Raw genomic sequence first — 70,935 nt, forward strand, 5'->3', positions numbered from 1 at the left:
TCAATGCTCCACCAAAACTAGTCTAGGGACCTTAGGGGAGCTGCGTGGATGCTTCCAAAACCTTTAAAACTTGGTAACTCAGTCGCGATTGTGTTGACACAAAAACCACCGAGTCAGAGCTTCCGAGTTGCTCCGCGTTGACCACTCAAAACTCAACCAACGCATGATCTGAGGGTATGGTTAAGTTCGTGGTGATGAAAGGAGTCCAAATATGTGGTTTTCAGGTTTGATATGTGAAGAGATGGTGGTGGTCTTCTTTGTTGCCGAGAAAAGCGAGGTACAGGTTTGAGAGAAAGAAGGAGATGAGAGAGAGAATTGATGGTTTCTAATTGGGCAGAGAGAGGGAGAGTCTGATTGGGTGCCAGAAAGAGGGATGAAGACTGATCGGTGAAAAACATAAGGCACGGACCAAATTTTACAGAAGTAAAAGGATAGGCTTTTACAGATTTCCTACAGTAAAAGAAAACCAAAAGATCTATCCGGAATATTGTTTCTAACACTAATAAAATTAACATACACTCGTAACAACGAGTACAAATTAATTACGATAGCGAGAATAAAAAATTTAAGAGCGAATAAATACATCCATGTCACTTGCCAACAAGGGCATAAACAGTAATTTACATATTTAGGGAGAGATTACATAGAAAATTAAGGATGGGTTGTCACATAGGATTCATATAGCCGACCCCACTTAGTGGGAAGAAGCTTTGTTGTTGTTGTTGTTGTATTGTTCTTCACAAAAATTATTGCAAAAAAATAATGTACCCACATAATTATTAACATATTTAAAAAAATAACTGTTGATATATTTTAAAACATAAAATAATACATATAATTAGCATGAGTACATTTAGTAAAATTAAAAATGGGTACAATAAATTAAAAAATATGGGTACAAATACAAATAAAAGTTTAAAAAATATGGGCATAAAAAGAATTAATATATGAGTACAAATTAAAACTGAAAAGAAAATTGGTACAAAATTAAAAAAAGAGGTGCAAATTAAAAATGGGTAAAAACTAAAATAAAAATATATGATAAAAAATTTAGACATAAATATAAATATATCAAATGTAACGTTTCAAATGCTAAATGAATGTATTTAGAAATAAAAATATTTTATTGTTGAAAAAATTAATGATGTTTATTAAAATCTAAGGACCTTGATAAAAAAAAAATTGAAAATGAATAAGGTTTTAATAATAGAGTAGGAAAAATAGAGATAGGAACCTAATTTTTTGTTTTTTTTTTGTTTTTATATTTTAACTCAAAGCCAATGTACATGTGTGTGATTTACTACAATACATACCCTAGTTGTCTCACACATACATATATGTATCTATGTGTATCAATAAAATAAATAAAATCAAAGACTTGATTTAATTTGACATATGTACTGCATGACACACTCGGACCAGAGTCGAGGCATGCTGGCCGTCACCCGAAGGTGATGTAACCAAAAGTGTAAGTGATGTGAGAATGTAAATAATTAAAATCGTAACAAGAACTTAATTTAACTAATAAAGTGAGTGTGCAGTAGTGGGTAGAACCCATAGAATACAAGTATTCAGAGCATAGATATCAACAGTACAGTTGAAACTAAATAAGTGTTTAGCACACAACCGGAAACAATTTCTACTTTTAATTGGAGTATGCCAGAATCCCCAGCTATTCCTCGTACACCACGAAGAAATTCAGCTATTTAGGACCTGGAGGGGCGAAAAACAGAAGGGTGAGAGCAATCCTAGGATAGGTGACCCACTGGGAAGTTCTCATCTGAGTTCCCAAAAGCAAAACCGTGAGGGAATGGTAAGCCCAAAGCGGACAATATCGTGCTACAGCGGAGTCGAGATTGGCATGCATAAAATAATCCAGACTTAATCATGGGTACGTTAAATATTCTTGGTTACTTTGCTAGAATATTGATTGACTAGAGCCGTTCGCTGCGGATATGCTGGCGAGGACGTCGGGTTCCCCTTAAGTGGGGTGGATTGTAAGATCCCACATCGACCAACAGAGAGGGGGTGATGTGCCTTATATGTACATGATCCCCCTCCGTATAGCACGAGACCTTTTGGGAACTCATTGGTTTCGGATTCCATCGGAACTTCGTAGTTAAGCGAGTTCGGGCGAGCAATCCTAAGATGGGTGACCCACTGGGAAGTTCTCGTCTGAGTTCCTAGAAACAAACTGTGATGGAATGGTAAGCCCAAAGCGGACAATATCGTGCTACGGCGGAGTCGAGATTGGGATGTGACATAATGTGACCTGTACAATAGGACTGGCATCTACTTGGATCCAAAGCGAGCATGCAGTGCGGGAGGTGAACATACACGTGAAGAACTGGCCCTAGCCCGAGGTGGGAGCACTAACATTGGGAAGTAGCAATGATGAGCGAACTATATGAATATAAGCATGCCATAATGATTCAATAATCCCAATCAACATAACAAGCTTACCTGAACTTACCTGTGTGTTCGTAAGCAGTACAATATTCATAAGAAAGTAAAAATGCATATGAAATGCCATGACAATATAAAACTCAATCACAACAGTATTTTTAAAATTAAGTAAATCGTGGCATAATATGTATAAACCAATTTAAAAGCATTTGTGGAAACTATACAATGTAGAAGAAGTCTATACCTTTTGTAAGTCCAAAAAGTGGACGGAAGTGGTCTAAAAATGGCTTGAAACGTTCGGCCAAAAACTTGACTCCTAAAAGTCGTACATGCCCGCGTCAACTCCACTCCAAATTTAGTCTAGGGACCTCGGGGAGTCGCCTAGAAGCTTCCATAACCTTCAAAACCTTGTAACTTGGTCGGAATCACGTCAGGACAAACTCGACCAAGTCGGAGCTTCCAAGTTACTCCGAGTTGACCACTCAAAACTCAACTATTCGAGGATCGGTTGGTATGGTTAAGTTCGTGAGTTCATGAGTTCAAGAACAACATGATGATGCAGTTTGTTGGTTTTGTTTGTGAGGTTTGAGGGTCGTTCTTTCCAGTTGCAGAGAAAGGTGAGAGTTCTGATTAGGTGACAGAAAATGGGAGTGGGTTTTTTATTGGTGCAAGGCATAGAGCACAGGTCTAATTTTAAAAAAGGAAAATGATAGGATTTGTACAAACGTAATCAGATGAAATCTATCCAAAATAGTGTTTCCAACACTGTAAAATTAATGCACCCATGAATAAAACTACCCGTTTTTAACGCACTTTAATGTAACACAACTTTTTTGTTACAACTCCGATTCGAGCCTAACTCACGCTCACGCATTCGTAACAATGAGTACTATTTAATTACGATAGCAAGAAAAATAAATTAAGAATGAATAAACACATCCACATCACTTTGCCAACAAGGGCATAAACGTCAATTTACACATTCAGGGAGAAATTACATAGAAAATTAGGGACGGGTCGTCACATTGCGGACTTTTAGTTTCTTTCCCTCCCAATTCACATGAAATGGTGGGGCGCTTCGATGGTGATGGAGAACAGATGGGGCGACGGTGATGATGGGCAGACGGATCGATGGTGACAACGAGCAGATGGAGCGAGATCGACAAAAAGCAGAGTTACGATCTCAAAGAGAAGGGGAGGGGTAGCCTATCGACAATTAATATTAGGGTTCAAGAAAATGCATTTTTTTCTCTTTCTAGTTTATCAAAAAGTTGCAATGACTTTAAAATTGAGGGGGAATTTTAAGAAGATAAAAAAAGAAGCGGCTAAATAAAAAAGAACAAGAAAGACCAAGGTACGAAAATGAATTATTCTGCGCTTATTTTTTACAACAAAACTTGTATGGTTTGCCGACTATCAATTTATTTGTCAGTAAAAATATTTTTTGCCTGCAAATTAATTGTCGACACAAATTTAATGACTATAAGCCAACAAAGCAAAAAATTTATCAGGAGAAAACTTTTTTGCCAACAAAAATCAATTTTGTTGGCTTAAAATTAGTGGAGAGAGATGGATTCTCTAGTAGTGATTGCAATCATTCATTCAAATCTTAATGATGACATGCAAGACTCTCATTACAGTACATCTCAAAAAGGTAATAGGGGTTACATTTAACGGAGTAGAATTCTCTCCCATCTTTTTTCTTTCTCCTTCTATTTGAACGGTCACTGTTAAGCCACGTTAACATCTTATATTAATTTTTTTTTTATAAAAAGAGAATCTTATATTAATTTTTTTTTATAAAAAGAGAATGTGAGATGAGGGAATGAAATGAGATGGAAAAAGAAAGGAAGAGAATCCTAATCTACGTTTTAACACTTCGCCTTTGCTAAAGATTGTACAAATTTATGTCATGGTCACTGACCTAATATCGGCTAACTTCTTTGAGAACCATGAAAACCACATATATTTGTTTTCTATAAAAGACATCACATATTTCATTCAAAGTTAAAAATTGGCTACACGTACGGTACAGAGAAAAAAGTTATTCTTCTCAAGTAGATCACAAATTAGAGTAGGGGGTTCACCTAACCAAGTACAATCACCTCAAGAATGGAGGGCAAAACGAGCAAGCCCATGAGCTACAGAGATTGCTTGGTGGTTTATGTGTGAAGCAGAAGCTTCAGCGACCAGTTGCAACATATACTTAGCATCTTCTATGATAGGTCCTATGTGAGACACCTTCATAGAAAGCTCATTGATACGTACTCAATGATACTTAAAATCTTCAACAAGAAATTCCAAACTATTAAGTGATACGTACTAAGAAAAATTGGTGAAAGTTCGGTATAATTATTAGCTCATTCTGCAACTTGAGTTTTTCTTTAGTACTACGAACTATTGGATACTATACTCTCTCTTTTTCTCAATTAAAATTGTAGGTTAAACATAAATGGTAGAAGATAGCCATTTAAAATGGGTCTCAACACTCTTCATTCTTCTCCATTCCGCAGCCCTACCACTACTCAGTTGAGAATTATTTCAGGAAAATGAGAGTCATTTCGTGTGCTTATAAGTAATTGGACTACCCCTCGTATTGCTAATTAGTTTTATAATAGAACTCAACTTTCTTCATAGCATCAGAGCTTAGTTGTCCTATGTGTAAAGTCTAATGGCAACATGTGCTCCACGTCAACCGATTTGTTTTGTTCACATGTTAGACTTGAAAATTCGTCACATGTGAGAGAACATGTTGAGTATGAATCTCACATCTACATTGTCAATTAATTTTATAATAGAATCTCAACTTTATTCAAGAAGAGAGAAGACAAAGAAGAAGAGGAAAGACCGAAAGAAGAGAGAAAGGAGAGATAAAGAGAAAGTGGCATACACTTATTTTTTTTATTGAACCAAGTGGTCCCATTTTTACTTGCAACTGTAGGTTCCGGTTTCTCCTTTTCCTAACTTTCTAGTTTTTATCAACCGTTCAATTCGGAACGAATCAATATAAAGCCTTTCGATCTACGTAACATTAATATTTTTCGCTCTCCACATATCTCTAATTACATGCCCCTAATATAAGTGGAGGTGTAAATTTGATGTACGTTATTAGCTTATTTATGAACAACTTAGAACTTATCTGAAAGTATTTTTAAAATAATTGAAAGTGTTTTTAGAAAAAATAAGTTTTGGGTTACAAAGAAGCATGGTAAGAAACACCACTTATATATTTTTAGGAAACACTTCAAGTATTTTTTTCAAAATTTACTAATATTTTTGTTGAGAGTTTGTTCAAAAAATATTTCACAAAAATTGTTTTCAATTATTTTAGGAAAGTGTTATTGGAGTATAAAATAAAATTTTTGAAGTGCCAATAATGATTCACTTATTTTAAATACATTTTCAAATACGCCCTTAAACTCTCCAGGATTGTAGTAATCTAACATTAGCAAAACCCGTCGCCATGGAACAAAAAGAGCAATTGACTTCTTCAATCTCAATGAAACAAAAAGTACATCTCCACACGTTCGGACCATTGCAACCTTTTATTATTTGGACATTGCTGGCTGAGAATTTTGCATCGCCTCCAAAATATATTTAAAAAAAAAAAATTCTGTTCAAATTTTCAACGCCTAGTATTAGTTCTGAGCCAAGTATTTGTTTTGTCTTTGGACAAAAATATTTTCAAATTCTCAAAATTATTTTGACTTTGGAGAGGTTTTTCTTATTCATCTCTCCCAGATGTATCAATTCTCATGATTTATATATATATACAGTGTCATTTAATTTCAAACTAAATAGAAACAAAGTTTCTGTATTTGTTTGACTATATGTATATAACTATATATATGTACTGGTGATATGTTCAATAACTTTGCAGAAATGGCAAAGCAAAGCTTTATCTCCCTCGTTTTCTTTCTCCATGCAGCACTACTAATCTCAACTTGTTTTGGAAGCAAATCTTGGCTTTCAAAAAGGCAAGTTGCCTTGTTCATCTTTGGAGACTCTTACTTAGATTCTGGCAACAACAACTACATCAACACTACAACTCTCGACCAAGCAAATTTCTTGCCGTACGGAGAAACCTACTTCAAGTTCCCAACGGGAAGATTCTCCGACGGACGTTTGATGTCAGACTTCATTGGTAAGATTTGCAAATCTTCTATGATGTGGTCCTTGTTTGTACATGTCCACTTTTGTTAACTAGCTAGTTAACCTAACGCAAGATCGTTTTGTCTGCTTATACTTAAGCATGATCTAATCTAATTTTGTATATTATCATATGTACTTTGCAGCTGAGTACGCTCACCTGCCATTTGTTCCACCCTTTCTTCAACCGGGATTTCACCAATATTATGGTGGTGCGAATTTCGCATCCGCCGGAGCTGGTGCTCTTGTTGAGACTTTTCATGGCGAGGTAGGTATTGTTTGCATTTGACAAAGTGATATTATGATATGGCCAGCTATTAGTACAATTTGGTATGGATATTGTTAATGTGCTACTTAAGTAGGGTGAGGAAATGAAACATATGTTTAGCTTCTATTACATTGTTGAAAGTAAGAAAATAGAAAATTTTAGGTGTAATGGTTGTATCGCCTTACAAATAGTGTAAGAAGTCAATTAGTAAAATGACACATAATTATTAATTGTTGGTCGGCTACATGCCCATATCATTTAAGTCTGTGTGGACTTAAATTAAAAATGATGTAGAGTGCTCTAGAAACAACGACTACATATCATTTTATTAATAATTTATGATTTTTTATCTAAAAAGGTCCTTGAAATTTGCATAACTCATTACTTTGGTCATTGAAATTTAAAATCAATAGAAGTGGTCCTTAAATTTGTCTTTCATCAATCATTTTGGTCATTCATTGACAAATTATGTTAAATAAGGACCAAATGACAAAAATACCCTCAATTTAATAAACAATAGACCGAAATAATTTGAAAAAAAAATTGTTTATTAATTTATTTTACAGCACGTATGAGATAACCATTGCATTTAGAATTTTTCTAAATACGGAAAAATTTACACTCACAAAGTGCAGCTAAATGTATAGAAGTGTTATACTCCCTCTTATTTCAGGTCATTGATCTTAAGACACAACTGAAGTACTATAAGAAGGTAGAGACCTGGTTCAGACACAAGTTAGGCAATGTTGAAGCCAAAGTGACACTTTCAAGAGCCGTCTACTTGTTCAGCATTGGAACCAACGATTACATAAGCCCTTTCCTAACCAATTCTCCCATGTTAAAGTCCTACCCTCGCTCACAATACGTCGGAATGGTCATCGGCAACTTGACAAGCGTTATCCAAGTATGCATTAAGCACAATACACATAGTCTGAAATGTTATGTTCTGAAAGGACTTGGATTGTCTGCCCTCCCATTTCGGTGCCCTCCCCGTGCCCTCCTGTTTTGTGTGGTCACGGTTAAGCCACGTCAATATTTTATATTATTTTTTTATAAAAATAATAAAACAAAAAGAAATAGTAATATAAAATGTTGACGTGGCTTAACCATGACCACAAAAACAGGAGGGCACGGGGAGGGCACCAAAATTAGAGGGCAGACAATCCAAGTCCTCTGAAATTGCTAGTCAAAACCACACATTTTAAATTCGACCTGACTCTATAACTAATCAATGTGGTTGACTCGTAATATGACAACATAACATATGTTAGGAGAACGCTTTCCATGTTTTTTATATGGTTTGATTGGGTGTAAATTTGGCAGGAAATTTATGCAGGAGGGGGTAGGAAATTTGGGTTCATCAACTTGCTGGACTCGGGTTGTCTTCCGGGGGTCAGAATAATCAAGCCTGAAAATAATGGTAGCTGCTTAAAAGAGGTTTCATCACTTGCCAAATTACATAACCAAGCACTCTCAAAACTTCTCATTCAACTTGGAAACCAGTTGGAGGGTTTCAAATATTCACTCTACGACTCGAACAGCAATCTTAGACAGAGAATCAGACATCCCTCAAAATATGGTACGTACGTAAATGCACAAAAGCAAATTAGTTGTCTTAATTCAGTTGATCAGGTAAACATTATTGCCGAATCGGACCAATTAATAAGTTCAACACAACACGTTGGAAACTTCTTATATGGGGTTACAAATGCACCCTATAACTTGATGAGTACCATTTTCTATTATGTGCATTTTTTTTTTCCTGTTGCTAAAGAGGGCTGAACCAACAGAAGTCTAGGTCTTATGATCGATCCTACAAATGTCTTTAAACAACATTTTCCCTACACTACTAGAGGCGGAATGAAATAATTATCGCTTTAAGACACTGGGATTCGCCTAGTGACGAGGGTGGGCAGGATGATAGGTAAGAGTAAGTTATGGTAAGGATTTTGTTGATGCACAAAACGGGAGGGGTCTTGGAATAACGTAAATCCGACCGTGAATCTGCAAGAAAGTAAATAACACAAGATGTATCGTGGTTCACCCTAATGTTTGGGCTACGTCCACACTGATATTGTATTTCTCTGTTTATGAGAGGATTGTGAGGGAGAGAGCCTCTAAATATGAGAGTGAGGCTTTGAGAGGGTGAGAGGGCTTCCTCTGATTGTGAGGATGAGCCCTTCTCTATGGCCTAAGAATTGGCCTCCCTTAATGAGGAGAGTGAGGAGTCTTTTTATAGAATAAGGGCTCCTCACTTATTATATATTTGTCCCTTCATTTATTACATAATTACATTTGAGTCATTTGAGTATTTATACGAGGTCTAAATACGGAGGCCCTAAGTATGGTATAAACAGATTTAAAACTGCCAATGTAACTAAAATAAATAAATAGTGACAGCCCAAATCTAGACTTGACCTATAAGCACAAAAACATAATCATACTCGTTATCTTTTAGGCAAATTCATTTGCTTATAGATGTGTAATATATTAGAAGTTACAAGTGGATATTGAATGGTGTAATTGTGTGTGATGAAATTAAGGTTTTAAAGAAGGGAAAACAGCATGCTGCGGGACAGGTGAATTTAGAGGAGTGTTTAGCTGTGGAGGGAAAAGAATAGTGAATGAGTTTGAATTGTGTGAAAATCCAAATGACTATGTGTTTTGGGACTCTTTGCATCTCACTGAAAAGGTCTACAAGCAATTTGCTAATGAAATGTGGGGTGGCCAGCCATGGAACTCCAAGGCCACAAAAGGTCTACACAATCTCAAGAGTCTGTTCCAAGACTTGTAAGTCTTTTGCATCAAATGTAACACGCAGCCCAAATTGGACATTAAATTGATTTAAACATGTGTCTTTGAAACTTTAATATTTTAATTCTTTGGTTACTTTTAAATAAATTAGATTCCTCTATGTCATTGTCAGTAAATCATTTTTACCCTAAGAAGTGTCAGTAATTGATTGGCAAATTTACTTACCGAAAATGATAATGTATTGTATGGGTCTCATTTTCATATGAGTTTTATCACAAATGATTCTTGAAATTGATCAACTCCATCCTAAAAAATATAAAATAGGTAAATGTAATCTTTGAATAAGGGTGCCACAAATCAATGTGGTTAATTAAATTGAACTACCATATTAAAATAAGGTTTTCAGACATATTTTAAGTGCCACTTGCCACAATAAGGAAGAAAGTGTGGTATTCTTGCACCTGCCACAAAGTCATGCTTGACATTCTGATGTTAGAGGGTTGGCTAGCTGGCTGGAGATGGCCAGCCCACTGGCCTAATTTGGGGGTTTTGACCTGACCCTTGGTTAGAGACGGTTTTCGTGTCATTCCAAGCTATTTTTAGCTCTATGGCCCTTTGGCCGGGTCAGTTGGAGACGACATTATGATCCTAGAAATAATAACTACATAAACACCACCATTGAATTTTAGGCCAATTGGTTGCCGTACGGCAAGACCTTCTTCAAATACCTAAATGTATGCTTTGTTGGGCTTTCACATGAACTTAAGGCTTAGGATTCGATTTCTTTCTAATTGGATTGGTTGGTTTGACAGATAAAAGCAGAAGGTAGGCATGTTCTCTCCCAAACTCACCTAAGTAGGCTTCAAAAATTGTGGTGTTGGAACTTTAAGTTCCCAAGCAGCCCAAAGTCTTCTACAATTTTGACTCCACATAGACCCTGATAAACTTTCATAACCATTTAGACCACAATTCACTTGGGAAGCCCCGAGCATGTGACTTGGGCTTATTTGAGCATGAATTATAGTTAGCGTCATCGAGCTTGGCGTGACGTATATGCATGGATTAATTTATACAAACGACCCGTTTATTTATCATAGTGTGGCATAATTGTGAATATTTTTATTTCTCGATTATGCACCTTTGCATGTGATTAGGCTTGACTCGTGTATGACGGTTGGGCCTTGAGACTGGATTGGGCTTGCATGTCACATTTTTGGGCCTTAACAGTGATTGTGGTGGTCTTCGGAACTGGTCATCCAAGAATTGGGTTCCTCATCCCAATCATCAACAAGGTATCCTTGGTACTCCTCTTGTCTTTTGGTATAATTTTTGCAACTCTCCTAAACATCATATCTCTGCTTGTCCTCATCGTCTTCTACTTCCCTTTACAACATATCATGCTTTTTCACCTGGTGCTGCTAACAATCCTACCTGGTACTTTGATACAAGAGCCACTCACCACATGACTAATGATGGGGCTACCCTCCAGGATCCATCTCCCTGTATTGGTAACAATTCTGTTCTCATTGGTACGGGGCTTCTCTTTCTATTATTCACACTAACTCTATTCCTTTTATCTTAAGCTTGTTATTTCAAATTAAACAATGTCTTCCATGTTCCTTTTCTCAAGAAAAAACTTTTCTCTGCTTCTTAGTTTACTCAAGATAATTTCGTGGATGTTACTGTTCATCTGACTGGTCAAGTTATTTATGGCTTTTAGATTGGTTCTCTGTTGTTTCAGGGTTGCTGTGAGGGTCACCTCTATCCTGTGTCATCGTCTCATCCATCTGCCTTCTTTGTTATTGCCTCTTCCTTATGGCACTCCCGTCTTGATCATCTGTCCTCCAAAGTTTTATCTAATTGTCTTTAGGTTTTATTTCTATATTAAATAAGGCGTTTTGTAAGCCTTGCGCACTTTCTAAGTTGCACAAAGTACCTTTTGATTCCAATAAAATTATTGCTTCATTTTCGCATTATTTAATTTATTTGGATCTTTGGATCTCTTCTACTCTTTCTCTCTCTCCAATTTCAGCTATTATGTATTATTATCAGTTGACTATAGCCGTTATTCTTGGATTTTCCCTATGCGTGCCAAATCAGAAGTATTCATGCATTTCGAATCAATTTATAATATGGTGACAAGTATGTTTAACTCCTCCATTAAATTTCTTCAAACCAATGATTGTACAGAATACATAAACCATTCATTTAAGACTTTTTTTTCATAAAACTAAAATTGTTCATCGTGTCTTGTATCACCATACCCCCGAACAAAATGGTCTTGATGAATGCAAATACCGTGATATGTCCATAGTCACCTGTCTCCTTCTAAACATTATCTATTCCCAGTCCTACAGTTGGGTTAAAGTAGCTCTCATAGCCACCTTCATTATTAACCTTCTTTTATGCTCGGTCGTTGGTTCGTCTAGTCTATATTTTCAGTCTTCTTGGTCGTCACCTGATTAATCCTTTCTTCATACGTTTAGTTGTGTGTCACTCACACCTAGGAGTTTATACTACTAATAAATTGGAATCTCGTTCCAAAGAATGTTTGTAGGTTACAACTTGCAATTTAAAGGATATTGATGCCATAATCTGGAGACCTATCAGGTTTTCATTTCTCACCATGTCACTTCGACGAAATGACATTTCCAATTGCTCGCCCTATTACCTCTATAACCCAGACCATTTTCATGCATGTCCTCTTGAAGCTCAACCACGTTCTATCTTATCCACTTATTCAGTTTCTGCCTGTTGAAGCCCAGCCCCTATTGCCCAACCTATCCTCTCTTATGCATAGTGCAGCCTATAACCTAGTTGCTAGCTCGCCTTCATCACCTTCCTTCCTAGGCCTAAACCATGCCCAACTTTAAGTTCAGCCTGTTGTTGCTCATGTGCCTCAACTTAATGCGTGTGCTAGTGGGTCAGCTCTTGTACCTCAGCCCAGTGCGCTTGTCAGTGAGTTCCACTTCTAGTGTCCTAGTTACTCCTCTGCAACAAGCCACTCATAGCCCAACAACACTTTTCCACCCAAGTTGTGCCTCATTGAGGCATCCCATGAAGACCCACTTCTATACAAATCATTTTAAACACAAGCAATTCACCAATGAAACTGTACGTTATCCACTTCCATATGCACTCACTTTTTCTAGCTCTGATCCTGTTAAACCTCATGTTTTATCACGTATCTTGTATGATGTACAACGATAACGAAAGACTTTAATGATATACTTAAAAATGGTATGCGATCTCTTAATTCATCTCATCGCTCTCAAAATTTAGTTAGATGCAAATGGGTTTTTTGGATTAAGCGTAATGCAGATAGTTCTGTTTAGCGCTACAAGGCCTGTTTAGTTGCTAAATGTTTTCATCAACAACATGGGTTCAATTATGATAAACCCTTCAATCTAGTTCTTAATCATGTTATTATTCATCTTGATCTTAGTTTAGCAGTCACTCATGAGAGGTCCATTTGCTAGCTGGACATGAATTGAAAGATATGATTGACCGCATAAGCAATGTGCGGACGAGTTAAATTGAGATAGTGCAGAAAACCTAATAGGTCATGAAATTCTGAAGGATAAAAAAGTGGTGTACCATCTTGATTAGATAACTGAGCATGAAAGGCTATAAGGGTATTGGTGGAACCAAATTCGAGCACTTTACCGAACAGAGGTAGGAACTAGTATCAATTGCCCATGATCTTCGGCGTAGGAAGAATGAGGTTAATTAGGGGGTGTTGTTAAATCCGAATAGGATTGCCTACATATCTTCGAGTAGGAGAACCAAACTATTGTGTAGTTCTAAAAGAGAATGGTGTGATGTGAAATACATATGGATTACGAATAGCCTATGGAGAGATGTTGAAGATATGAGTTCTACATGGACATGTCTACGCATAGATGTCAGCGCACATGCATTTGTTAGACGTAGAGAAAATAAGTGTGTCTTGGAGAAGATGAAGAAAGTAATAATATGTCCTGATAAATACCCAGACTAGAGTATTTTAAGAGTCCTTGTAGGGGAAGTAATCCCCATTAAATCAGGAGACTATCTAGGAGGAAATTTAGAATAAGATACCCAATCTCTTTAGGATAAAGATTATGTTGCCTAACCACCAAGATATCCTAATTTGACTTGAATTAGGGTTTCTTTACTTAAAAGGGCCTAAGCCTAGCCTACAAACAAGGGTCACTGGACTACGCTCCATGGACCATGGGTATTCTAGTCTTTCTTGCCACCCAAAGTGCTACATGTCATGGGCTTAGAAAAACATGGTCCCGTAATTTTGCTCAACTAGGCTTTTAAGAGTGAGCACCGCTTCAAAGATAGATAGTTACCAACAGAGCATGAGTGAATCATCTCAGAATAACTTCTCTGGAATGACCCTTGAAAAAGCTTGCCTGATTCTAAGTTAGCCAAGTTCGGCTAGTCCTACGTGTTTGTCTCTCAAAGATTTTGATCTTTCAAAGTTTTGGACAATATCACAGACCCCTGGTTGGAGTTCAAGATGCATAGCTAAAAGCTGGATGTGAGGCAAAATGAACATATACATTCCTGGACTGACTTAGATGCCTTAGGATGCTAAGTTTTTTTTTTTACTTAAGTCATTAGATCTGTTAGAGTAAAGCACTTAGAACTTTTCATATTTTCCTTCCTAATCACGGAATATAGTTTAATTTGTCAATCTTTCCCACAGATCTAAAAATTCCTACCTAAGCGCTAAGCATGTGGCCACGCCCCGATTAGTCCTTAGGCATTTGAAAATTAAGAAAGTGCTCATAGACCCGCTTAGGCATCCACCTACCCTCCTAGGCGCCCTTCTAGCCCGTCTTGTAAGAATCTTATTTGAACTTAACAAGTTGTGATAAAGGAGAGGTTACATGTTGATAATATGATTCTATAAAGTTTGAATACGTGAAAAAGTTAACATCCTATTTTTGTGGAAGCACATTCAAAATGCTTTGAAATAACTACTTAAGATATTTTACCACTAATCCACTACTCCATATAAACAGGGATTTGGTGCAACAAGACAATAACCATACTTCCACGATAGATGGAAGTTGGCTACCATTGCCACTATAAATGTAGGAATTCCTTGCTCACTAAAGAAATGTTCTAAGAAAATAGTTATATCACCATAAGAACATAAAGGCTTCAAGTGAGTATAAGACTTTTCTTGGACGATTACTTGCAGACTAAGGTTCATCTCGTTCATCTAACTCAATGTCATCTTCAGGTATTCTCAAAAGCTTGACCTAATTGTATAACATTAACCTTGAACATACATACACACACACACACACACATACAATGATGCAATGGTATGTGGTTTACACCACACACACACACACACACATATATATATATTGATCTTGTTCTAAATAGCATGTAATTCTTGTACAAAGCTAACCTTTATTTTTAGTTCTACCACACCTAAACTCACCTAGGCCACGACTCTTACTTAGACAAAGAATTGATAACTTTCATTTTGCATTTTAATTTCAATAAAATGTAAAAGACTTGTTGAATACTTGGATGAACCCTCATTATGTGCTTGTTTCCCATGTTATCAATAGATTCTAATACTTTATAATTTATATGTCATTTTATTTAGAATTTATGTATCGCAATATAATGATGTGTGTTTTTTTAAGTAGAAATAGGTACTTATTTATAATATATAATGAATTTTCTTAAATCTTCCTAATCCGCCTAGACCCTTGCCTAGGCCAAGTAAGCTTGTTGGCCTTTAAAGCAATTTGATGTGAACAATGCTTTCTTGCATGGTATTTACTTGTCTCAGCAGAAATATGTGCTAGACCTTCTATCTGAAACTAGGATGTTGGCATGTAAACTAATAGAAACCCCCATCGTGTTGAATAATCATCTAGCAGTCTACCAAGATCAAATGCCTACTAATAAAGAGAGGTACCAGACATTAATAGGAAGGTTGATTTATTTGTCACTTACACAATTGAATATGGCCTATGTCATTAACATTGTAAGCCATTTTATGCACTCTCCTAGTGAGGATCAAATGGCCGCTATAATGCGAATATTGAGTTATTTGAAAGGTGCATCGGGACAAGGGATGATTTTTAGGAAGCATAGACATATGGAGATAAAGGGATATATTGATGCTGATTAGGCTAGTAATATTACTAGGCCTGGTAAACGGGTCGTGTCAGTCGTGTTCGTGTCGTTTTCATGTAACACCTGTTATCTTAACGGGTCATGTCGTGTCACACCTGTTATCTTAACAGGTCCTTAACAGGTCGGGTCACTTTACCCAACGGGTAAAGTGACCCGACTCGTTATGACCCATTAAGAAAAATATTTTTTTTCCTTAAATTTGCACATACCACACATTGTCACATAAATATTACTTCAAAACATTAAAACACATTTGTCGCTTATGTACTCGAAAATAAGAGCCTCATAAAAAATATATCCATACACTACTAATCTTTTACAAATATTAAATGTGCAAGGATATGCAAAATGAAAGCGTTTTTGTTTTCAAGGTTGTGAAGCATTTCTCAAAAGTTTAAACCTTGCCAATGGAACTCAAAGCTTAATGAAAGTGACCCACTAGTGTGTTTATTCGTACTTTCATTAAGTATAACATAAAATTTTGTGGTATCCACTAGTGTAAATATTTTAAATTGAAGATCGAATTCAATCATTGTATTCATATAGGGTCAAGGAGTGTAGTTGTAAAAAATCATCAAAATCAGAGTTAAAATAACCGTTAAATTGTGATTTTTCGTTTATAACCGTCGAAAAGTTTTGTCCCGTTACTTAATCTTTAAATGTTTGTTTTTTGCAATTTTTGGCGTATGCAATCTCGAAGCATATACAAACAAGTATGATGGTTAGATCGTTGAAACTAGTTTCGTAGAATGCATATCCCATCAAAACAATAGATTCACTAACACTTAAAAGTTTATTCTTACTTTCATTAAGTATAACATAAGATTTTGTGGTATCCACTAGTGTAAATATTTTAAATTGAAGATCGAATTCATTCATTGTATTCATATAGGGTCAAGGAGTGTAGCTGTAAAAAATCATCAAAATCGGAGTTAAAATAACCGTTAAATCATGATTTTTCGTTTATAACCGTCTAAAAGTTTTGTCTCGTTACTTTATCTCTGAATGTTTGTTTTTTGCAATTTTTGGCATATGCAATCTCGAAGTATATACAAACATATATGACGGTTGGATCGTTGAAACTAGTTTCGTAGAATGCGTATTCCATCAAAACAATAGATTCACTAACACTTAAGAGTTTATTCATACTTTCATCATGTATAACATAAGATTTTGTGGTATCCACTAGTGTAAATATTTTAAATTGAAGATCGAATTCATTCATTGTATTTATATAGGGTCAAGGAGTTTAGCTGTAAAAAAATCATCAAAATCGGAGTTAAAATAACCGTTAAATCGTGATTTTTCGTTTATAACCATCGAAAAGTTTTGTCCCGTTACTTGATCTCTGAATGTTTGTTTTTTGTAATTTTTGGCGTATGCGATCTCAAAGCATATACAAACAAGTTTGACGGTTGGATCGTTGAAACTAGTTTCGCAAAATGCGTATCTCATCAAAACAATAGATTCACTAACACTTACGAGTTTATTCATATTTTCATTAAGTATAACATAAGATTTTGTGGTATCCACTAGTGTAAATATTTTAAATTGAAGATCGAATTCATTCATTGTATTCATATAGGGTCAAGGAGTGTAGCTGTAAAAAATTATCAAAATTGGAGTTAAAATAACCGTTAAATTGTGATTTTTCATTTATAACCGTCAAAAAGTTTTGTCTCATTACTTGATCTCTGAATGTTTGTTTTTTGCAATTTTTGGCGTATGTGATCTCGAAGTATATACAAACATGTTTGACGGTTGGATCATTGAAAATAGTTTCGTAGAATGCGTATCCTATCAAAATAATAGATTCACTAACACTTAAAAGTTTATTCATACTTTCATCAAGTATAACATAAGATTTTGTGGTATCCATTAGTGTAAATATTTTAAATTGAAGATCGAATTCATTCATTGTATTCATATATGGTCAAGGAGTGTAGCTGTAAAAAATCATCAAAATCGGAGTTAAAATAACAGTTAAATCGTGATTTTTCGTTTATAACCGTCGGAAAGTTTTGCCTCGTTACTTGATCTGTGAATGTTTTTTTTTTTGTAATTTTTTGCTGATGCGATCTTGAAGCATATACAAACAAGTTTGACGGTTGGATCATTGAAATTAGTTTCGTATAATTCGTATCCCATGAAGTTCAATGGTGTGTGTGTGTATATATATATTTATTTATTTATTAAGTAGATTTAAATCTATTTATTTTGTATGTATAATTATTATAGTTTTTAGGGGTATAAAATTTAATATATATATATATATATACATATATATATATATATATATATATATATATATATATAACTATTATAGTTAATATTTTGGGCATATAATTATTATAGTATATATAATTATTATAATTATTATAGTTTTAGGGGTATAAAATTGTTAAATTAATATATATAATTATTATAGTATTTTTTTTAGGGTTATAAAATTATTAAATTAATATTCTGCTTATCGTGTATCGTGTTACCCACGTGTATACCCAAACCAACCCGTTATCTTAACAGGTGCTTATCGGGTTACCCGATAACGACCCGTTTCGTTATCGTGTCAACCCGAACACCTGTTAATTTCGTGTCGTGTCGTGTCGGATTATCGGATCGTGTCAGAAATTGCCAGGCCTAAATATTACTGACCGATGTTGTACCTTAGGCTACCTTACATTTGTGGCTGAAAATCTCATAACTTGGAGAAACAAGAAACAAAATGTAGTAGCCAAGTCTACAGCCAAGGCGGAATACTGAGGTATGACACATGAGATTTGTGACAGAGATATGATTCTTGTTACAAATATAAGATTTAAGACTAAGGAAGCTATGTTGTTATACTGCAATAAACACATAGCGAGAGAGATAACTAATAATCCAGTTCAGCATAATCGCACAAAGCATGTGGAAGTGGATAGACATTTCATCGAAGAGTTAGACGTCAAATTGGTGGACATTTAATATGTGAGATCTGAAGATCAATTAGCAGATGTATTAACTTATGCAATGTCAGCAAGGGTATTTCAAGACTCACTTGACAAGTTGGGCTTGAGAAATATCTACGACAAACTTGAGAGAGAGTGTTGGAGTGAGTCAACCATATATTTTGGGAATGTAATTGTATAATTAGGATTCCTGTTTCCTAATATAGAAGAACCCTCGTACAACTATATATAGTCCTCCAAGAGAGAAGAATAATTTACAACGATTAAACCCTAAACCTAGACCTTTATCTAATGATGCTGTTTGAAAAAATTCCTAGTCCAAATTTGTTATTTATAATTTTAGTACTGTTTGAAATTCGTTTTCGTATGTGATTAGCTAAGCAACTTTGTATACATTTAAAATTGTGTGATGAGCACCTATATTGGATTAAACAAATTGTAGTCATTTACTTTTTTTTTCCCAAGAAAATCAGACACCTATATATTCATATGAACCAAAGGAGAAGATATAACACATACAAAACCAGAAGAACCCTCGTACAACTATATATATTCCTCCAAGAGAGAAGAATAATTTACAACGATTAAACCCTAAACCTAGAACTTTTTCTAATGATGCTGTTTGAAATTCGTTTACGTATGTGATTAGCCAAGCCACACAAAAAATTCCTAGTCCACATTTGTTATTTATAATTTTAGTACTGTTTGAAATTCGTTTTCGTATGTGATTAGCTAAGCAACTTTGTATACATTTCAAATTGTGTGATGAGCACCTATATTGGACTAAACAAATTGTAGTCATTTACTTTTTTTTCCCAAGAAAATCAGACACCTATATATTGATATGAACCAAAGGAGAAGATATAACACATACAAAACCAGAACAAAAATGGCAACTTTAAGGCTTCAAATATATATTCTGGCATTCTGTGCAAGCCTTCTTATTCCAAGCAGCTACAGCCATGGCGAGGATAAGCATGCTGCCATGTTCATCCTTGGTGATTCAATATTTGATGTCGGAAATAATAACTACATCAATACTTCCAGTTTCTTTCAGGCAAATAATTGGCCATATGGGGAAACCTTCTTCAATTACGCCACCGGTAGAGCTTCTGATGGTCGTCTAATTCCGGATTTCATCGGTAAGATGCTGTAAATAATGAATTGTTATATATGGTCTTCAATACTAGTGAATAATTTACGTACAACTGATTTAAAATTTCTATTAATGATGCAGCCGAGTATGCAAAACTGCCATTTATACCGCCATATTTACAACCCGGGTTCGACAATTATATTTATGGGGTGAACTTTGCATCTAGTGGGGCTGGTGCTCTTGCAGAAACTCATCAAGGTTTGGTATGTGGTCTTGCTTATATATATCGAATATGTTCCACCATTTGTCGAGACTACTCATTTTGCCAATCTATATTACGTCTTCTCTTCATTAGCATGACCTTGTTATTCTTGTATACAGGTGACAGACCTTAAAACTCAACTAAGGTATTTCAAGAAAGTCGAGAAGCAGTTGAGGCACAAACTAGGTGATGCAGAAGCCTACACATTTCTATCAAGAGCTGTTTACTTGATTAGCATTGGAAGCAATGATTACTTTACCCCATTCCATTCAAATTCAAGTTTGTTTGAATCCCACTCACATGAAGAATATGTTGGCATGGTGATTGGAAATCTCACAAATGTGATCGAAGTAAATACATTCTGTTTACTTTCTCAAAAATATGAAATACATAAGATACATTTTGATACTAGTTTTCTTCTTTTGAAACTTCGGATGAGTTACTCTACTTCATATCATTTGTCAGGAAATATACAAGAAAGGAGGAAGGAAATTTGGTTTTGCAACCGGATTTCCTGTCGGTTGTATACCTAGCATGAGAATACTTAAACCAGAAAGCATAGGTGCCTGCTCGGAAGAAGCTACAGCATTAGTGAAACTACACAGTAGAGTACTTGCTAAAGACCTTCTTAAGCTAAACACCAAGCTCCAAGGATTCAAATATTCATATGCAAATTTCTATAATCAAGTAAATGAGATTATTGAAAATCCATTAAAATACGGTAAAATATTAGCCCTGAAGCCTTCTTCGTTTTGATTTAGCTTCTCGTCTTGTTTTTAATATTCCTTTCCTTATTGTTATGCTGTAAAGGTTTCAAGGAAGGAAAGGCGGCGTGCTGTGGTTCTGGTCCGTACAGAGGAATTTCGAGCTGTGGTGGCAGGAATGGTTCCGCAGAGTTTCAATTATGTGAAAATGTAACTGAATATGTTTTCTTTGACTCTGGACACCCAACAGAAAGGGTTTATCAGAAACTGTCCAAGCTATGGTGGCGTGGAACTCCGAATGTGACTGGGACTAGCATTAATCTGAAGGAGCTATTTGGTCTTTAGACCGTGTGGGTCTATAATTTTCATAAGCAATTCTGAATTTTGTTGCAGATACACTTCTGATTCAAAATAAATACATCCCATTGGTATTCAATTATTCAAAATAAAAAATATAAACTACTATTGCACAATCTTGATCAATGTTTAGTTAATAGTATTTGATGGGTTTGTAAAGGTTTCAAAATGAATTGATTTATTTTATTTGAATGGAGATGGTATTTGATGGGTTGTGATCATTCATAAATAGGGAACTGGCTTCTCTGTCCTCCCACTTCTCATACACTCTCATCCTCTCATATTTTGTGCGGTCACGGTTAAGTCACGTTAATATTTTATATTGATTTTTTATAGAAATAATAAGACAAAAAGCAATAGTAATATAAAATGTTAACATGGCTTAACCGTGACTGCACAAATAGAAGGGGATAAAAATGTATGAGAAGTAGGACGGCAGAGAAGCCAGGTCCCATAAATAGGGTAGTGATTGTTTAATTAGGTATTGTTTGGTATGCAGACGAGACGGAAGGGGATGGAACGGGACAGAACAAAGATTTCGTGTTATGTTTGGTACTGGCAAGATGGAACAAAACGGAACGGGATCAAATGATTACCTTACCCTTTTTATTTTACTCTCTCTCTCTCTCTCTCTCGTGTTTCTCTGCTTTATCTTCTTCCATATGTTTCTTGTACTTCGCATGCCTAGATTGATCCCAGTAAAAATCAAACTCAGTAAATGAAACCCATACTTTCTCTTCATTTCATTTTCTTTCTCTTCAATTCAAACCCATATTTTTGTTATTTTAATTTCTTTCTCTTCAAACCAAACATAGAAAAATCCCAAAATGTTTTTTTTTTTTTTTCAATTTACAGAGGCTTCGTCGGAGCGTCGAAGAAGAAGGTGGAGTGCGGAGGTGACAGCGCCGGAGAAGAAGGTGAAGCGCGAAGGGACTGAACCGGTGGTCGTGGTCTCCTCTCTACTATGTGACAGAATCGGGTTTGGGTTAGCCATAGTTGGGTTGCTGGGTTTGTGGTGGAGGAGGAAGCTACAGGAGAGAGAGAGGGTAACGAAGCTTTTGAGGCCAAGGAGCAGAAAAAAACTCTTCTGAAACCTTGCTTGATTTCAGATGGAGTTGTAGTCACACCTTTGAACAATTAGAAAATGGGTTGTTTGAATTTGGCTCCAATGGAGTATTTGGGGACGTTCGAACGGAGAGGTTTGAGGGCTTTGAGGAGAGAGCCGTCATGAGAGCATGTCATCAAGCTGGGTTTGGGTTCGGATGGGTTTGCTGGGATTGAGTTCGAAGAGAATGAGGCTACAGGAGAGAGAGGGAGGGTAAACAGTGGAATAAATGCAAAAGAGGAGGGGTATTGTTGTCCAAAAAATTATAACTTTGTGTCCCATGGGCTGGAACAAGTCGTTACAGGTGGAAAATTTTTAATTGTAACGGGAACACAAATGGTGCACCACGTGTTTTTATACAAGTGGTGGAAAATTTTAATTTTTAAGTTACTAACATTTCAACACACATAACCCACCATTTATATAGGGACACGTGGTGTACCACTTCGTGTGACGGGAACACTGAAAAATCTCTCGTTCCAGGGGTAAGGTGGAACCAAAAAATGATTAAAATTTGTTCCATGGGACGATGCATCCCAGTCAATTTGATGCACCAAACGTGGGACGGAACGCCTTGTTCCACTGCGCTCCGTCCCGTCCTACGTACCAAACTGTGTACCTTAAAGAGAAAGAGAGCAGTCTTTGCCTTTATTTATACAGAAGAGATCCAACTATTGACTCTTAAAGGAAAAACATAACTATTATGAAGAGTCACTTCCACATCTATACAAAGGTTCCATCACAATGAGTCATTAGTCAATTAACTAATTGAAGATGGCTCCACATTCCGATTAACGAAGTAGACATAAGAAAGATGATTGTGTGATAAACGATGGCAAGAAATATAATTACAGAGAGGATACCGTGTACCTTTGGTGGAACTCGGCTGCGAAGTCGATGAAGGGTGTGGTGGCAGTATCACCTGCGAGCAAACATAGTCTTTTAAATATGACGGGTTGTGGTAGCAGGGCATGTGTGTTATTGGAAGGTGTGTGAGGAGGAACAATGGAAGGTGTGTCAAGGACAATAGGCAAGGTAGGAGAGGGAAGGTGGTTAGGAGGTGGTAGGGACATGGTGGGGGCCTGGGGGAAATAAGGATGAACGTCTAGGGAAGAACTAATTGGGAGAGGAGGCTCGGGGGTTTGACCAAGTGAAGAGGCAGCAGGTGGATGAGGAATGGAAGAAAAAGGGAAGGAATTTTCGTGAAAAATGACATTCCGACTAGTGAATGTGCAGTGTGTGTCAAGGTCATAGAGTTTATATGCTTTTTGACCATGAGGGTAACCAATAAAAGTACAACGATGAGCTCTAGGTGAGAACTTAGTGGAGGGAATAACGGAGGTGGCATAAGCTAAACAACCAAAAGCACGGAAGTGATCATAAGATGGTGGTTTATTATGGAGGACCTTAAAGGGGGACTTTTGATGGAGAAGGCGAGATGGAAGTTGATTAATCATATAAGCAGCTGTAAGAATGCATTCACCCCTAAAGTTTAGTGGAAGGTGGGATTGAAACCGAAGGGCTCGTGCAGTTTCAAGAAGGTGTCAATGTTTGCGTTCAATAACGCCATTTTGTTGGGGCGTGTAAACACATGAAGTTTGAAAAAGAACTCCATTGTCAAAGAAAAATTCACAAAGATAATAAAATTCACTCCCATTATCACAACAAATACTTTGGATTTTAGTATGAAACTGGGTATTATCATATGCAAAAAATTGTTTAATAATTGATGGGTGTCAGATTTATGCCGCATTAAGAAAACCCGTGTAAATCGGGAAAAATCATCCCTAATAGTAAAAAAATAATGAGATCCAGTAAGGGAAGATTGTCGATTGGGAACCCAAATATCACAATGAATTAAAGAAAAAGCAAAAGTTGTTGAAATTGAGCTTAAACCAAAAGGTTGGAGGGTTTGTTTCGCCAAAGGACAAATAGCACAAACATGGCTAGAATCGAAAGAAAAATTAAGAAAACTAGAGGCTAAAACTTGCAAATGGGCGGAAGAAGGATGGTTGAGGCGCCTATACCAAAGGGAGGATGGTATGGTGATGATGTTGCATAGAGGTTGAAGGGTGCGGATGGAGGAGGCAAGGGCCACGAGGTGGTAAAAGTCGCCACGTCACTTACCCACACCAATCATCGCCTTCGAAACCAAGTCCTGTAAAACACACCAAGAAGGAAAAAAAGTCACAGAACATGATAATCCCTCTGTAAGCTTACCAATCGATAAAAGGTCTATTTTAAAATTAGGAACACACAAAACATCTTTCAAATCAAGTGAAGAATTCAAACGCAAAAGTCCCAGTTAATGTAATTGGAGCCATGGCTCCGCTAGGCAAGGAGATAGGCGGCAATTGAGGAGCATAATTATCAACCAAACATGATAATGAAGAAGTGGTACGATCTGACAGCTGTCAATGATCTATTGACCACAACAGGAAGCGACATGTAACAAACCTTAGTAAAGTCATCGCTGGAAACAGCATGGGCCTGAGCAGACGAAGAGGATGCAGTGGTGTCATCTAGAACAGCAAGAAGGTGAGAGTATTGGTCAGCGGAAAGGTTCGGCATGGCGACTTAAAGATCCTGGAGGGTGGGAGACCCTTGCACGGTGTGGGCAGAGGGAGAAGAGTGCTACAAAGAGTTGCTGCCAGATGGAGCGCGCTGATTACTGGAGGACAGAGAAGCATCTATACTGCAAGAGGAAGAAGCAGTAGGGTTACTGCGTGTGGAACCAGCGGAGGACGGTGACCAGCGGTTGGGTCTCCACAGCTGACCATGGAGAGGATGGCCAATAGGATAACCATGAAGTTTGTGACAAGTTTCACGCGTGTGGAAGTCGTAGTCGCAATAAGTGCAGTGGACATGAGGACGATCGAAGGAACGTGGTCAACATAGCCTTGTCAGCCATGGCTAATGATTAGCCGACAGAGAAGCTACCAGTGTATGTTTCAGATGACCGGGGGCTCGGCTCTAACTCTCTTTGCTTTCATGGAGGCTGCCAAGTTTGCAAGCCACTGGTTGCCTTTTTGCAGGAAGAACAAGATTGTGGAGTGCGACCCAGAAGCTTATTCGAGTCTTTTTGCCATGAAAACAATTGAAGAATTTGGAAATGGATTAGAACTGTGATCAGTTAGCTGAAGAGCTCACGGTGGGAGGTATGACAAGGGACCCATAATGCTTTTTAACTTTCAAGTCTCTTTTGAAAACAAAACTATTTAATTAGAGATTTTATTTTATTAATGGGTGTAAGGACAACTTTACATTTTGAATTGGATTTAGGAGGGGCAAGTGGCCCGTTATCACAACGCTGAAAAAGAGTTAAGCCATTGTATGATAGTGTAGGTTCGAACCCCGTCAGTAACTAATCTAACATATCATTTAACAAAATCTATCATTTAACAATAAAAAAGAAAATCTAAAAAAACGAAATTTGATGAGAACAATGAAGCATAAATGTAAACAACAATCAATGGTTAAATTTTGATATATGATTTATATGATTATAGTGGCGAATTTCGAAGTTAAGCTCTTCATGAAAGTTATAAAGCTTGTCATTACGAGTGTTTATATATTTTTTTCTATATTTTTTTACACTTCTACATTAATTAAAAAACTATTAAAGACTTTAGGTAAACGAAAATATACTTAAAACAAAATTGCGTTTTTATGTTTTGGATGTGATAATATGGAATGTATATACTTATTTAGTATTATGTTTTTCATTTGATTATTTATTGGTTTAAAATATATTTTCCTTAACGGGTAACGGGTCGGGTCATATTACCTGTTAATATTATCGGGTTGATTTCGGGTCGGGTCATTTTACCCATTTATTTTAACGGGTGTTACACGACACGACCAGTTAAGATATCGGGTATGACACGAAAACGACACGAACACGGAAAACACGACACGAATGCCAAGTCTACCATAAATTAAGAGGCAAGGACATCGCAGATGTCATTGGCCAGCGCCTCCTCAACATTCATACCACCCAAAGCAGTCAAATCAACATCTCCATCTGGTAGATACACTATTTCTGAAATTAAGCCAAAATAACTTAAACTATTTCTAAAAATATGGTGTATGTGAAAGTTTTCCAATTGTCAAATAAGAAATGGTTGCTTGCAACCATGACAGTTTTTGTGTTTGAAATGACCTAGTTGTTGCAAATTGTAGTGAGTACCTGCACTTCATAATTATTTTGCATAAAAATTGTGTTGATGCTATTTAATTTGCTATGTTTTTTGGCTACAGTTGAGTTTGTAAATTGTATTTGGAAGACATCACTGAAACTAGTCATTTGAATACTTTTAAGCTGTTAAGTTTTTACGAATATTTTTTTTTTTTTTTGGGTCAAAGGTGAATAAATATTTGGAACAAACAACATGGCAATTTTTATTTCTAAAGAATGTTAAACACGACCTGTAAATAAAAAAAGTTAATTGCAGATCTATGGCAGTTATGGTCTAGTGAATGGTTATTTTGTTCTAGCTATTCTCGAGTGGCAAACGGGGGTCACCAACTTTGGAACAAATGCTAAAATAAATTATCAAATTGGGAATAAAAATTGTCATGATATGAGTTTTCAATTGGTGGAATGATTGCAACCGTTTCAGGAAAAAAAAAAGTTGAAAATGAATTAGTTTTTGTTTTATTTGACTTTTGGGCTCGATGGCAATTTCATAAATAATATGAAGTTATATTAACAGATTTTGGTTAACATCTATCAGGGGCAAAGCTGGAAGAAAATTTTGATGTCGCATGTTGGGCTTTGCTTCAGCCTGTGGGACTTTTGTTTTTTTTGGCCTATTGTATGTTACTTGTGTCCTTTTCATTAAATGTCAAGCCTTTTTCATTAAATAAAAGTTGTTAATGGTTTTTTATTAAGAAAAAGTTGCCCCAAACCCTTTTCATTAAAGCTCCCAATTTTTTTTATATAAATGAATGCAAAACCTACATGTAACGTGTAAGCAGCCTTTATTCTTTTCCACAATAAACTTGCAAGTAGGACACCTCCTCCATTTATTCTTTCTTAGCAAGCTCCAGCACATGATATCTTCCCTCTTTCTTTCATCCTTATTCAAATTCTGAAACTCCCAGCACTCAATTCCTGCATGCCAAGCAACCTTGCATGGGCACAGAACAATCTCCAGCAATGCCTGCACTCGGAGACAGTCACAACCTCTCCACCATCATCCACCAACATGGCGGAGCGGTCCTTAAACAACAACAACAACAACAAAGCCTTTTCCCACTAAGTGGGGTCGGCTATATGAATTCTAGAACACCATTGCGCTCGGTTTTGTGTCATGTCCTCCGTTAGATCCAAGTACCCTAAGTCTTTTCTTAAGGTCTCTTCCAAAGTTTTCCTAGGTCTTCCTCTACCCCTTCGGCCCTGAACCTCTATCCCGTAGTCATATCTTCGAACCGGAGTGGCAGTAGGCCTTCTTTGCACATGTCCAAACCACCGTAACCGATTTTCTCTCATCTTTCCTTCAATTTCGGCTACTCCTACTTTACCTCGGATATCCTCATTCCTAATCTTATCCGTTCTCGTGTGCCCACACATCCAACGAAGCATCCTCATCTCCGCTACACCCATTTTGTGTACGTGTTGATGATTCACCGCCCAACATTTTGTGCCATACAGCATCGCCGGCCTTATTGTCGTCCTATAAAATTTTCCCTTAAACTTCAGTGGCCTACGACAGTCACACAACACGCCGGATGCACTCTTTCACTTCATCCATCCAGCTTGTATTCTATGGTTGAGATCTCCATCTAATTCTCCGTTCTTTTACAAGATAGATCCTAGGTAGAGAAAACTGTCGCTCTTTGGTATTTCCTGATCTCCGATCCTCACCCCTAACTCATTTTGGCCTCCATTTGCACTGAACTTGCACTCCATATATTTTGTCTTTGATCGACTTAGGCGAAGACCTTTAGATTCCAACACTGCTCTCCAAAGGTTAAGCTTCGCATTTACCCCTTCCTGAGTTTCATCTATCAACACTATATCGTTTGCGAAAAGCATACACCAAGGAATATTATCTTGAATATGTCATGTTAACTCATCCATTACCAATGCATAAAAGTAAGGACTTAAGGATTTTTTATGCACAAAATCAATGAAGACTTTGGTACAACAGAAAGTATTAAGTTTGGGATCTTCTCTAGATTGCTCCGGTCATTGGTATGGATAAGTACGTAAATGGATAGGGACAGGAAGGCAAACACAAGATGTACGTGGTTCACCCAGATTGGCTACGTCCATGGAATAGAGGAGTTTTCATTAATTGTGAAGGGTTTACACAAGTACATAGGTTCAAGCTCTCATTTAGTGAGTACAAGTGAATGATTTAGTACAGATAACATTAGGGAATATTGTGGGAGAATGATCTCGTAATCACGAAACTTCTAAGTACCGAAGTGTGGTATCGTCTTCACTTGCCTTATATGTCTCATAGGTAGATGCGGCATCTTCTCTGGAAGTACTCTTCCTCCATCCAGGGGTGGTATCTTTAACTGGTGGAGATGCACAAGGTAATGTATCAATTTCACTTAAAGCTTACTTGTAGTTTCAGGCTTGGTCAAGCGCGATACAAACCATGTAGTAGAAGTCCCCCAAGTCGCCGAGCTAGGGGATTTGCTGAAAGAGGTGACAGACCAGGTAAGCAATCAAAGCTCCAAGCAATCAGTCCCAGATCAGAAGTTTGATTTCGAGTTCTGGCTGATTGTTCTCATTCTCTCTATCTTGCAGGCAGCATGAAGGATAAAAAGAAGAACAATGAGAATAGATCATATGAGATACTTTTGCTTTTGAAGAAGTAATTTTCCACAGGCTTATTCTTGAACTGGGCTGGAGGATTTTCTGGTTTCCTCCAGAGTATAAGGCCGACTGAAGAATTTGAGGGTCAAAACAAGTCCATCAAATCTAGAGTACGTTCGACCCTGCTGATATGAGATACTTTTGTTGTTGACAAAGTAGTGGATGTATCGGCACGTGTTCTGTTACGCTTGTCTCCACATGCTTCCTTGTATCATTCTCACTTGCCCTATCTGTTCCTCAGGCAGATGTAATATCTTCTCTGGAAGCATAAGATGTTAAAGATGAGTACTCGAGAGCAATGTCACGTAAGTAATCAGGTAAGGGGTTCCAGGCAGTCAGTTCCTGACTGGAAGCTTGATTCCAAGTGCTGACTGATTGCTCTCTTTCTCCTTGTCTTGCAGGTAAGAACAATGCCAAAGGAAAAGATTGGGAAAAAGCATGATATGGGATACTCTTGCTTTTAACCCTGATGATATAAGATATTCTTGCTCTGGTGTAGCTTGTTTGCAGAGGTATTATCGGAGGGAAAGAAAGCTGAGTATTTCGATAGGCTTTGTTGGGAGTGCCCTCTCAGATATGAGGAAGGGTTGAGCATTTTTGCAGGTCTGCCTGTCCGTTGAGGATGGAGGTCGACATATATAGGAGTCTCCCTAACAACAAGTAGTAATGTTATTCTTTTACCTTGCTAAGTCATAGCACGGTAGTGGGAGCTGCCAGCTTCACGTGTTTTAACTCTGTCAGAGCACTTTGAAAAAGTGGTATGTGGTATCTGGAAAGCTGATGTTGCGTGTGAAAATTACAGACAAGCTTTATCCAATAAGATCTGGCTCTTAAAGTTGAGAAAGTGGTGCCTCTTCGGTTTTCGAACAAGCAATCATGTCGGGGATCTGGCTCTCGAGATTCGGAGAACAGTGCCTCTTCGATTTTTAAGAAAGCAATCCTGCTGGGAGTCTGGCTCTTGAGATTCGGAGAGCGGTGTCTCTTCGATTTTTGAGAAAGTAATCATGTTGGGAGTCTGGCTCTCGAGATTCGGAGAGCAGTGCCTCTTCGATTTTAGAGCAAACAATCTTGTTGGGAGTGTTTTCTCGAATGTGAGTAAAGGTTGGGCATGTTTGCTAGTCTACCTTGCCATGGAGCACAGAGGTTGACACACAGGAATTTTCCAATTATCCAGCAATGGTGTTGTTCCTTTACCCTTGTGGGTAATAATATGGTAGCTAGACCTTCAAAATTTATGTGTCTAAAACTTTGTTAGTACTGTTTCTTTGCTATTCTTTTACCCTTCTTGGTCATAGCGATGTAGTGGAAGCTGCAAGCTTCACGTGTCTAAACTTTGTCAGAGATCTTTGGCAAAGTTATATGTGGTACCCATGAGCTAATGTTGCATGTGGAAAGTGGATGATTGAACAGTAAGATTCACGTGCTTTCTACTTCACCAGAAATTTTCAACAGAATGCCCATAATTTCCGCAAAGCTGAGTGTGCATGTGACAGGTGCTGACAAGGCTGAAAATGCATATGCCTCTTCGATTTCTGAGATCGGCCCTCGTGGTCTCTGAGCAGCCCAACTTTTGAGAAAGCAAACGCCTCTTCGATTTCTGAGATCGGCCGTCGTGGTCTTTGAGCAACCCAGCTTTTGAGAAAGCAAACGCATCTTTGATTTTTTAGATCGGCCGTCGTGGTCTTTGAGCAGCCCAGCTTTTGAGAAAACAAACGCCTCTTCGATTTCTGAGATCGGCCCTTGTGGCCTCTGTGGAGCCCAGCTTTTGAGAAAGCAAACACCTCTTCGATTTCTAAGCAGGCGCCTCTTCGATTTCTGAAGCTTCGTCGAGTGCAGATTTTTATAGAGGCTGGCATTAAGTTCCAAGGCACACTTGAATATCCACCAGTAGAAGCTCCCTTCTTGCACTTCTAAGATCTTGATTTGTCCGACCTCTTCTCTCTTCAACACCTTTGAAAATGTATGGCCCCTCCGACCGTCATTTTGACTTGAACCTTGTTGAAGAGGCAGCCACGCCTTCTCCAGACAACATATGGCGCCCATCCTTCTTATCCCCTACTGGTCATCTTACTGTTGGGGATTCCGTGATGAAGAATGATATGACCATTGCGGTGGTGGCCAGGAACCTTCTCACTCCAAAAGATAACAGACTACTTTCCAAACGGTCTGATGAGTTGGCTGTTAAGGATTCTCTGGCTCTCAGTGTTCAGTGTGCAGGTTCTGTGTCTAATATGGCCTAACGCCTATTTGCTCGAACCCGCCAATTGGCGACTGAGGTGATGAGTCTCAAACAGAATATTAGAGGGCTCAAGCATGAGAATAAATAGTTGCACCGGCTCGCACATGACTATGCTACAAACATGAAAATGAAGCTTGACCAGATGAAGGAATCTGATGGTCAGATTTTACTTGATCATCAGAGGTTTGTGGGTTTGTTCCAAAGGCATTTATTGCCTTCGTCTTCTGGGGCTGTACCGCGTAATGAAGCTCCAAATGATCAACCTCCAATGCCTCATCTTTTTAGGGTTCTATCCAGTACTGAGGTTCTGAATGATCCCCCTCCGGTACCTTCTCTTTCTGGAACTCTACCGACTGTTGAGACTTCTCCTAAGCAACCTTTGTGAAGGCTCTCTCTTGTTTGTTTATTTGACTCATGTATATGTACATATTTTTAACTTATCGGAGATATCAATAAATAAGATTTGCCTCATTTCAACGTATAGTGTTAAATACACCAAAGCCTTCTTCACTAAGTTCTTTGAATTTTTCTTTTGTTGAAGCTTGTATGTTGAGGCTTTGTGAGTGGAGCATGTAGGTTGAGGTAGTGTTCCCTTAATTTCCCGAGTGAGGAAAACTTCTCGGTTGGAGATTTGAAAAATCCAAGTCACTGAGTAGGGTCAACTGTATGAATCTTAGAACGTCATTGTGCTCAGTCATGTGTCATGTCCTCCGTTAGATCCAAGTACTCTAAGTCTTTTCTTAGAGTCTCTTCCAAAGTTTTCCTAGGTCTTCCTCTACCCCTTCAGCCATGAACCTCTGTCCCGTAGTCGCATCTTCTAACTGGAGCGTCAGTATGCCTTCTTTGCACATGTCCAAATCACCGTAACCGATTTTCTCTCAGTTTTCCTTCAATTTCAGCTACTCCTACTTTACCTCGGATATCCTCATTCCTAATCTTATCCTTTCTCGTGTGCCCACACATCCAACGAAGCATCCTCATCTCCGCTACACCCATTTTGTGTACGTGTTGATGCTTCACGGTCCAACATTCTATGCCATACAGCATCGCCGGCCTTATTGCCGTCCTATAAAATTTTCCATTGAGCTTCGGTGGCATACGGCGGTCACACAACACGCCGGATACACTCTTCCACTTCATCCATCCAGCTTGTATTCTATGGTTGAGATCTCCATCTAATTCTCCGTTCTTTTGCAAGATAGATCCTAGGTAGCGAAAACGGTCTCTCTTTGGTATTTCCTGATCTCTGATCCTCACACCTAACTCATTTTGGCCTTCATTTGCACTGAACTTGCATTCCATATATTCTGTCTTTGATTGGCTTAGGCGAAGACCTTTAGATTCCAACACTTCTCTCCAAAGGTTAAGCTTCGCATTTACCCCTTCCTGAGTTTCATCTATCAACACTATATCGTTTGCGAAAAGCATACACCAAGGAATATCATCTTGAATATGTCATGTTAACTCATCCATTACCAACGCAAAAAGGTAAGGACTTAACGATGAGCCTTGATGTAATCCTACAGTTATGGGGAAGCTTTCGGTTTGTCCTTCATGAGTTCTTACGGCAGTCTTTGCTCCTTCATACATATCCTTTATAGCTTGGATATATGTTACTCGTACTCCTTTCTTCTCTAAAATCCTCCAAAGAATGTCTTTTGGGACCCTATCATATGCTTTTTCCAAATCTATAAAGACCATGTGTAAATCATTTTTCCCATCTCTATATCTTTCCATCAATGTTCGTAAGAGATAGATTACCTCCATGGTTGAGCGCCCTGGCATGAACCCGAATTGGTTGTCCGAAACCCGTGTCTCTTGCCTCAATCTATGCTCAATGACTCTCTCCCAGAGCTTCATTGTATGACTCATTAACTTAATACCCCTATAGTTCATGCAATTTTGTACGTTGCCCTTATTCTTGTAGATAGGCACCAAAGTGCTCTTTCGCCACTCATTTGGCATCTTCTTCGTTTTCAAAATCCTATTAAAAAGGTCAGTGAGCCATGCTATACCTGTCTCTCCCAAAATTTTCCACACTTCGATCGGTATATCGTCTGGGCCCACTGCTTTTCTATGCTTCATCTTCTTCAAAGCTACAACCACTTCTTCCTTCCTGATTCGACGATAAAAGGAGTAGTTTCTACACTCTTCTGAGTTACTCAACTCCCCTAAAGAAGTACTCCTTTCATGTCCTTCATTGAAAAGATTATGAAAATAACCTCTCCATCTGTCTTTGACCGCGTTCTCTGTAGCAAGAACCTTTCCATCCTCATCCTTGAGGAGCAGTCCTTAAAATGGCAGTAAAATTTCTGAGACTCCAGAATCATCAACTCACAAAGTGCACTTTCCAACCTATAAACACCTTCTCAGGAATAATTGACTTGCATGATATGACTCTGGCTCCAACTCACCTTTGCACTTCAAATCAGGATACTTCACGATTGAAAGGTTTTCTAATTTTTGTCCCAACATATCTCCCAATGCAATCAATGCAAAATGTGACGGCAGCCAGTGCTTCTGAACATTTCTCCGGTCTGTTTGACGTCCATGCAGATCCCTCAAAAACCCTCAGAGGATTGTCCAGTTTCTTTTTCCTTCCCTTTTACTTTTTCATTCGGGTTTCAACATCTTCTTCTTCGATTCTCAGTGACCGAGTAGTATTTTGGGGGCATTAATGAAGCAATTGCAGAGGACATTAGAGCCTCTTGAAGCTGCAACTCTTGTGCATATTTCTCATCTGAGAAGGGAAATACTTCTTGCTCGTCATGGATAGCTAAAAAGTAGAACTTATCAACCAACAGAAGAGTAGTATTATCAGAGCTTGGCGATGATGTTTAACTTGTAAAAGGATTTGGACAGTCTCATCAAGTTCCGACTATTTGGAGAGACGCAGTACAAATTTTAAGGAGTTTGGCTGTTAATTTTTCCTCAATTTCCCAAACGATTGGCACTTTGCTTCATGAGGTTATTATACTAAAAAATGCTAAGGCTCTTGATGGACTATCTACCACCTCATAGTTTCACGTTAATTCTTGTGACAACATTATAAAACATTGTACCAAAAATATTAGGTGGTAGAAAGTCCATAAAAAAAAATTTACTTTTGAGTCTCTCCCCAGCATTTCTCTATTATATTACCTCTTACCGTTTATTTTTTGTATTTTTGTGCTTCTCATATGTAGAAATGTGTGTGAAAAGCAATTATGCCTTCTTTTTTTTTGAGAAACAATTTTAATAAATAGGTTATTGCATTAATAATTGTCACTGAGTTGATAAAATCATAGAACATTGCATCAATAATTGTTTGTGTTCCATCCCAATAAGTTTGCCCAAAAACAGAAGGGGGAGGAGCAGAATGGGAAAATGGAGGTGTGTGTAGAGGGAGAATATGAGTGAATCACTACGCCATAAGAAATGGTGGCACGGACGGGTATAGGAGTGCAAACCCGCCTATACCCATCCATTGCCACACAATGCAGATCTAACGGTTCATATGTAAAAGAAAAAAATAGTCGAACTGCGGATTAGAAAGACAGACAGTGTGGATAGGTCAGTATATTCATAATCTTTCATTAAACGCTACATAAAGTCATATACGTTCACAAAGATAGCGGCATTATATTACATCGACCCTTCTCAATCATGGGATTTCTTAACTATCAACCTCCACCAACCCAACCCCCCCCCCCCCCCTCCCCCCTCCCCCCTCCCCCCTCCCAAAGGGAAAACATAAACAGAGACTGAAATCATAGGGTAAGAGGAGATAGAAAGAGAACATAAATTTCCCACCCGCAACAAAATGCCTACGCCAACTAGTATGCTCTACTACACTTGCTGTTTTCTAACTTTGTCCTCCCCCCATCATTCGTCTCCTAGTTTTCCATTGACGTGATTTAAGACCTAATCAACCGTACAAATCAACAATTTCTCGCGCCGGATTGAGGAGGGAAGCAACCTCCAAATCAGAGAGCCAAAAGGAAAGTAATATTAATTATGATTTTGTAGGAGCAAAATTGAATTACAGTGGCCGTGATACTGTTGAGCCTTGCGAAAATCCATTTGCTATTTTCTGTGGTTTCTTCTTGAAGTTGCTGATGCTGCAATGTGGACATATGTACTCCAGTCCATCTGTTTTTGCATAATCCTGCAAAGTCGAAACAAAAATTTAACATACACAAGCCGAAGGATTTGTTTCCGCTGCCACAAGGTGCTCATGGATTTTGCAATATGATACCTTAAAAGCACCAAGACCCTGCCTTCTGTCACAGCCAAAGTGGGCCCACTCGCCGCATATTCCACAGTTTACCCAATCCCCTGCTGCGCTACTGTAGAACAATATCCAATTTCACGCAACCAAACATTTAGCTAATACAATCATTTTTCACCAATGGAGAAGAAATAAGACGGGGTAAATATGAACCTGTGACACAATAAGCAGCACTCCCCATCTACATCATCATGAGCCAATTCGTATTCTAGAAGGTAAGTTTCGTAGTGTCGTTTAAGTGTATTTCCAACACCCTGTGAAAACAAGAATCATACTCGCCTGTATCAATTGAAGTCTTCCAATCTACTGAATCTTACACATAAAGAATGAGTGATTAAGTCCCTATTCATCCTTTCATAATCATATACTATTTAGGGTTTAGAATATATATATGCGGAAGCCATCCCAAATATTCTTAGGTGCGACTACTATTCTCTCATAAGCATAAACCGTCTCACAATTTTGGTCCTACCCTTTCATTCTCCCTTACCTCTTTGCAGATGTTGCAGCATAAAATATTTCAAAATTGGAAAACAAAACCAAAGGGAGATTATAAACATACAGTCATTCTATTGGTCATCGTGTAATTGCTCATTTTTGAGAAGATCTGTCCTTTCCAATTGATGCCATTGCCAACATGAAAGCCTCCTCTGGTGACCACCTGACAAACACCTCAACTTTTCAATAACAAATTTCACAAAATCCAGTGGTTAATTATTCTAGTCGCAACTTCAGCAAGTGAAAATCCTGGCAAAGGAATTTAATGAGTTCACCTCTTTATACAAGTTGTAGAGGTCAAGACGCTTTCCATTGAGAATGGCATCTGGAAACTCAGTGAGTCCACCTTGAGGAATGAGCCGATTATGTCCCCGGAGAATTAGAAACTGCATTACATCCTTCAAAAACTCCTCCTGCTCCAGGGAGAACTAAAAAGTAAATAGAAGTGAAAGCAAAACAAGAAAGTAAAATCCCAAAGGTTAAGTGTATAGTGGGAGTAACATTAACAAATATTCATTATCTATTACTATTATAATATTGGAACTTCTCTCATGTCCGCACTTTACCTTTATTCTACAACATCCCCCTTGTACCTTTGCTAATTCTTATTTTTCAAGGAAAACTGCATCCTTCGATACAATTTGGAAAAAAAATAAATAAAAAAACAGAGAAGAAAATTCCCGCTACCTATTTCCCTATTTTGACTTCCCCATTTACTACCCTACTTACTTTCTTGACAGCTATTATTATATGACCAGCATGTATATCATTTTCTTATCACATAGTTACAACCTCCATGTGAAAAAAAGTATCTCCAGCGCATGGAGAATGCATGGTAGTCGTGCATTAGTACTTTGGTTCCAAGGTGGACATATATTATAGTATACTATAGTTGTGCATGTGTGTGTATAATATACAAACTTGGTCAACACACACAAATTGATTTAACACTTTCAGCAAAACATAGCTCACCTCTAAGCAAGAATGTATTGGACTTCTACCGCAACCATGTTTCTTTAAAGGCAAAGGATTCAAGGAAATAATCTGCTTAGCCTGAGAAGAGCTTGAGTACGATTTTCGTTGTGTTGTAGGAGTTAATCCCACAATACTGAGCTTTGTGGGTGGAGGAGGAGGCATATGAACCTTCACTTGGCCACCATCATGTCCATCTCCCTCAGAAATTCCAGAAAAGGGTGTCATTTTAGGACGACGAACATGAGGAATGGGCCTCATTGCAGCTATTTTCAATCTTTGCCTGGTTGGAATTAAAGCTGTGTTAACCCCATTCATTGCTCCAGCCACTTTATTGTCTTCATCTATTTTAGAAGCAGCTAAACATGGAAGCACTTGGCCGTCAAGAGAACCCGGTCTTGTGTCTTGGCATGGTTGAGATCTCTTCCTACTAGGAGGAGGTGGTCTCAACCAAGTAGGAAGGCTGCTGAGAACCAAGCCGTTTGATCTATCATCTTTCCCCGTACTGGAACTGAAGAAAAGAAGGCGCTCAGCATCATCTTTTTCAAAAGATGCCACAGGTAATCCCTGAATGCTGGCAATGCCCAGTGCAACTAAACTGTGATAGGAGACATCAGGTGCGAGCTGCCTCAAAACCTGAATTTGTAGCCACAACAAAATATTAGTTACATAAAATATTGGGAAAAAATTGATCCATTTTTGTTCAACCTAAAAAAATTAACACTGAAGATTCCAAGCCAACAAGGTAAATTTAATTTTCCAAAAAGGATGCTCCTGAGATAACCTGATTGTAGAACAAACACTGATGTTGTAGCAATAAAATTAGAATCCATTTTAACGAGGCTTGTTCTTGGGCATGAGAATTAGATGGATCCTATAACAAGTTAGTCTACCCTAATTTCTTGAAATCCCCTCAACTAAGAGAGGAGAATTTGATTACTACTAACTAAAGATTGGGCAGGTAAGCGGTGACCAGCAGAATCAAAATTAACGAAAGGGGGCATAAATTTTCGGTGTCCTCACAGTTCTTCAATATCATGCTAGCTAAGACCAAGATAGAGGAGGACGCAAGTAAAAACCTGTGAAGCCCATGCAGGAACCTTCATGCTAACTTCAAATACTGTAGCCCCACATGCAACTGAAGCAGACTTTCGTGGTTCAGATAGAGGTGCTTTGGTTTCCTCATCTTTGGGCAATACACGTACAAGTTGACTCTCTTCAATAATTTCATGCTTTATATGATTCTCCAAGAGCTGAAAGTAAACAGGTAACGAGGTGTAAAAGTTGAACAGCTCCCAATACCAAAATTTTTCCACACAAGTCCTTTAGGATTACCTGATCATCAAAGCAAGTTTGAGCACTGCCCGAAACAAGAAGTGATATGTGTGCTGAACTACAAGTTGATACATCACATCGCATGGTCACAACACCACGAGAAAATGTCCCAGCCTGAAGAGGCGGCGGAGGAGCACTAATCACGTAAAAAGCATTCATTAATTAATTTTATTGACTCTGGGGCATAACTGCTCAATATGTCCACGTTGAGGAAAAAAATAAAAAAGTAACAGGCAGTTTGAAACTTTAATGGAGCGTTGAAGCTGTTTCATATACCAAAAATGCACATTCAACACCTGATTTTATGAGAGAAAATTACAAAATGGAAACGCCAACACATGTAACAAAATCAACAGCATCCTTTCTCCACATGAACAGCTACCATTCAAACCAATGTGATGATGCAAATTTTAACTACTACGCAATTTGCAAATACCCTATCCAGCAACAATAAAAGAGCATCCATCATATACATAAACTATTCAAAGAATACAACATACCTAAATTTTCCATGAAGCTTGCTCCCACGCATCTGAAGCAGCATAGACAACAAAATGAAGAAAAATAAGAACTTGCACCATGATGATACTAAGAGTAGCATGTTAGTTTTTATTTAATTTTCGGATAGATATAAAATTAAGCAAGTTATGTAAGGCAGTGCTAATTATCACTTTTTTCAATAAGTTTAATCGGGAATCCGAAGAACCTTCTGGAAGGGCAAAAAGAATACTTCCCTTAATTAGAGATATAGGAAAATGAAACACAAATTGACTAGCCAAAATCACACTTACTTCGATGTTTAAGAGGGCATTGAGACCATCCTCCAAAGGTTCTAATAAGCTTGCATCCTGAGAAGAAGTCATCCCATAAATCTATGGAAAATATGGTAGTGTATTCATTTCTGCTGGCATCCGTGTGCATGTGTTCTTAATTGAAGATAAGTATTTAAACGCTAGTAAACACAAGTATATACAAGCTTACCAATGTGGATGGCTCGCCACAAACAAGAAACCTCAAGATCACATCATCATCATGTATCTTTATAGCAGGGAGAGTACCCAAGGAACCTTCTTCATCTTCTTCCATATCTGCCTCAGGAAGATCAACGTTGATTTTTACACGGTCACCAAGAAGACATGGCCCCAGCTCCGCACTAGATTTATATATGTTAGCAGGAACGAGATGGTTGTTTTGTACACAGTAAATCCTAAAGGAAGCATATGCAAGTTGGAAGGCATCCCATGTATGAGTTGATGAACTGCAATCAACAAAACTGCAATTGTCAAGCCTATTTGGTGCTTGTATGGAACATAATAGCATAAAAAAGATGTCTTAACTAACTATGTTAATGCATATTGCACAGACAATGCTTAAATCCAATTCAATGGCATTAGGTGTCTCTAGAGACGCTAACCAAACAGTAATCAAGAATACTACAAATACATACATGTGCACACCAAAATGTCATCTCCTTCCCTGTAACCAATCCAAGATGCTACTGGACACCCTTTATGCATGTGCTCAGATAAATGAATAGAAAGAGAAGTACCTTTGTACCACTGAATGTAAAGCATGTCGAAAGTGGCAAGCAGCATAAGAAGAAAATTCACTTCTCCAATATATCACATAAGGAATCCCCTGCAGATGAAAGATACATACTCAGCCACAATTTTCAACAAAACCATGTTACAAAAATAACGGGTAGGCTTCCAGTTCTGAAACAAAAGTGCAACACCCTAACTAGCCATTTCTCGCTGATCCCTTGGTAGTGGACTCCTGAAAGCATACTTATTAAGCCTTACTAAGATTACCTTAGAGTGAACGGCTGCTGCCAATGTTGCACCATACGGAACCTCCAAATAAACCTGCAAATAATTATTATATGAAGTTGAGTCCCATCCCATGTCAAATAAACTTCAAGCATATTACAAAGAACAAACCAGAATGAACAAAGAAAAGAAACATCAATCATAGATGGGAATGAGCTCCAAACAGAGAGGCAGGCCACAAGAAATCATGCAATGCACAAATCACCACACCTCATAACGAACTTCCTGATTACCTACTTCTTGATTTTTCAATGCCTCTTGTTAAATGACTCACACCAAGTCAAATAATCACATGCTGCCATAATTACAAAATGATAAGAAAGCAATTCACCGACCACATATAATGAAATCTATTTTCCTTAATTCTCCAATGCAAGTAGGAACATTAGCATAAATCATGCACACAAAATCCCAAAACATGCCATTTTGCAAGTTCAAGAAATATAATACTTACAGTTGTAGGCAATGTGGCACCAAAGATCTCAGATATAGCTTCAGCAGTTGACAAATCAACATCCTCCCAGACAAGAGAGCCAATTTCACTATTACCAAGCTGTTCCCCTTGCAAGTATACAAGATTCGGCTTATATGATTCAAGCATTTTACGAAACTCCTCTTTGGTTGGCTTGGTCAGAGTTTGAACCTGCATTTTAAAGAGTCGCACATAGGGCAAACTTAGAAACTTTACCAAAACCAGGAATTCACCAAATAAGTTAAGAACAAGAAGATACTAGTAATAAAAGTATGCGCAACACATTCGATATTAAATATTCAGAAGATAATGGTAAGAAAGATTTTCACCTCCAAACGCCCAGAGGAAACTAACTCCGGAAACGGGTATCTGAGCTTATCATCTGCGGTGTCCTTGTTACATTTCTCTTCAGAAAGGTTCCCGCAAGTGACCACAAGCAGACTACAAGGGTGCTTTGAAGCTCCCTGAGAATGAAACATTATTTCCGCAGGCTTCCACACAGTTGGCAAAGCAAAGAAGCTCAAGCTCCTCAAAGAAGATTTAAAACCCGAAAACCATTGAAATCGCCCGCCTAGACTATAACACTGAAGCCAGGCATCAACTTGGATTCCAATCACACCAACCTGATCAAATTTCACCTTCTGGCTAGCATTCAAGGAAGGATAAGCAAATCTACTAAGAGGGATCAAAATCCCTCCTCACAAAGAACTATCAGGACCAAAAATCCCCCAGAAAGCCAGCATAACAAGATCCAGGACCCAAAACAAAATAAATGAGAACATTAACCAACTTTTGCCTACTGATTGAAGCAAATTGGGGAACAAGCCCTCGATTTCAACCCAAAAACAGTTGAAATTGGAAAAATTAGCCGATACCGAAATGAGAAAACGTGGGGAAATCAACGAACCTGGCGAAGAACAATGGAAAAATAACAAAAACTCACTGACCCAGATGAGGAAATTGAAGAACTCGAACAACCCAGATGAGGAATTTTGAAGAACCGACTGCCCAAGTGAGTCCTTTAGCTTCTACAATCACAAAAAAGCACAAAATAGACGAGTAAAGTATGAAAAGAGAACCCTAGGCTCGTAAAATCCAAATCCCCAAAAAGAAATTCGTATTAAAAAAACCAATTTCTATCAGGAATTAATTTATTTATCTCTTTCCATCTATCGTAATCTAATTGACCAAAAATAAAATCAAAATTCTCAGTCACCAAAAATTTTATTAAAAATTTAAAAGTAATTAATATTCGCATTTGTTAAATATGGTTGGTGTGTCAGAAATATGCATTCAAATTTCAAAACCACAAAATGGTCAAACGCAACAAAAAACATCGAAACCAATTAAAAGTCCTTATGACGAACTTGATAAAGTAACCTTTGATTGAACCCATTGCGTTTAGTGTAACATTAAACCCAAAGTAACATTCGAAGAAATTGAACAGTAAATTTTCTGTCCCATTGAGATTTCTTGGACTTTTTGTGTTATTGCCCACAAAGATTCGGAATTTGGGGAGGTAAAAGGTAACAACGAACAGCAACGTTTTTTGAAAAGCCCAGGATTTCTTTACTATATTTTTTTTTTGAATTCGATTAATTTAATTTTCCTGTTGTGTTGTGGCGGTGATAATAGTAGGGGTCGTGAATGTGGGGGTGTGGTGGTGGAAGAGAGATGGGGGCTTGGTTATGAGGTGGCGAGGATGGTGGTAGAGGTGGCAGTCATAGTAATGGTGGTGTTGGTGGTGATCATAGTAGGAGTGGGGATGATGCTTATGAATATCGGTGGCAGAGCAATGGTGACAATGGTGGTGGTGGTGATAAGGTAGAGGAGATGGTTACATTAAGGTAAGGTGGTAGCAACGACATGATGGTAGAAGTGGTAATAATGATAGTTAGTACATTATAGTGGTAGGTAGAGTATCAAAGAATGACAAAACAAAGAAGATGTTAGATTTGTTATGACAAAAATTTACTAAAAACAAAAAAAAACAAAAACAAAAAAACCTTAAAGTTCATCAAAATTCATGACTTTTTGAATACACCATGGATTTTTGTAAACTCACAAAATGTCGTAATTTTTTTTTTTCGTCAAACACAAAATGTCATAATCGAATACTACAATATTCTCATATTTTTAAGAAGTAAAAAAATAGTCTTAATTCAATATAGGATAACCTCTTTAAATATTTATATTAAATACACTTAGATTTAAGAATCAACCAAACTTCAACTCCATCTACAATACACTCCTATATTAAAGGAGGGATGATGATGGTTTGAACCTGAAAAAGTTGAAAAAGAAGATGCTAAACACCACTTGCAAAATCTTTAGATACATTTGAATCTTCATTTAATATCACTTAAAAATGTTCAGAATTGACTAGAATTTTTTTTTTTTTTGGAGTTAAATCACGATTTTCAATCCAACTTACACGGTAAGGGAAATTAATGAGAAATTTTTTTTTTTTTTTTTTTTTTTTTTTTGCGTAAGATCAAGATTTTCAATTCACTAGAGAGGAAAATTACATAAAAGTCAAACTCTAAAAGAGAGTAATTAAAGTACCCACCAAAGCTAAATATCTCATATTCCCTTGTTATATGATATACCTCCCCTAAAAGGTTAGTTGTCATGTCTTCAGATATGTTACATGTACAAAGATTAATGGTCTAGATGGTCAAGGGACAGTCATTTTATTTGTAAGTGGCAAAAGGAGACAAGTCAATGCAAAATGAAACCCTAGGAGTCAATTCACCGGCCTATAGCAGTAAAGCTAGTCTCCCTGAGCCATCCTGGATTCGAGCTAGCATCGGGTGGTACCGCACTATTTCTACAGGCACCTACAAATATATCAAAGGAAGAAGAAACTATTGCTTTCAAGTATGTCATTCTGTTTTGAAAAGATGAAGTCAATCGTTTATGCTTCTGTAAGTCTGGAAATAATTGAGAAAAATGATGGAGATTATGCACCTTGAGACGGACAGGTTTTTGTTATATTAGGGCTTTTCCCCGGTCGTTAGGCAACATTAAACTTCAACTTCAAATCACAATGCACTAATTAGATGAGCCACAAAACGTAGATAAAGAAGACATGGTAAGGGTTACATTTTTGTTTTTGTGAAGAGTTTTGAGTTTTGGTGTTCATTGATGCACAAAATCATACAAGAGATAGGGTTCAGTGTATCGTTAAAATCTAGTCAACGGCGCTTTTCAGTTGTATTGTACAAGTGGGAATTAAATGCAAGAATTCGGGTACCGCAGTATGTAGGAGTTTCAAAGTGTCAACATACAAAATTCCTAGCCTAAAGATTGCAAAGCAAAATTCAGGTAAAATTGATGCAAAAAACAACAAACAACAAAATACATAATCATGTAGTTCACCCCAAATTTGGCCAAGTCCACGAGCGTTGACTGCAATTCTCTCAAATAATCACTTTCCTCTTAACCAACATCTCAGTTTCAAAACCAACGTTGAACATGAGGACTTAATACTAGAGGTCGTGACGTTCTTTAGTTGAATATCTTTTAAGCAACCACTGGAACATGTCATCAACGTTGATTGAATACTGTATTTTTACCTAACATATATATAACTGATTATACTAATGCAGAAATCCAAGCGTGGTGAAGTTGAAGTTTTCGTACCCTCTCCGGACTAGAAAAATGTGGATAATCATGACTTGCCACCTGTTGTCTTCCTTTTTAAGGAAAAAAAATAGTTGAAGTTTTCATCGTTTGAGGCCTATAAGTACCTCACACAGATTTGATCACCTTTGCCTTCATAAAAAAATTCACTATTTTCATGGCAGCCCTGCATTTTTTTAGCAACCCTTATTACAGATATTAATTAATTCTATTAGCATTATGAGCGTATGTATTATCGATTAATCGTTCAGTGCTTAATTAAAGCCTGTAGTCCAATATTTATCATGTTCTTAATTTCTAGGATCTTGCAACTCTCGTTGGTTCCTCGATTACCAAAAATAAAAAGGAACTTTTGTGTGGGTTCTTCATTCTGATCAACACATACGTCTTTGAGATCACAAAGCTTAACATATTCTTTTAATTTTCACAATCATGGGTAGAAATTTGCTGCAACGATAAATTGAATATAGACATGTAGTTAAGAAAGACTACAAAGAAAACCATTTTTTTTTGTTCAATGGGCGATTACTACATAAAAGAAAGTCCAAACCCACATCGTATATCGATCCTAGGTAGGTTTTAATAAGGACTAGCATACAGACACGACGTCAATTATGCCAACTGAGCATGAATGGTGGTTTCTGCAACATTAATTTACACATCATAAGGATTCGACGTAAGATAAAAGTACCGGTTGTCGACTACCTAACGCCCTCCCATTCCTCCTTTATCAGGGCTTGGGACCGACAATGTAAGATAAACTTACACAGGCGGATATTCAAAGAAAGTACTGTAAAGGGACAATTGGTCACACCCAAAATTCAACCACACATACATAAGGACTAGCATACAGACACGACATATACAAATACATAAAATAGTACTGTAAGGGTGTGTTTGTTTGACTGGATTAAGAGTGACTGGACTAGACTAAACTAATTGCTAGTGTAGTCTCATGTTTGGTTTGCACAAGGATTAGGTTTAATGGGATTAGACCAGACATGCTCCGACTAAGTCCTTCATTAGAAGGGCTTAGCGAGACCCCCCAATCAGCAGGGGACTACTAAGACCATTCGCGTCCCTTCCTCATCGCGTCCTCATCCAACCATCCTCCTCCCATCTTTGTCCATGTTTGCTCGACCAACCTCTCTGGACCACCCCACCGACGACGACGATCGTTGACAAGATGTACAAATTGTCGGCTCCGCGCTTCTTTGGGTTTAGTCTGAGCTACATAAAAGATGAGAACGACGACGATAAGCACAAGGCTGAGTCTGAGCTCTCCACCGCCGGCGGCATGGCCATTCACGTCGATTTGATGAGGGATAGGGGTGGGTCATCGGATAAGAGAGGTTTGGAGGAGGAGACAATGGTGGGGTCGAAGGAACAAGAACGAATTTGGTTGACTGAGATCTGCAATTGAAAATGGAAGCTTGCTGCTAGAGGTTTGATTCGCAGATGGAGGCCTCAATGACGCAGAGCCTGATTTGCTTACCCTTTGTGGGAAATATATTGCCAAAGCGTGGCTTTTGAGAAATTGAGGCTATAAATCTTTGGTTTTTAATAGAGAACATGAATTTTTTGGGTAGATTATGAGTTAATTTGCCAATTCTTCCTCTGGGCAATATGCAATTTAGAATTTGATTGTTGATCACTCATATATTTCATGCATTTATATCATCCATTTCTAAAGTCTTTGTGATGTTTTTGTGTTAAAATTGTGGCATTTTACCTTACCTTGTGTTAATGTGCAGTTAATTTTGTTTTATGATCAATTTCAAGCAAAATGGAGAAAAGAAATTAAAAAAAAACTGAAAAGAAAATAAAAGAAAAGAAAGGAAGTGGAGTGGAGTGCGCAAAAGCAGTGGGGGAGACACTGAGCAACAGAAAATAAATGGGACTGTGCGGAGAAAGAAAAAACAGAAAATAAAGGGGAATGGAGAGACTGACGCGCAACAGAGGGTAGAGGGACGAGCAGAAAAACAGAAGAGAGCAAGAGGCACGGAAGAGAGCAAGGAAGGAAAGAAGAAGAGGCTTCACTCTATTTTTCTTGGTTTCATCTTCTCAACCCATGTTTTACTTTTGGTTTAATTTGAGAATTATGTGTAACTAAATTTTAAGTAGTTAGGGGCTGTTTTGAAGCCCCGAATATGATTGCAAGTTTGTTATGACATTTCCTTGAATTGCTTTTATGAATGGATGAAAATTGGTTTACTACTTATGTCAGTGATGAATTCTTTATATGTTTTCTATGGATGCATACTTAGTAAGCATATTTAGGATTCAAATGCTATGAATATATGTATGACTGCCCTTATTGAATGAGGACCTACATATGTTCTAGAGTAGTACTTGTTAATTGCGATTAACATGTGAACCAATTTCTAGGATAAGTAAGACAATGCCAGTACTTACCATGCCTTGTGATGACTCAAACTCTTTTCGTTCTTAATGATTTCTACTTGTTAAATCTATGAACACGCCATTCTAGATTGCATGCTAAGGACTACGTTAAGTTGAAAACGTCATTCTCTTAACATACTACGTAAGAAAGAGTAATCGGTTGTGTTCTAACATTGAACCAACTTGAGCATCTTCATCCGGAAATAAAAGGAGTTTGAATGAAACATAACATGTTTGCATGATTATTTGGTGGTGGATAACAATTCCCCTAACTCGTTTTTCTCAAACTTGTGATCTACTCAAAATCTGTTTCTGTACTGTTTTTGTACGATTTAATTTAAATAGCAAATCAACTCCAAAAATCCCAAATATTTGTGAGACTGTCGTACTGTGTGTCTAGTATTTGCATATAAAATTTCATAGACTTTAGACCCGTGTAAGTCAGTCTAATAATTATTTTTTGGTGGCTGGTCAGTTGGGACAGCAACTAGTTTTTGTGACATTTTAAGTAGTTAGATAAAACAATCTTCTGCGGGAAAGACCCTTATTTTCATATGCTACAATTGGCAAATCCTAGTGTTAATAAGGAAAATTAATAGGATATTTGTGTGCTACTTTGTGGTGTGCTTTTAATACTATCAATTGTAGGTTAGTTGAAATTGAAGTTGGTTGAAATTGATTAAAATTTTGGTAGAATTTGGGAACTGGAAATTTTAGTTGAAATTGAAGTTGGTAGAATTTGGGAACTGAAAAATTTTGGTTGAAACTTTGATGTTGGTTGAAATTAAAGTTGAAGCAAATAACATGGATATTTTTTTATATATCACCAGTTGTTTTATCTTTTTTTTTTAATTATTCTATTTTTTAGTCCGACATTGCACCAAACGCTTCACTAAGTCAGTCTAGCTTAGTCTAGTCTAAGCCAGTCCAGCTTAGTCCCTGAAGTTAATCCACTCCGAGATAGTCTGGTGCAACAAACGCACCCTAAAGGGACAATTGCTCACCCCCAAAATCTAACCACACATACAGATATTCAAAGAAAACAGAACATTATCTTCTTCAACTTCAAGTAATCTATTAAATAGGTTTGGTTAGTGCTGGACAAAGCTGCCGATAGATACCAAAACGTTGATATCAAATATTTTTATTTTCGGGCTAATTGAAAAAATTCTGGTATGTAAATATCATAGGGCGCCACAGGTATTGTTGTATTATTGCTGCTGCCTGCAATAAGAGTTGTCCATTTATCATAACAGACAAAGGAAAGAAAGCGATAATGCAAGAAAGTGAAGTGACATTTATCTGCAAATAGAAAGGGATCCAAATCAAGAAACTGCCCTCAAAATTTATAATAATTCATCTTTATCTTCCTCCTTTTTTGGGTTAAAAAATTAACCTCTATCTTGTTCTATAACAAAGTTAAGATGATAACAATCCAATTACCACTCATTCCATTAATTTTTCTCCTGCTTTGCTTTTTTGCAGTGTCAATTAACAAGAGAATGAAAAAGATCAAAAGAGAAATTAAACTATATATATATATATATGCATATGTCTAAAGTACAAATATCTTTCTTTGATGTCTGGTTTTCTCCTGTTGCAGATGTACATCTTCAAAAACATTAGTGTTGCGAGAGCCACGCCTACTAGTGTTAGCATTACTACTCTTAGTAAGGCTGCAACGATATAGGCCACGCCTATAGGATGTTATCATTTGCTTGGTAGAAGCCTCTAATTCCTTCATGTCATCAATAACAATCTGTCTGTTCCTGCACTCTATGCTGCAAAAACCTAGATCACCTCTGCATTCAAAATTGTAAACGATCTCAGTAACTAATCAATATATATCAGAATCATAATATAAACTCCTAAAAATTAAAATTCTGGTGGTAGAAATATTTTATACGACAAAGTATATATGCATCACTCAGCTAAAAACATTTCAGAATGAAATATGAAGTTACCAGCTTAAGATGGAGAGTTTTTCCCTTTATTCTTAGAAGAATATAATCATAGAGAGAAACGATTTCTAGACGCCCTATTTTCTTCTAGCCTTTGGGTTGAATTAAATATTCTGTAAATTAATTTTTACCTGTACATGTAGACCTCTCTATCAAGGCTTAATCCCTTGTTGCATAAGTGACATGTTTTAAGAAAGCAAGAGAATTGCTCGAGGGAGCTGCAGGTTGTGGATTGGCTCAGTCTTAATGCAGATTTCTCAATGATATTTGTCTTATTTCTTTGTGAATTCTGTACAAGGATTCCCAATCCAACAGCCACTGAGCTCCCATGGCTGGTTTTATCACTGATGCCCAGCTTATGGGCAGCTGGCTCGATCAAGTTGCAGGGCCTCTTGAACTTGGAAACCATCGTTTGTGGGGGGGTTAGAGAGAAGAAGACGAAAACTGAAGAGGGCTGTGAAGAAGAAAACTGAAGAGGGATGTGAAGTTTACAAGGTTGAGATATTAGATATTTAAAAGCACCATACAACTTATACAAGTCTTCCGTCCACACAGAAGATATATAATATTTATAGGAGATGGATCCCATCGTAAGGATCCTCTCATCCTAACCGTTTATCGTACATCATGCAGTCATAAATCATTTTGAATTTATTTATTTAAAATTAAACACAAATAATACATAACGAAAATTGAACGTATGATATATAATGAACGGTCATAATATAAAGATTCTTAAGATTCCCATAAAGAGGATCGAAGAGAAATCTCATCTATATTTATATAAAAATAAAAAAATATACAGACACATGTAAACTGCTTTGCTTTTGTTAATGGGATTGTGCCACGTGCTGCACTTTTGGTTGCTCTCTGATCTATCTTTTACCGCGTCTGCATTCCCTTGTAGGGTTTAAAGCAATAGTTAAAGTTAGAATTGGGGTTTGAGTTTTGGAGTTGAAATGCATTATTGACACCCTTTGCTTGTTTGGCCCTACCATAAAACGAGGGAAGTTTTTGTTTGGTGCAACATGAGAAACGTGATAATTGTGAAATAAAAGTACCCTTAATAAAAAAATTCACTTTCCCTGTCACCCCCACCAATTCATGAAGTATGCAACTCCACTACAGAAGTTTAAAAAAAAAAATAGCTTGTTTTGGAAATACAATGAATAAGCAATCTCATTTTATTATATAATAGTCCTTTAAGACAACGGTTTAGGGATATGCATTTTTACTTGTAAATAAAAGGTCTTATATTCGAATCTCATGAATGCTAAGTTAAAAACCAATTTATTTCTTCATTCGTTAGTGTAAATACATAGTTGGATCAAAAATATATATTATAACGTAGGTATATAAGACCAAAGTAAATTAAAATTATTCTCCCCGATCGAACATTGGAAAATTTCTATCATTATGCCTTTGCAATGTTACTTGGTTTAACTCTATTTGTTGGCAGAGGGAAAAAAGTATCAACAAAAAGAAAAGGAAAGCCTATTTCTAGCTAGGAGTTTATATAAATAACTAGGGTTGGCACATTGATTTTGAAATTAAATATGAAACATTTTTAAATTGGTTGATGCTGTAGTGAAGAGTTTGTTTGTACTGCTTTTCTGTTACTTTGTGGTTGTGATTAAGGTATAAAATATCGATGATATCGGAAATATCGGTAGTCTAAAAACACGGAAGTTTCGATGGAAATATCGGGATATTATCGATATCGATAAAAATTGAATAAAAATCACAGAAATTGTAAGAAAAACTTGGAAATTTTTATTGAAACTTTGCAGGATGTTTATTTAGTCAATTATCTATTAGTTTATCACAAAAAATTGGAAGAAAATGCATTGCATGATAGATATAACTGATTTAAGTTGATTATATAGTGAGCTGGTAAACATTGTGAGTGTAGAAAATATGTAGTAATTAATGAAAGAAGTTTAAACACACGATAATCATTTATATATAATGAATTAGTACAATATTTTACACTTTATACATTGCATGGTAAGATACATGAGTGACTTAGTAAGGTCTAAAATATCGATGATATCGAAAATATCGATAGTCCAAAAACATGGAAATTTCGATGGAAATATCAGGATATTACAGATATTTTAGACCATGATTGTGATTATGTTGGTAGGTGTATATATATACATATATATGCGCCTTTGCCTCTATGTATTGGCCTTTGGGACCCCACAGATGAGCACTGGAAATGGCAAGTTGAGGATATACATGTAGTGAGGTTTTATCCAAAAAAAAAAAAAAAAAGACTTTGGATGCGGTCTTTAGTTATGAATATTCTTTGATTGAAACCTTGTTGGCTTTTAATTTTTGATCGAGGTCCCTTAAATTAATGTGATAATTTATTTCTATGTACGTTACTATATTTTTTTAAATTAAAAATTAGAAATTTTAGTTGTTTATATAAATGAGATTTTAAATATAAAAAAAAACCATAATTTGTGGGATTAAAAATATTAAAAAATAAATATACTATTGTGTGTGTGTGTGTGTGTATATAAACATGGGTACATTCATCAAAATTAACCAAAAAATTTATTGTATCAAAACATGGGTACATTCTTCAAAATCAAAAAAAAAAAAAAAAGATATTAGGCTTAATAACATTAGTAAATTTCTTCAATTAAACTTGACATGGATATATTTTAAAATAAAATAAAAAGAATGTACCCATATAAGTTTAAAAATGGATTAGAAAAAAAATTGAATAGATTTTATATAAAAAAACAAGGGTAGATTTTACATATAACAAATTGGTATATTTAACTATAAGTACATTTGAAGATTAAAAAGTTTTTCATGAATGGGTACATATAATTAGCATGGGTACATTTAGCAAAATAAAAGGTACAAACACAAAAAAATATATGGGTACAAATACAAATAAACTTTAAAAAAATATGGGTACAAAAAGAAATTAATATATGGGTACAAATTAAAATTGAAAAGAAAATTGGTACAAGTTAAAAAAGAATTACAAATTAAAAATCGGTACAAACTAAAACTAAAAATATATGATAAAAAATTTAGTCATAAATATAAATATACTAATTGTAACATTTTTAACATTAAATGAATATATTTAGAAATAAAATATATTTTATTATTGAAATAATTAATGATATTATTAATACACAAGGACCTTGATCAAAAATTGAAAAGAAATAAAATTTTAATTAATGAAGTAACAAAATGAATGATGAAAACCTAATTTCTCCTAAAAAAATATCGATATAATTTAGACTGTGTTGTGATCACTTCTTATTTTCAATCAACGGGAGTGGTTCAAATCTCGAGAAGTACCAGCTGGCTAGTTGAGAACTTGGATAATTGGTAGTGCTCCTACTTAATGTACCTAATTAACCTGAAAATGTATATTATTTGATACATAATTTCTAATAAGAACATCTCATATGCACATTTTCTTATGATGAGAGAAATTAACTCTATATATATATATTGCTCACCTAAGCATCGTCAAAAGAGTCTTTGTGAGGATTTCTTCTATAGATAGACTGCAACTAAACCATATCACTTGAAATGAAATGAAATGAACGAGAGAGATTGATCATCTTGTAGTTACATCTTTAATTTTTAAACCCTTGTCGTTTCACTAAGAATCTTTTATACATTAAAGTAGTGCATGCAAATGAGATTTATTCTTGACTTGATCACCTTGATGATTTAATCCACCTTTATTAATGTTATATTTGTTTTCCCCGATCCAGATAAAATCACAAGAATAAGATCAATAACTAATATGGGAGAATCGAATTTATACCTTTTTTATTCTATACCAACCCAGATAGAATCGATCAACTCATGCATATTATTAATTAATTTATTTGGAATGACAATCAACTGCCTTTTTTATAGAGTCCGGATCCTCTTTGGATTCTCTTTGTGAGGATTTAAGATATTCGTGAATCGTGTTCGTTCATTATATATCGTGTAATCATAATTTTTTTAAATTTTTTTTATTTAATATTGAACACAAACAGTACCTGAAAAAAAATGATCACAATATACGATGAACGAATAAAATTTATGAATCCCTGAAATCCTCACAAAGAGAATCCAGAAAGAAACATGTTGGCCTTTTTTAGTCGTGAGACTATCTTTTTTCAATGCAGGCAGCTCTGCCCCTTGATTTTGTTGTACCCTGATCAATTAGCTGTCAATAAATTATTATTTAAAACAACAGAATGGGTGGATCGATCGATATTTTTATCTGATACAAAATGTTATTAGAGCAAGTCCACCCATGGACATTGCTTGGGGGACAGGGGAGAGGAAAGGGCCCGATGCCCTGTGAACTTGCTCCAGCCTTGAAGGAGTCCAAGCGGAGATGAGGCCTGAGCTTCGGGCCTGTGACGAGCTGACAGCCCAAGCCTCTGAGTGGGTGTGATGCCAGCCCTGGCGTCTAACATTTTTATTTTTTTTTTACTGTCAGGCGCGTCGCCCGACCAGTTTTTAGAAAAGTCAGTCGACTTTTCAGACAGAAAAGTTACCGTTGGGAAGCCACATGGCTTCCCACGGTCCGTTCGATCTCAACGACTCTTTAATTTGGACCGTTCGATCTCAATAGTAGACAAATGTCCTCCAGGATATCTTCTCCCTTTGCACCAAAAGTAAAACAAGAACTTCAATGTTGGTACAATGCAATTAAGTAGATTGATCATATATATATATATATACATATCTATTGTATTTTGCTATGTTTGCTTTTACGTGGATAAATCTATTCTTCTATTCTATTATGAGAAGAGGGCTTGTCAACTTTTTGTTCCATTTTTCTTTTCCAATTTTGCCTTCATTTTTTAATGAAAAAATTAGTATCCAGTCCCTAGTTTTTACTGTTCATTGACTAACACCTTATTAGTTCTCAAATTTTGATTCAAGTCCCTAGCATTAATGTGATAATGAATTTACATGTTTATTATATAATTTTTTTAATATAAAAATTAGTAATTAATTTAGGGTTTAATACTCACACCTCTATTAAACTTCTAATTAATTTTCAATTCAAACATTTCCAAAATAATAAAAAATTAAATTAAATTAAGTTTGTACCTATTAGTTTTTTTTTTTTTATGTATAAAAAGATTCTCAATTTTTTAATCTTAAATGTACCTATTCATATAATTTTTCAATTTTTTTAATCTTAAATGTACCCATTCTCAAATATATCAATTTGTTATATGTAAAATGTACCCTTTTTTAATATAAAATCCTTTCAAATTTTTTAATCCATGTTTAAACTTATATGGGTACATTCTTTTTCGTTGATTTGAGAATGTATCCATGTTTTGGTACAATAACTTTTTTTGTTAATTTTGGTTAATGTACCCATACATATATGTATATATACACACACACACACACAATATAATAGAGAGAATAATTTATATTTTATTATTTTTAATCCCATAATTATGGGTTTTATTTAAAATCTCATTAATATAAACAATTACAAATTTCAATTTTTAATTTTTAATTAAAAAAATATAGTAACTTACATTATTACATTAATATCAGGGACCTCAATCAAAAACTAAAAACTAACAAGGTTTCAATCAAAGAATATTGATAGTTAGGGACCGCATCCAAAGTGTCCCTTTTTTAATACACAATGTTGACATGAGGATGGCAAAATAGTAATTTTGTACCTTTTGACAAAATGACAATCATATTCCCATTTTTCCTATTTTACCCTCACTTTTGATACACAATATTTACATAAAGAGGGTAAATGGTAATTATGTAATTAAGAAAAATATGCCCTTATTAAAAGATCCCATCAACATTGTCTCATACTCTTTTTAAAAATTTTAAAAACTAATCACACTCCTTAATCAAAAAACAAAAAAGAAAATGAAATTGTTCACACACAAAGTGTGTGCTCATCTTCTAGTATATATAATATGAACTTATTAGTGTAATTAAGTAGATTGATCATGTCGTTTAGTACTACAATCTAATAGTATTCTTCTTCACTTGTAAGTGAGAGGTCTTAGGTTCGATTATCACCAAAAGTGAATTTGAACCACATTATTACTAGCCTATTATAAGGCGTAGCCCGCTCCCCACTCTCTTATTGTGAACAATATCATTTTTTCAAAGAAAAAAAAATGTAGATTGATCATACGTTGAGGAATTAATCACATCAAGTAGTCCAACGGAAATGTGGTAGAATTCCAAGTCAAATAATGCTCCCGTGCATAGGTTTGAGGCATAGCTATAAAAAAAATGTGTTATTCCTTCGTTGAAAATTTTAGGAAAACATGTGTCATTTGATTGCGATAAGAAATAAGCCGAAATATCTTTACCATTTTCAAATCCCACTACGAATTGTTCCTACATTTCAAAGTATAGGATACCTCACACTTCGGCAAAAAAAAAAAATTAAAAAAATACGAGGAATCAATATGCATTTCATGAGAGTCAATTCAAGGAGGACGCAAACTTCACATCGCACATAAGCAACACACATGACGCAAAAACATTATTAAGAGAAGCACTACTAAGTGATTTGTCTGTGACTACTAATGTCAAAGGCTATTTACAACCCTTTACCCAAAAAAAAAAAAAAAAAAAGGCTATTTACAACCCTTGGCCATTAAGTCGTTAGAGCATATCCACCCATTTTCCAAATTGCCCTTACAGTTGGGTTAAATTGCCTCCATCTCAAGAAAATTTGTTCCAACGGAGGGAAAACTGGAGGGATTGGGCCTAGAGCTACTGCCCCTGCTGAAACGGCCTGGGCTTGCGCCCGTTTGGTACAGAAAAAGCATGTGTGTGGGCCACCAAGTGCACAACCCAGCGTGCTCTGCCACGCCGTTGGATTTCCAACGGTCCTTTCATCTGGTCCGTTGTATTTCCAACGTTAAAAAGAATTGAAAATTTTAGGTTGTGCCATGTGGCACAATTTGGTGCATCTGATTTTTAAAAAGAAATGAAAATTAACGGTCAAGAATAATCCAAAGGTAAAAAAAATTAACAAAAAATTTATAAAAAAAATCAATTTTTTTTCTTTCTTCAACGCACTTAAACAAATTAATTAAACATTTTTGTGAATAAAAAATATATTTGTGAATAGTAATCGCCTTGTCCTTACTCTTCCTCTTCTCAAACGGATAAACTTGCACGAAGGCAATTACTGTTTAGAGTAAATAGTAAGAACAATTTCACGACCCTTGCCCATGCCTTGCCCTCCTAAAACGGGTGGAGATGATCTTATGCCAATTATGCTCTTACTTGGATTTCATTAATAAAATCATCCCATATGGTAAAGAACTAATTTAAGTTACTATATAAGAAACAAAATTATCTCATAATTTTCTCTCACACTAATCCCCTTTCATACTACTTCTCATCATGTCACTAAGTACTACGTTCCTCAAATGCTTTAACATGTATTATATTACTAATATTTGAACACACATATTGGTTTAAATATTTTAGAAAGATATTTGGGAATTTACTAAAGAGAAAATTGTAATAATGGTCCCTCAACTTTAATTCAATTAGAACGATGATTCCTTAACTAAAAATTCATGACCATTACTACAATTTTTCTTATTTGGTTTTCATATTTGTCATTTGATTCAGCATCATGTGTGACACATGTGACTCCATTGACGGAAGTGTTAACGAAGTTGATGAAAAATGTCATAACTGCACGTTTTGATAAGTTAAGGGATCAACGGTCATGAATTTTTAGTTAAGAGACTATTGCTCTAATTAAGTTAAAGTTAAGGAACTATTACTACAATTTTCTTTTTACAAAACACACGAGATTTCTCGAAAGTGAACAGGTTTGATCACCATCCATGTGCATCTTGCATCCATATATCACTCACAAATAATTCAAGACAAAACTCATGTGAAAAAGGAAATCTTCTGAGATATGCTCCTAGGCTCCTAGCTTCCCACCTTACCTTTTCAATTTTGTCTGTTTTGTTTCTTTTTATATGATTTATAAAGGATACTTTAGAGTGCAATTAACAATATGTATCGTGCATTGTCGCTCCACTTATACACTAATTCTATTCTACCATATTTTTGTGTGTTTCGTTTAGGCCCGTAGTTAATCAATCTTTTGATTGGAAGGGCACATATAGAAAATTAATTAAATTAAAATCACGAAAGTCAACCTCAACCTGCACATCCTGGATTCAATTTTTAAAACTGGTGAATCACATGATGGTGGCTAGAAAGAGGTTGAAATGTCTCGATAAGTTTTCCCGACCCTCGAAAAGGTGGACTGCCGTGACAAAATCACCAAACTGGTTCCTTTTTATAAACGAAAAAGAAAGCCAGCCTCAACCATGTTTCTATTCAGTTTCAGTTTGGCTAATGCCGCGTCCAAACAAAACTTGCATCAATATCTTACACACAGATTCTCTTATCCTCCAATTGTATATTTGTGTGTCTGTATATATATATATAGCTAGTCTCTGTCAATGCCGTATAAATTGTAAAGTTCTCCACTGCACACTTCAGACGTAGCTTTGCACCCTTCATAGTAAAATAAAGAAGGTTAATGATCATGAAGGGGAAAGAAAGGCATGACATGATTAAGTTAGTGAGTAATTTATAATGAAAAAACAATAAAGGCATATATATTAAGCGTTATTCGCACTCTAAACATATTAATAATTCTTTATTATTTATAATTTTTTTATCACAAAGAAGTGCAAGATGACTTTCTAAAGAGCAAATCCTCATACTTCATAATGTTGTCTAAGTTACTTATAAAAAGGTTAAATTGTAGCAAAGGTTCATTATCTCGAATTATGTCATTTGCTACACTAGTACTCCTTTTGTTAACTCTGTCAACTTTTTTGTTAAGTTGAGGGACAGAATAGGAATTTCATCCAAAAAATTTTAAAAAATGATTTTTTAAAGAGAAAGACTTTGGCTCCTCAACGAGTGAGGAGAACTCCTCCTTAAAATACCGTGATGTATTCACAAAACTTTGTGCTTATAATCAAAACTCTTTACGGATTGACAAAACGATATTAGTTTTAATTGAATTTTTTGCAGAGATGATCTTTACATGATGATTTATAATATGAGCGGTTTTGATCATAAGTACGAAATTTTGTGAATAGGTCATGAAGTATTTTGAGGAGAAACTCCTCCTTAACCTTAAAAAACCAAGCTCTTCTCTTTTTATATAAATTAGTTTTCTTTCTGTTGAAAAAACATTATACCCTTAAATTTGAGGAAAAGAAGATAGATTTGATGAAAGTATTACTCATGCAACGAGAGTTAAGTTAGAGGATTGAAGAAACTAATATGAGAGTTTAGGGACGAAAACTAAATGAGGGGTAAAGTTAAGGGAACTTCGCTACCACGCACCAGGAAAAAAAATATACATTTCTCCTTTCTCAAATAGTCTTTAGGTATACTATGTAATTGAAGATACTTTGACACCCACAATGATCTTAGTTTTTGTTATATTGTTAAGCCCCGATCTCAAGATACGTCTAGTATCGACATATGACGTCAGAAATTACTCATGAAATTACCATGTGTCACTCCCAAGACATGGCCCAAGACATGACCAAAAACAACCCAACAGTTCAATAGCGTAGTAACCCCTTTTCTTTTATTTCATACCTGCATTTAACCTCTGGTTAGACTACCTACGTACTGTAAGACGGGATCAAACCATTCGTACTTCACCCTTTATTTACTCCAACTTTTCTCGTGGTATTTTATAACAAAAAACATGGAGTTTTAGAATCACTCAACAAAACTCAATGAGCATGAATAACTAGATTTCAGACTACTTAACGAAACCATATACCAACTAGGATTGTCATATCAACTTCCACATATATCACACTGTTTTCCAACAACAATTCCACATTTACGACAAATAATCGATTCAATGAATCAAAGATGCACAATTTTAACATTTAGCTGTATTAATCAACCATTAAGATCATATATTACTTTAGTAAGTTTAATAAAGCCGACCTCCTAAGGTTTGTCGTATTTACCTACTTGAAATCCAAATTCACCATTGTAACCTCAAGTTACAAACACAAACATAAAAAAAAAAGCAACTTCTATGCAAAAGAATCTATGGTTCCTAATAGAACCATATAAGGAAAGGGATTCCGGATCACTCAACGAAACCAACAAAGATAGGGTTCCGGACCACTCAACAGATTCGAATATGGAAAGGGATTCCGAACTATTCAACGGAATCCAACAAAGATTGGGTTCTGGACCTCTTAACGAAACCGATTAAGGGAAAGGATTCTAAACCACTCAACAAAATCCAACGAAGATAAGGTTTTGAACCACTCAATAAAATCCAACGATGATAATGTTCTAGACCACTCAACGGAATACAACAAAGATAGGGTTTTGGACCACTCAATGGAACCGATTAGGGAAAGGGATTCCGGACTACTCAACAAAATCCATCTCTAAGAGACGTGTTGTCCCCCAATGTGGATTAACCAAGTAGGACCATAGGCATCCATTCAATAGTTTGGTCCTCCAATACGGATTAACCAGGTGGAACCATGTATGGATATAATGTGACCAAGTAGGCAGGGTCTCCAATGCAAATTCATTAGGCAGAGTCACCCATAGGATGCATATGGCCCCCAATGTGGATTAACCAAGTAGGACGATATGTAAGCATCCAATAGTGTTGTCCCCTAATGCGGATTAACTAGGCGGGACCACCTATGGTAGTAATGTAACCAAGTAAGCAGTGAATCCCCAATGCGTTTTAACTAGGCGGGACCACATACATGCCTTTAATAGTGTGGTTCCCCAATGCGGATTAATAGGCGGAACCACCTATGTAAATGATGTAACAAGGTAGGCAGTAACCCCTCAACGCGAATTAACTAGGCGGGACTATATATAGGCATATACATAATAGTATGGTCCCCCAATGCAAATTAATCAGCCGAGACCATCTATTTACCACTGCTACATGGTGCAGTCGCATCATCACACATCATACATCCCAATACAACATACATCAATTCAACATGAATCACAATTGTAAACATACACATTATCAAACCAATATTCAGTCACATAGACGTACAAGTTCAATAGAATATTTCTAATATGGTCCATGATCCACCTACCCACCAACAATCAACCATTTCCAATACACTCATTTAAAAGTACAGTAGACACATAAATCTTGGTAAAGTACCTTTGCACACAAATCGAGGTGCACAACTTCTGAGATGACACACAAACCAAGATAGGCTCTCTAGGCTTTATTAGGTTTCTAGTAACTCTAATTCAGCGTGTAAAAAGAATTAGGGACATATTGTCCAAAAGTCAATAAAATAAGGAGAGGTTAATGGAGATTGTTTTAGCAAGTGTATTGACCTTAGTTGGATAGGGATGTTGTTTTTGTCGACCTTAGTTGAGGTGGATAATTTTTTAAATTGGACTAGTGCTAGAAAATGAAATGACCATTGACATATGCCGAAATATAAATATTGGCCTAAATTTTATTTTTATTTCTTTACAACAGATTGGGGTGAGGTTTTGGGTAACTCTATACAATGAGCCATTCATTATTAAGTACTAGACTCACAATTTATAGAGTTAAATTTTAAAGCTATCACTTGAGTGAAACAAAAAATAAGTAGACTGTAATATTAATGACATAATCTCATAACTTCTTATATTTTGGTGAACCAAAATCTTTTTTTTTAATTTTTTTTTAACAAACGATATTATCTACACTAAATAGGAGGAGGAGATGAGCTTAGTCTCACAATAGGCTAGCAATTATGTGGCTTCAAGTTCACCTTTGGTGAGAATCGAACCTAGCTACTTTTACTTACAAGTGAAGAGGAATACCACTAGACCATAGTACTAAATGACTGGTGAACCAAAATCTTAAATCTTCAAGAAACTATAAAGTAAAAATACAGTCCTTACAAGCCCATCCGCATGCATATATAGTCCTTAATACAAGGAAAGGGCTCATGGATATGGCTCCTCATCCAAAGTCATTGGTGGTTTTGCAACATATAATTGTCCATTCTGTTATTCTGCTGAATAAGTTGTTTGATCATGTCCTTAGTAGTGGCCTCGCTAAACGAAATTGGCCTTGCCATGGGCTTCAAATTCATGGGTTAAGTTTCTAGTTGTGTGGCCTTGATAAAGGTTTAATTCTTACTTCTAGTTTTATTCAGTAGAAGAGAAAAAAAAAATCTCAAAAGAAAATCATCATTCAGTCTGCCATATATACTACAAGTCGTATTTCTACACTTAGATGTCGAAAGTCTTTTTAATGTCATGTATTTTTATCTATAAATGACTTATTGAGCGACTTAATTCAAATTTTCCGTCTCTTAGAGCAAATTATCATGGTATTGATAAAAAATAAATTAACTCATTAGCTTCATCACACATGTAGATTACAAGAGTCATAAGAGTGTAAAAGAAGAAGAGGATGCCCATGAACTTTTCATTTCTTTTTTTCCCCATATATTTCGGTTATTGCATTGGGAATCAATGGCTTTGCAATTTTATTAGAATAATTGGCTTGAAAAGGTATAAATAGTATCCCGAATATATGTGTTGAGTGTGGACCAATATTCTAGTACCCTATTGAAAAATTATTCGAAGCTCATGAGGGTGTGATTAACGAGAGTATAAATCAAAAACTGTTTGATGGTAGCTGTGCTATACTTAGAAGCTATTTGATAACCATTTTTTATTTTATTTTTTATTTTTTGAAAAACTAAAATATTGCTTGGTAACTATTTTCAGTTTTTTAAAAATGAAATCTAAAACTGAAAACTCAATGTCAAATTTTAAAACTCAATAAAGTAATTTTCAGTTTTTATTTATTTTTTTAAAAAAAACTGAAAATAGTTACTAACAAGATTTCAATTTAAAGTGAAAACTTAAAAACAATGGTTATCAAACGGTCCCTTAAGGATGAAAATAGTACTTAAAGGACAATCGATCATCCAATCAAACTTCATAATCAAAACTGAGATGTGATCAATATGGTGTTAAGATTTTATCGCTATAGTGTTAAAGAAGATCATAACACAGTTATAAAATGTTTCAATGTCATACTGTAAATTGAGACCACTTATAATTAAGTTGATTATCGTCAATATATTTTATACAAATTCACAGTCATAACATGATAGCAATTTTTGTTACTTGATCGTACTGCAAGAAAACATGACTCAAACATGCATTGAAATATCCTCAGTTATAATTTAAATGTGGAACATCATTAAAGGATAACTAGAATTATACCCTTGTGTTAACCATAATTGTAAACAATAATTAAGGTTCGTCATTCAGACCAATACTTGCCATGCAAGACAACATTAGTTCTACATGCATGATACGATTTATATGAATCTGCCACTCAGTGTTTCCCAATATTAGAAGAATAAGATGCATTATTTAACAAGTCCTTGCCCCCCAATTAAGGCGTGGCAGTACTTTACTCGATTCCACTTTCTCATGGCGTAGTTGTATGGTCAAAAGCATAAAATCCCAAAACTTGGACGTGTAAGTGTGTCTCTGTATCAACATATTGCAGGAAAACATATAAAATCCTACGTGATTGATAGAGGCACAATCGCTATCGAATCCTAATACTTTTCTACCACAATCAATCGCATCTCTTTCTCAAATTAGAAAAAAAGTCATAATTCAATTGAGAGTCGAGATATATAAGTATTACCATCACAGTCTGCGCCCCTATATGTTTTCCCTTAATCCTCATAAAACCCTACGCCTACGTATACATACTGGAGCTTCTTCCAAAATCTATCCCAACCAAACCCTACGTATATATATAAGTTTGTTTAATCACATGGCTAAGGTTCCTACAATCCCTTTTCTCCTTCTCAGGTTGGTATTTGTTTCTTTAGTTCACACAGATATGAGTTATGGTCGTCCGTATATCTTTGTTTAATTTCGCATAATTTCTTATCAAGTGTGATATATTAAATTATTTTATATTATAAGATTTGTGTCTGATGTTATTTAGGATTTTGTTTATAATTGTTACAGGCGATGGTATAAGGCTGCAGCTGAGAGTGTAAGAGGGCAGAAGGCGGCAGCGACCACAGTGAGGACAAGAACAACAGAATCCGGCAGTAGAACTTTTAATAATACTGCAGCAAACTATGACGACTAAAGGAAGCGTTTTGGATGAGAAACCTGAACACGGGGGAACTGGATTCCGGAGACTCATTTTGAAGAGGTTCATGTTACAGCGAGGGAGAAGCTCCTCCGTAATCCCAATAACAAAAACAAACTTTGAAATGTGATATATTTGCTGTGGCATATATACATATATTGCTGTACTGTACTTGGAAAAGAAGTTACAAGTTAGTTTGGTCTCTCTCTCTTCAGAGTGGTCAATCTCATCATCAGATGATTAAACTTTCCTTATAACCCTTTTTATCTATATTGCTTTCAATAGGACTATTCCTATTCCTAAGAAAACCAACTGCCCATACTACCTCCTCTACATTCTTGACAACCCATTTTTGTTTCAGTGGTGTTTTTCAGTGGCATGTTTCGGTCCTCTTCCCCATTACTTAAAAAATGTGAGCCACCGATTCTGGTATAAGATACTATCATTACTGCCTGGCCAACATTCAACGACCCAATTGCAAGAGTGGAGCTCTACCAATTGAGCTATATTCCCCCGAGCCAAGTGGAGCATGCATGAAGGAGTCAAATGCTTCTTCTATTCTTTTCCTTGAGGCAGCTGGCCATAGAGACCTCGCCTGTGAAGTCAAGCATCACAACTACGGTACAACCAATTGGGAGAGAATCAATAAGTTCCTTTTCCATAGCGATTAATCCTTTCCAAACACCGCATACAACTCTCCGTTGTACTGTGCTCTCCAAGTGTGCTTTTTCCTCCCTTCTTCCTTACCATGGCAAATTTTTTTTGTGAAATAACTCCGATGAGAAAAAAGAAGGTGGCGTTAAGAGACACTCATAGCCCAACCCAAGACACTAGAAGATACTTTTTTCAAACCTACTCCCATTTCAAGTCAAGGGATAGCTAAATAAACACATCTCATTGCACTGATTGAGGGCGTTCGTAGTGATTGAGGGGGTCAAAGAAAAAAAAACAGATAAAAATAAAAGCAATGAGAACCAATTAAAACTGACTTTGGGTTTTTGCTATTTTTTGTAGTCCATTATTCTTCATCGTTTGTTATTTAACAACAAAAAGAAACTTTTTTTAAATGAGGAAAAGTTTGAACTTGGAATGTAGTGGATTGAAGAACTATTAGCTCTGATTGGTCATGGTTAACAAATGACATGTATACTTCAGGAGTCCTAAATCAGAAATATATGATACCTGATCTTTCAAGTATGAGAAAAACTACCGTTTCCAAGTTGATCTAATACCAATTCAGGATGAGCAAAATGATAATAACAAAAAGGCTGATTGTGCCTCCTACTCAAGTTGACTTGAAATTCCTAAATGGAAATTGCACAAGTCATGAACCGATGATGAGTAATCATGTTCCTCAAATATCACTTAAATACTTGAATTTTGACATCGTAAATCAAACAATTAAACGATTTCCAATTTAGTTGACCTTTTTGCAACATTGATCTTTAATAGGTGACTTGGAAACTAGACGGTTTCAACCATGAAGTAAGATTGCAAAATAAAAAAGAGAGCCAAGAAGATCCAAGTGAGAAGGTTGCGAACATCCTCTTAGCAGACTCCAATCTTTTAACAACGTGAAGGTCCAGTAACTACAAAAGATTAACACCTGCATCATATCACATAATGGTACAAATTTAACAAAATTCTACCCCTCATTTGAATTTCGGGGAAAAGTTACAAACTGGGAAAATATCACAAGTATAGCTGAATAAGCTCATCGCTGACCACCGACGGAGTTAGTACGCCCAAATCCGTGAAGAGCAGAGTAAGATACTGCGGAGGAGTATAATCACGGGCAGACCTTTCAACTTCAACCTTGGATGGGATGGGTACCCCAAAATCAATGGGATGTAATGCAGGGGCCATGTCTTTCTGGTCCAATGGATAAAGGCGAGCAAACTGGAAAACAACAAATCAAATGTGTGATGTTTTGGGGAGAGTAAATTGTAGCAACGGTCTCTTAACTTTAACTCAATTGGAGCAATGGTTCCTCAACTAAAAATCCATTACCATTGGTCCCTTAACTCATAAAAACATGCAGCTATGGTCCCTCAATTAAAAATCTATTACCATTGGTTCTTCAACTTTAATTCAATTGGAGAAATTGTCCCTCAACTTTAACTCAGTAGTAATGGTCCCTCAAACTTTAACCCAATTGTAGCAATGATTCTTCCAACATAACTCATTTTGATAAAATTCTGACGAAGTTGACGAAAATGACCATAGCTACACGTTTTGATGAGTTGAGCGACCAATGGTAATGAATTTTTAGTTGAAGGACCATTGCTCCAATTGGATTAAAGTTGAGGGACCACTGCTACAATTTAATCTTTGGGGAACTAATAAACAAACATTGATATTTGAATCTACAAATACCTCTGCGAAACTGCAATTTGCTACTCCTAAATCTACTACAAATTTGTACTCCTAAATCACACCACCAATTAGTAAGGCACATCAAGTGCCAGATCATGGATAAAAGGATTATCTTTATAGGTATCGCATTATTTGCTAACTATTACGTTTCCTAATATATGATTTCGTTCACTAGATATAGTGTAGAAAACATTTTGGCATACCTTGTAGCTTTCAGCAGCCACATAAACCGGTTTGTTCATGCTGTGTGCCACTAAGGCAATTTGAAATGTTCCCATCATATTGATGATACCTCCACTTTCAACCACTCCATCTGCCCCAACAAATACCATGTCGACCTCATCCATGGTATATGCTGCTGCAGAGTCTATTAGAAGCTTCACAGGAACATCAAGCTTGGCCAGCTCATTTGACAATCGTAATCCTGTTCTGTCTGGTCTTCCCTCTGCAGTTTACAGCATAAAGATTGAATCATATGGGAGACGAGTACAGCAGAACCGCCCATAAGGCAAACATTTCATACTAATCCTACCTGTTACAAACAATTTGAAAGCAAAGATGCAAAGAAACATAATTCAAAGCAAGAATAAAGACAGCTTTTCTATCTGGCCAATCTGTGTGTTGATGTAAAAGAAAAAACAGACCAAGAATCCGAAATCTCTCTATCCCATATAAGAGGTGCCAAGTGGATACAGATTTTAACTTATGTTGTTAAACCTGTCTTACTCCAGTTTATGTGCACACAAACTATAATTCACTGCATGATAAAGAAGAAAACCTGTACAGAAAACTCGAAAGAGTTTGTTGCTCTGTGCCGCAGTCTTTAATACTTCTAGAACAACTCTAGAGAAACCGTGAACCAATATGGTGCAACCATCAAATATAAAGTCTTGACTAAGCACAGCAATGATTCTGCGGGCCTGCAATCTTAGACGAGTGTGACTGAATAACTGGAAGATGACACTGTTAAAGATACATAAAAGAGTTGTGTATTACATCAAAGAGCGACATATTATGTCGTGTACCTTCATAGATATCTCCCCAAACTTCTCTGCACGTTCAATCAAACGAGACTTGGCTGAGTTGAAGTCCTCATACTCTAAAGCCGAAGTTCGAGTAACATACCGGATGAACAGGTCGCATCCAGCAGTCAAAGAAATAGAGGTCGTGTCCCACGACTGAAGTAAAAGGTATATCACATTAATCCTAAAAATCCAGAGTTCTACTTTTCTGCTTGGAAAATATATCAAAGGTCATAACTTTTCTTTTGTTTGAAGGGGAATGAAGATTATAACTTGACATCTCATACGAAGCGGCAACTTGATTTAACAAAGTAACACTTCATGCAAGCTAGATTTACTCTAAATTAAGTTTAAACAATAATATCGTGGCAAGACCTACAAACGAATGAAACCGCAATCCAGACGACGAGACAAGCAAGTTAACAAATCACCAAATCAGAAAATTTTGAGTACCAAATTCAATTGCCCAAAAAACTAACAATGAAATTCAGACAATTTAATTCTAATTAACATAATTTAATTAGGATTAAGATAACAGCATTTACCATAGGACAAACCCTAAATCACTGTAATTCCAAACATATCTATGGTTCTTGATTCAGATATTTTCAGTAAGGCATGGTTAATTTTCAACAATCCATTCATAAAAGCTCAAATCCTGAAAACTGCTTTTCAGTGAAACAAACAGGGCATAGTGGACTCACTTTAAGAGACTCGGAGGCCTTCTTTAGCTCAATTTCGAGCTCCATCATAGTGGTGGCCTCACTGGACCGAATCACAGACGCTAAGGCCCGAATCGCCGCCACGGCCTCCGCCAAATCGGGCTGCTTTCGCCAGCTATTGAACTCCTCGATGACGCTGAAGGGCTTGCCGGAATTAGACCCAGACTTAGCTTCAACCTCGGCGCCGATTTGCCCTTGGTCGTCGGGGTTTCTGCCCACGGCAGCTTGGGCCTGGGCCAGCCAGTCGCTGGTGACGACGCCGTGGTGGGCCGCCCGGGTCTGGTAGTAGGCTGATATCTTAGGGTTAGGGCTCTGCAGAGCGTCAGCCATGGACGAAGGCGGTGGTGGCGAGGAGAGAGTGAGGGAATCGGGTTTCGAGGCCAATACGGCGTCGTTTCGCTCCTGGCCCTGCTTGTCGAGAATGAAGGAGGCTGATCTCCACCACATTAATGCCTACGTGGGTTTCTCGGGAAAATAGGTGAGAAAATAAAAGGAGAATCTGCCGGGGAAAATAGAATTTTCATTCATATATAACCAAGTCATCATGCTACGACACGCATGATTCCGGCTCTTTATAAGGGTTTGTTTTAGGAAACTTTAACGAAAAATATTCGGTACTGTTTACTTTAACGAAAAAACAAATTTTTACACTAAAAAGTCAATCATGGTACTATTCACTTTATCCTTTATTTTGTCCTTATCATTAAAACTCAAAGTTTTCAAGCCCTTTTCATTAGTTTTCCTTTTGTTTTAAGGGTGGGCGGAAAACCAAAAATAAAAAAAATCGAACCGAATATTGAATCGAACCCTAAAAATACCAAACCAAAAAATGACCGAATCAAATTAGAAAAAATGAATTGAACCGAAGTCTTTTGGTTCATTTCATTTCAATGGTTCAAAAACCGAATCAAATTAAACTGAACCGAATTTTCTTTCAACGAGGTGGTTTAACAAGTTTTCCTGTAAAACCCTATTCGTAAGCCCAAAATTAATAAACATTTTCATCCGAGGCCCGTTGCATAAGCCCAAAGTCAATATAACCCACTCATTCTCTCCTTGCCCTAACCCTTGCCGCACGCTCCCTTTCTCTCTATCATTTGTCTTTTCTCTCTCTAATCAATTCTCTCCCTCCACTATCCCCAGCTGCACGGCTCTCTCTCTTTCTCTCTCACACCCCCCTTCTCCCTTCCCTCTCTCCTTCTAAGGTCTGAATCAGAAACTAAAACCCCTAAATCAAACATACATAATATGCTAAATTTTCATTGAAAATTTGGGAGCAAAGCACCTTAGAATCCGAGCTTGGTGGCGCTAGTGCCTATGTTATGCATTGTACCTGATTGTGTTTTCGGCCCTCATATGGAACCAGTGAGGGATGGGTCTAGTCTACCTCATTTTCTTGGTCAGTTTCTTGATCAGGAAACTCTTGTGTGACTTAGTACTATTTCTCGCCGGCTTAGTGATCCGTCGCAAGCCACTTAGTACTATTTCTCTTCATTTGTAATTGAAATCTTTTAAATTCAATTATCGTTAAAACGAATTTGAACCACATTATTGCTAACTCATTATGAGATTTAGCCCAGTCTCCCACCCTTTTAGTATAAATAATATCATTTGTTCAAAAAATAAATAAAAATATTGATCCGCCACGAAGTTCACAACACAAATTTCTCTCTTCCTCCTTGCTATGATTTTTCAGATTTTTTTTTTAAAACCAATTTTTAGATTTTATTAAAAAAAACTCAAATCGAACATTTCGGTTTGGTTTTCAATTTTGGCAAACAATCGAACGAATGAAATTGAACCCCCCCAATTTTTTGTTTTGAAACGCATTTGGAATGGGATACAAATAGTGACATGCAAAAGTGTTTCTATTGAGCATAGAAATGGTTTTTGCTCATATAAGCGTCTTTTTGAAGAATCACATGTCTAAATAATTAAATAATTAAAATATTAAAAAAAAAAACCTTAATGTGAAATGTTTATCCAAGAAACACTTTAATTTTTTTATAAATTTATTAAATGTTTATAATAAATACACTTTTAACTTAAGTTCTTTTTGAAGAAGTAATTTTAAACAACTAACTATGCATTCTGGTGCAGGATTGATTCTCAATTATTTTTCTCTCTTCTAATAATTAACTATTTAACACATTAACACTCTCATCGTAAAAAAAATATGCTTCCAAACATGCCATGAGAAAAAACATGGATTGTCGTGTACAAGTTTGCCCATCTTTAATTAGACTTCTTAAATTTCAGGTAGATACTCCAACAACACTGATATTATCCCCACTTAGCCACCTGCTCAATCCGTTAGGTGTGGGGTTTTAATACAAAAGGCTTGGGTATTAGTTAGAGTGAGATAATTCTATATAAATTGCTTGTTCTCAAGCTCTTTGCTCGATGTGGGACAGAGGAATTCCAACAAGACTAGTCCCTTTTCTATATGTAACGATATATAATTACACTAAAGGGAGGAGGAATAGCACCTAATTCGATATTCACGAGATTTTAACTTAAAACTGTTCACTTGCAAGTGAAAAGGAAAAACTACAATACCGTAGCATTAAGTGGTGACCCTTTGGTGTTTTGGAACTTCAATGATAAGTTGAATTTGACACAAATTGAGTTGAACAATGTAATTAAGTTATATAGTTGATGACATAATAGTGTCTTAGACCCTTTTTGGAGGGCTAAAATTGGATTGAGATTAGATTCAGTCTAGCTAGATCTGATAAAATCATGTATGGGATGAGTATGTACGAAAGATTTAGGATTTAGGTCAAGCCATGTTCGGTCGGGATCATAAGAGATTTATACAATGTGAGCATGAACTTTAAGGGACCAAGTTACTATGTACTAGCAAAACATGACAAGAGTATGGCACGACACGTTGTCAAGTCTATATTTGATTCCATCCTTTATAAAGCATTTTAATTGGAATAGTCCTATATACCAAACAAGGCCAAAGAAGTGGATATGACACTTTGTCATTGGATTTGGTGTTAATAAGGCAAGGGTAGCCCAATTTAGTGTCTACTTGTCATTCTATTTAGAAATTTGGACTTGAAAATTTTGATTTGTTTCAAGAGCATATTTCTAACTATGATTCATAAGACCAAAAACTTCATTTGGTTTTGAGAACTTGAAACTTATTTTTAGATCTTTGTCAGATATTCAAAGACAAAAAATGCAGATTTTAGAGGCAAGTGTGAATCTTCAAAGCTTGAGAACAAATAAACCCAGATTGCCAACCAGTTCGTAAAATCGAACGAATCTAGTGGTGAAATCAAACAAATCTCTTAGCAAAATGGAACGAATATCGAGTGAAATCAAATGGAGCTCGGGGTGAAATTGAATGGCGTTTGCTATGGAGATCGTCCTCTTAATTTTTTTTTCTATTTACCAGTGAGGGAGAGAGAAAGAGAGAAAAGAGACGACACGGAAATTTGTTTTAGTTACCGGTGAGAGGAGTGAGGGAGAAAGAAGGAAAGAGGTGAGAGAGAGAGAGGACAAGGAGAGAGAAATGTGTGAAAAAGCAGAGAGAGGTTCTCTAAAAACTGTAAATTCTCACTTTTCTGTTTTAGGAAGTAAGGCTATTTATTAAGTTAGTTTTGAGTTGTGTTCTTAAAAAAAATTTACCAAACAAGAATTCTTAATATGACACTCAAAACCTGTTTTTGAGTTTAAAAAGTTGAATTTGAATTGAATACCAAACAAGTCCTTAGCTTTCCCTGAATTTGACAAAAAAGTGGTTAACAAAAACCGAAGTAATTGATCAATTTTCACTAACTACAGTTTGAGCATCGTTCTTCTCTTCACTATTTTGGATCATTTACAATATACAATCCTAATTCAATCCTTGATTTTCAAGGAAGAATAAGGTGGAAAAACTAAAAGATCTTCAATATACATATAGACATTACGTCTTGA

The 70,935-nt window shown here is 36.3% G+C and overlaps 5 protein-coding genes, 3 long non-coding RNA genes and 1 pseudogene across 14 annotated transcripts in view; 3 read left to right on the forward strand and 6 right to left on the reverse strand.

Moving 5' to 3' along the window:
• The first annotated feature begins 5,910 nt into the window (after positions 1–5,910).
• Positions 5,911–11,585, forward strand: LOC103403136 (GDSL esterase/lipase 5-like). Of its 5 annotated transcripts, none has more exons than XR_011578142.1 (7): positions 5,972–6,550; positions 6,702–6,823; positions 7,497–7,727; positions 8,147–8,402; positions 10,805–10,869; positions 11,027–11,106; positions 11,319–11,585. XR_011578142.1 is itself a non-coding variant. In XM_070817267.1 (7 exons), the coding sequence occupies exons 1-6, from the start codon at positions 6,268–6,270 to the stop codon at positions 11,045–11,047; spliced, it is 978 nt and encodes a 325-aa protein (XP_070673368.1). In that variant the 5' UTR covers positions 5,972–6,267; the 3' UTR covers positions 11,048–11,085; positions 11,319–11,417. The 5 variants fall into 5 exon arrangements, 3 of the variants coding, with proteins under 3 accessions (XP_008340181.2, XP_070673368.1, XP_070673367.1); XM_070817267.1 differs by having other exon boundaries at positions 11,027–11,085; positions 11,319–11,417; XR_011578141.1 differs by having other exon boundaries at positions 10,805–11,106.
• A 7,547-nt stretch (positions 11,586–19,132) lies between these two features.
• LOC103416678 (GDSL esterase/lipase 1-like) lies at positions 19,133–21,222 on the forward strand. Its single transcript, XM_029097927.2, has 5 exons — positions 19,133–19,829; positions 19,925–20,046; positions 20,165–20,395; positions 20,511–20,766; positions 20,856–21,222. The coding sequence occupies exons 1-5, from the start codon at positions 19,532–19,534 to the stop codon at positions 21,092–21,094; spliced, it is 1,146 nt and encodes a 381-aa protein (XP_028953760.2). The 5' UTR covers positions 19,133–19,531; the 3' UTR covers positions 21,095–21,222.
• Positions 21,223–24,021: 2,799 nt separating this feature from the next.
• LOC139193703 (uncharacterized) lies at positions 24,022–24,874 on the reverse strand. Its single transcript, XR_011578143.1, has 2 exons — positions 24,669–24,874; positions 24,022–24,369 (listed from the first exon to the last, which is right to left on the reverse strand). It is a non-coding gene; the product is annotated as an uncharacterized lncRNA (long non-coding RNA).
• A 9,954-nt stretch (positions 24,875–34,828) lies between these two features.
• Positions 34,829–42,471, reverse strand: LOC103403134 (AT-rich interactive domain-containing protein 4-like). 2 transcript variants are annotated; one of them, XM_008341958.4, is made up of 15 exons: positions 40,991–42,471; positions 40,644–40,832; positions 40,172–40,225; positions 39,910–39,998; positions 39,342–39,618; positions 39,152–39,208; positions 38,861–38,892; positions 38,361–38,496; positions 38,105–38,278; positions 37,026–37,661; positions 36,329–36,466; positions 36,118–36,216; positions 35,709–35,809; positions 35,523–35,613; positions 34,829–35,432 (listed from the first exon to the last, which is right to left on the reverse strand). In XM_008341958.4, exons 1-15 carry the CDS (start codon positions 41,138–41,140, stop codon positions 35,307–35,309), a joined length of 2,349 nt encoding a protein of 782 aa, XP_008340180.1. In that variant the 5' UTR covers positions 41,141–42,471; the 3' UTR covers positions 34,829–35,306. The 2 variants fall into 2 exon arrangements, with proteins under 2 accessions (XP_008340180.1, XP_008340179.1); XM_008341957.4 differs by having other exon boundaries at positions 39,152–39,232.
• A 5,663-nt stretch (positions 42,472–48,134) lies between these two features.
• LOC103454047 (uncharacterized) lies at positions 48,135–49,471 on the reverse strand. The gene is made up of 2 exons (XR_011578144.1): positions 48,802–49,471; positions 48,135–48,511 (listed from the first exon to the last, which is right to left on the reverse strand). It is a non-coding gene; the product is annotated as an uncharacterized lncRNA (long non-coding RNA).
• Positions 49,472–62,429: 12,958 nt separating this feature from the next.
• LOC139193704 (uncharacterized) lies at positions 62,430–63,139 on the forward strand. Its single transcript, XR_011578145.1, has 2 exons — positions 62,430–62,590; positions 62,753–63,139. It is a non-coding gene; the product is annotated as an uncharacterized lncRNA (long non-coding RNA).
• Positions 63,140–64,408: 1,269 nt separating this feature from the next.
• On the reverse strand, positions 64,409–67,585 carry LOC103403133 (uncharacterized). 2 transcript variants are annotated; one of them, XM_008341956.4, is made up of 5 exons: positions 66,985–67,585; positions 66,284–66,436; positions 66,037–66,178; positions 65,462–65,703; positions 64,409–64,781 (listed from the first exon to the last, which is right to left on the reverse strand). In XM_008341956.4, the coding sequence occupies exons 1-5, from the start codon at positions 67,447–67,449 to the stop codon at positions 64,575–64,577; spliced, it is 1,209 nt and encodes a 402-aa protein (XP_008340178.3). In that variant the 5' UTR covers positions 67,450–67,585; the 3' UTR covers positions 64,409–64,574. The 2 variants fall into 2 exon arrangements, with proteins under 2 accessions (XP_008340178.3, XP_017179268.3); XM_017323779.3 differs by having other exon boundaries at positions 66,037–66,208; positions 66,985–67,553.
• Positions 67,586–68,288: 703 nt separating this feature from the next.
• LOC139193382 (large ribosomal subunit protein eL39z/eL39x-like) lies at positions 68,289–68,613 on the reverse strand (annotated as a pseudogene).
• Positions 68,614–70,737: 2,124 nt separating this feature from the next.
• LOC103403349 (protein LURP-one-related 11-like) overlaps positions 70,738–70,935 on the reverse strand; it is a 1,322-nt gene continuing 1,124 nt past the window's right edge. The window contains exon 3 of the mRNA XM_008342159.4: positions 70,738–70,935. This exon is cut by the window's right edge and continues 171 nt beyond it. The gene's annotated coding sequence lies outside the window, so the exon portion shown is untranslated.

This window comes from Malus domestica, chromosome 17 (genome assembly GCF_042453785.1).
Source record: "Malus domestica chromosome 17, GDT2T_hap1".
NCBI classification, from domain to species: Eukaryota; Viridiplantae; Streptophyta; class Magnoliopsida; order Rosales; family Rosaceae; genus Malus; species Malus domestica.

Excerpts from the sequence above, each read along its gene's own strand:
- LOC103403136 (XM_008341959.4), top strand. The coding sequence starts at position 6,268 with ATGTTCAATAACTTTGCAGAAATGGCAAAGCAAAGCTTTATCTCCCTC. Across the intron at positions 6,551-6,701 it reads TTTGATGTCAGACTTCATTG|CTGAGTACGCTCACCTGCCA; the intron begins GTAAGATTTGCA and ends TGTACTTTGCAG. Across the intron at positions 7,728-8,146 it reads ACTTGACAAGCGTTATCCAA|GAAATTTATGCAGGAGGGGG; the intron begins GTATGCATTAAG and ends TAAATTTGGCAG.
- LOC103416678 (XM_029097927.2), top strand. The coding sequence starts at position 19,532 with ATGAACCAAAGGAGAAGATATAACACATACAAAACCAGAACAAAAATG. Across the intron at positions 20,047-20,164 it reads CAGAAACTCATCAAGGTTTG|GTGACAGACCTTAAAACTCA; the intron begins GTATGTGGTCTT and ends TCTTGTATACAG. Across the intron at positions 20,767-20,855 it reads TGAAAATCCATTAAAATACG|GTTTCAAGGAAGGAAAGGCG; the intron begins GTAAAATATTAG and ends TATGCTGTAAAG.
- LOC103403134 (XM_008341957.4), bottom strand. The coding sequence starts at position 41,140 with ATGTTTCATTCTCAGGGAGCTTCAAAGCACCCTTGTAGTCTGCTTGTG. Across the intron at positions 35,810-36,117 it reads CGATGACCAATAGAATGACT|GGTGTTGGAAATACACTTAA; the intron begins GTATGTTTATAA and ends TTGTTTTCACAG. Across the intron at positions 35,614-35,708 it reads TGCTGCTTATTGTGTCACAG|TAGCGCAGCAGGGGATTGGG; the intron begins GTTCATATTTAC and ends ATTGTTCTACAG.
- LOC103403133 (XM_017323779.3), bottom strand. The coding sequence starts at position 67,449 with ATGTGGTGGAGATCAGCCTCCTTCATTCTCGACAAGCAGGGCCAGGAG. Across the intron at positions 66,437-66,984 it reads AGGCCTCCGAGTCTCTTAAA|TCGTGGGACACGACCTCTAT; the intron begins GTGAGTCCACTA and ends CTTTTACTTCAG. Across the intron at positions 64,782-65,461 it reads TGGCTGCTGAAAGCTACAAG|TTTGCTCGCCTTTATCCATT; the intron begins GTATGCCAAAAT and ends GTTGTTTTCCAG.